This window comes from Daktulosphaira vitifoliae, unplaced genomic scaffold, assembly GCF_025091365.1.
Source record: "Daktulosphaira vitifoliae isolate Bord-2020 unplaced genomic scaffold, ASM2509136v1 Scaffold_1, whole genome shotgun sequence".
Taxonomy (NCBI): Eukaryota; Metazoa; Arthropoda; class Insecta; order Hemiptera; family Phylloxeridae; genus Daktulosphaira; species Daktulosphaira vitifoliae.
Genome location: NW_026099572.1, coordinates 38,413,245 through 38,485,333, shown reverse-complemented (window position 1 = coordinate 38,485,333; position 72,089 = coordinate 38,413,245). Strand labels below are relative to the sequence as shown.

General features: G+C 26.7%; 4 protein-coding genes across 8 annotated transcripts; 3 read left to right on the top strand and 1 right to left on the bottom strand.

The window, feature by feature from the left end:
• The first annotated feature begins 18,695 nt into the window (after positions 1-18,695).
• LOC126910579 (uncharacterized) lies at positions 18,696-45,019 on the top strand. 2 transcript variants are annotated; one of them, XM_050693251.1, is made up of 4 exons: positions 18,696-19,340; positions 29,022-29,140; positions 33,921-34,011; positions 39,297-41,027. In XM_050693251.1, the coding sequence occupies exons 1-4, from the start codon at positions 19,152-19,154 to the stop codon at positions 39,390-39,392; spliced, it is 495 nt and encodes a 164-aa protein (XP_050549208.1). In that variant the 5' UTR covers positions 18,696-19,151; the 3' UTR covers positions 39,393-41,027. The 2 variants fall into 2 exon arrangements, with proteins under 2 accessions (XP_050549208.1, XP_050549207.1); XM_050693250.1 differs by lacking the exon at positions 39,297-41,027 and adding an exon at positions 42,938-45,019 and having other exon boundaries at positions 18,932-19,340.
• Positions 40,950-49,851, bottom strand: LOC126910577 (uncharacterized). 4 transcript variants are annotated; one of them, XM_050693248.1, is made up of 7 exons: positions 49,681-49,851; positions 49,233-49,595; positions 46,897-47,017; positions 46,627-46,734; positions 46,364-46,525; positions 41,588-41,609; positions 40,950-41,058 (listed from the first exon to the last, which is right to left on the bottom strand). In XM_050693248.1, the coding sequence occupies exons 1-6, from the start codon at positions 49,749-49,751 to the stop codon at positions 41,601-41,603; spliced, it is 834 nt and encodes a 277-aa protein (XP_050549205.1). In that variant the 5' UTR covers positions 49,752-49,851; the 3' UTR covers positions 40,950-41,058; positions 41,588-41,600. The 4 variants fall into 4 exon arrangements, with proteins under 4 accessions (XP_050549205.1, XP_050549204.1, XP_050549201.1 ...); XM_050693247.1 differs by lacking the exon at positions 40,950-41,058 and having other exon boundaries at positions 41,069-41,609; XM_050693244.1 differs by lacking the exons at positions 40,950-41,058; positions 41,588-41,609 and adding an exon at positions 45,588-45,934.
• A 2,151-nt stretch (positions 49,852-52,002) lies between these two features.
• On the top strand, positions 52,003-61,856 carry LOC126910574 (bone morphogenetic protein 3-like). The gene is made up of 3 exons (XM_050693242.1): positions 52,003-52,767; positions 56,735-57,228; positions 61,079-61,856. Exons 1-3 carry the CDS (start codon positions 52,557-52,559, stop codon positions 61,433-61,435), a joined length of 1,062 nt encoding a protein of 353 aa, XP_050549199.1. The 5' UTR covers positions 52,003-52,556; the 3' UTR covers positions 61,436-61,856.
• A 5,134-nt stretch (positions 61,857-66,990) lies between these two features.
• LOC126893493 (general transcription factor II-I repeat domain-containing protein 2-like) lies at positions 66,991-68,820 on the top strand. The gene is made up of 2 exons (XM_050663774.1): positions 66,991-68,212; positions 68,360-68,820. Exons 1-2 carry the CDS (start codon positions 66,991-66,993, stop codon positions 68,818-68,820), a joined length of 1,683 nt encoding a protein of 560 aa, XP_050519731.1.
• The last annotated feature ends 3,269 nt before the right edge of the window (positions 68,821-72,089 follow it).

Genomic DNA, 72,089 nt, shown 5'->3' with positions numbered 1-72,089 from the left:
ATGAAGGCTATTCAACATGTTCTTTGTAACGACATTTTTTAACATATATGATACCAAAATCACAAATTTTATGAACAAATTTGTGAAAAAAATAATAATTAAATTAAAAAAAAAATTCACTTAGCAAGCACAGAAAAATTTAATATTAACAATAATAACGTGTTCGAAATAAAATTGGTAACACCGAAAATACAAAAAAAAAAACTTTTGTCAGAATACAATTACAAAAAATAGCAATAATGAAAATAATAGAAAATTAAATCACAACAACGTGTCCCGAGAAGTCAGCAGTGTCATTTTGACACGAAGTAGCAATATCAAGAATATAATAATGATATATATTGGTTCACGTTTACAGAGAATAACTAATATTTAACATTAAAAATAACTATATTTAAAAGAACGTTAATGTGCAAAACTTAAACAAATGTGCTGAGACACAAAAAAAAAATGTATAGCTCTAAAAATGTAAGAAATTATTAAAGGTTAGTAATCAGAGTGACTTCATTAATTAAAATACCTACAAAAAAATTCACACAAGTTTGTATAACAGTCGTACAAAACTTATGAACCTGGTTAGGAACTAAAACATGACAAAGAAAAAAATACTTACAGCAACTTGAATCGCATCACGCAGTACCAAAATAATAATTAGAAAAAAAATTAAGTGTGTAACAAAATTAAGTTAAGTTAACACGTAACATGATAGTCGCCATTTTAAAAGGTTACGAATATCAAAAATAAAATATCGAATTATTTGGCCACAACAAATAAATTTTTTAACTTTTCATGGCGCTCTGAAAATTATAAAAACAAGTGTCACCAAATTACAAGATGAGATAATGTATTATCGAACACAGTAGATTTAAAAAAAAATAGAAAATTAAATATTGAAAACAATCGATATTTTTTGAAAACCAATAAGAAATAAAACAAAATAGATGTTCAATTTTAAGATCATAGTTAAATTTAGTTACTACTATATAATAACGAAAAGAAAATGTTTTTTATAATTTACCATGTCATAATAATATTAAATAAATATGAAGATAACTATAGACTTACAATTATTTAAAAACTGTAACTGATGTCTGTTGAGTCGTTGATAGTTGATATATAACAAAACCTCATGACAAGTTGTCACATAACTATGATGAAGTCTTAGACAGACCGTTGCCCGTATCTTATAAACTAGTCGAAGATTATTTGTGAGGAGATAGAAATACAAAATACACGAATCCATTGGAGATAGAACATGCAAAAAAAAGAGTTTGTAGCTAAGTTAAATCAAGGGAACTTTTATAAATAAAAAAAATTAAATTAATATGAGGCAAAAAAAAAACGGTCAAAAAATTCGTATATAAATTAAAGAAAAAAATCAAATATTATTAAAAAAATTGATGTTATACATACACTTTTAAAATAACATAATACGCTATTGAATTTTAAAAAAATCGTGCATTTTTACCAAAAGAAAACAAATAATTAGTGTAGTAATTTAAAATAACTCAAATTATGTCAATTTTGAGTTACTACACTAGAGCATTCACAGTGCGATAGTGAGTATCAAGTTTGTTGCTTGGGCATAAAATGAATGTGACGGTTCATAATCTCCTGGTACTCCATATGATTGTATAGCTCCGCCGGGATTCAAATAGGACGCAAACGGGCATTTCAATATCAATAGGGAATTAATTGTTGACCGCAAAGTGCTAAGTTACGACGTGATTATGAGCTCCTAATCACGGATGATCCGAATAAATGTTGTAGCGGCCTTCGTTGTCCAACAAATGGCACTTGGTCTATTTTGTTGATCTGACTTTTCTGTCTTACAAGTACCAGGGTCTTAGATTCTACTATGTACATAATCTCATCAACCAGTGGTTCTTCCAGTATTGCAACGGTTGTTATGAGCAATATGGCACTATTCTGAATATTTCAATAGCTCAATGATAGAGCGCGTCGTCTGTATAAAGAAAACATTGAAAATGTTAATTTATTATGATACAGGTGTCTCATGCAATCCTGGTATTACAAACGCGTATTGCTCAAGAAGAACAAAAATGACATAAAGTATTCTGGTTGTTATTATGGAATAAAAAAAAATAATAATACACTTCCATGCGATTCTTTTATCCTCTAGAAGAAAAAAATTTACGTTAACTGTACAAAGCTGATCTAATTTGTCTGCGAAGAAGTGATAAAAATGTTATCTGTTTCGATAACTTATTTAAAGCAAACGTTTTCTTTATTATTAAAATGCCGGGTTATAATTTTTTTTTAAATCCTATTAATCTAGCGATTAGGTAATGAAAAACTGTATAACTTTACTGAGCACCTATGTAAATATTATGAATACTAATGAAATACTATAACTTTTTCAATGAAATATTTATTTCATAATTCCAGTTTTACATCGTTAAAAAATCGATTACTTTTAAAGCATATGACTTAAATATGCGCAAATTGAGGGGGGCAAATTTAAAATATATAATTATATAAAAAGAATTTAAGGAGAGGTAAATACATATGTTTGTTGAAATTGCGCCTATAAAGAAAAATTTGTACATTTATTAAATGTTTTGTATACCATAATACTATTATGTAGATAATGTTAAATATTTTAGCATGTAGCAAAAAATATTGTCTTATAGTAAATATGTATTTATTTATAAACGCAATATCAATACTAAATAAGTCAGAGTAATACATAAGTTCTTTCAAAGTTAACATAGACGTTTATTCTATGCTAAATTTAAAATATAAGTAATTTAGGACTAATTAGCAAATAAAACACGTAATCTAGGTACAATTTATACCTTTTAAACTGTATATATTATATTGACATTTTTTTTTAAATAGGACAGTGTCGATCCAAATCTAAAAATATAAAAGGATAATAAATTACTTTTACAGACTAAAAATTTTATTTCATTATCTTTTTTCAAGTTGTTTTTTTGAAAGCAACCTTCTTGGAAAATGTTTATTGAAACGATAAAATATTGTCGAGGGGGTGTGAGGTCACTCACGCCGGCTAGGGACAGCTTAGAATTATAGTAAAAAACCTTTTATTCTTATTATTGCATAAGTGGTCATTAATCTTAGTTGATAAAATAATGTTTTTATTATTTCATATAGTATTATAAATAATTAAACACGCTCGTATTGAAATTTATCAGGCGTTTATTTTAAACTATAGATCCTCCTGCTTTTAATAAACTTAAGTAAAAATAAAAACAACCATAAATATGAACCTTTTCTGACGGACTTGTGGGGATTTATTAATTTTACATTATTGACTTTGTTGGCAACCGCGGCGTTTAACAACAAATCTGTTGTACAGTATAAATTAAAATTTACTACACCCGTCGGAGTATTAGAAAAATAAACACCGTTTTTCATATAATTAGTTTAGTGGTAGTATTTTGTAACTAAAGCTATTGCCTTTTTGCGATTTAACCATAATTATAAATTAATGCGGCATTTTATTAAACTCCAAGCTGTGGAAAATATAGGATTTGAAACTTGTACAGTTGAAATTGTCAATTGAGGAAACAAAATGTTACAAAAACAAAGCCATACAACAATTCATTCTTATAGTTACGGGGCTTTAATGTTTTTATAACTCATTCCAATATCAATGTTTTTAATCTAGGCTTATTTTTAACTTAATGGCCAAAAATGTATAATAAAAAGAATAATCCCCTGGAAATTTCTATCAACGTTATATTTACATTATACTTTACATTTAATTTAACGTTATAACAATATTTATTTTTTATTTTAACCGAAGACTACAATTTTTTCAAATTTGGTAAAATTCAGTAATTATAAGGAATAGCCAGTAATGATAATAATATTACTTTTATTGCTATCAAGTAAATATTACTGGATGTATAAATATCAAAATGACAAATAAACTAATCGTCAGATAATACTACTTAAAAGGGCGAAACTTGTAATAATGAAGCACAAAAAAATGTATATTATGTATAAAAAAATTATTTCATTTTTATAACATTAATATTTTTTAAAACCCCTAAAAACAATTTTTTCTCTTGCAAAGGAATTCTATTTCATTAAACTAACGTCTATATATATATATGTTTTATTTCGTACATTTATAAATTTGTATTCTTTAAGAAGTTATTGGTATATATTTTTAGACAAATATATTTATTTGAAATTTCAATTCAATGAGCCATTATACATAATGTATAATGAATAATGGATATTTTACAAATACTGTTACTGTTAATTATTGAACATTAAGTAAGTTTATGAAGAAAGAACACACTTTTTTTAAATTAAAAATGGTAATAAGCTATTCTTCAATTAATTAAAAACGTGTTTCGCATTATGTATTATCCTTAAAATAGGACTGGTAATTTAGCTAATTATGTATATAAATATAAGTGTAAATTAAATTAAATATAAAAAATAAAATTAACTTAGAATTTTTTTTTTTAAGAACTTAATAATTTAGGAATAATTTTAGTTGTATGTTTATTGCTAATTGTAAGATTGTTCCCGAAATACATATACGCGATTATTTATTAATTTCTGTGGATTTTCGTGTTAAATATTTGTCAGTTTAAATTAATATTTGAAATATATTTTTAATGATAAATTATGTTTGTGTTTCTATAAAAATATCATACTTCAATTATATGTCTCAATGTTTTTTTTAACACCGACAATTTTAGAAAAATAATAATTCTTAAATCCACTAAAATCTTTAGCTTAATACCTTTTCCTTATTAATCTACGGCGTTCTGGTTCAATAGGTTGAAAACACTATAGTGATTCTCCATGTTGGCTATTGTAGGACTCATTAGACCGGGTACATTAATCGGATCATAACCACTCCCCTTTTCTCAATTCACCAAAATTTAAATTTAGAAGGCCGACAGATTGCACATAGGCCAGTTTAAGCTGCGCAGATAAATTCGAATAATCGGTAACAATGTTTCCCCTCCTATATATATATATTACTTCCCTTTTCAAATCTACGCTTAGCCTTTGCCCGTAAGTATTATCAGTCCAGACCAGTGCAATTTTATAAATCGGGTCAAAACTGTTTTTCGGTTAACCACTGATTCGTATACTTAAAATGTGCTTTCCTTTGGTCGATTTAGTGAAAAGCGATTGCAATATTGTTATAAAACTTTCTGATCAATTAAATTAATAGCTATTTATCGACACAAATAAATTTGTTTTTATTTGCGATTTATCGCACTTTATAAAATATCGTTACACAAGATGTGACAAATTCCGTTGATTTGCGAACATTGTCCTGTAGCGTCCATTTATTTCATGAAATAACAAAATATTTTATTAGATTTGATCCGTCAGCATAAAAAAAAAAACATACTCACATAGTTTAATATCAGTGTTTACAAAAAAAAAATATATATATAATTTGACAGTTAAGTATAAAACAAACAAGCATTGCTCCTTTTTTCTTTTGCTTTGTTAAACTGACAGCTTTTGCTGTTATTCAACGAAAAACAAAAGTTTCCTTTTTGCTACAAATATCACATATTACCTTTTTTAAACTACAAAATATTTTTCAGATTTAATTATGAGGCATCTGACTGCGTCATATCATGTTTAAAATAAAGCGGTCATTTTATTATTATACTATTTAAAATATCAGATAAAATTATTAAATAATTATAAAGCAAAATAATTTAATATTGACATATTATTAATCTGATTCAAACTTTTAAAAAGTTGATGCGACTTTAAGTTAATGATGTAATGTACGAATTGAATAATGAAGTACAAAATTTAATGAATATATTTTAACTTTTTTTCGTATTGTTTCTATTTAACATCAAATTACATCAACTATTTTAAAACTTATTTTTTCTAGTTGAAAAAAATCATAAAATTTGTGCATTATCTTTCGAGAAGTAATCATAGATTTTTTTTTATCTTACTACATATTAACCTTCTACCATATAAGTATATAAATAAAGTAATATTTATAATGACATAAAATATTATTTTTAATTCATTACTAATAAATCTAATCTAGAATTTGAGGCATTAAAATATTAATATATCGTTCAATCCTTTCAACAATTATACATTATTAAAATGATTGATCTCAAAAAACTTAATTTTTCAAGAGAGCGATTATAGAAAATTAAAAATGCATTGAAATATGTATATTTAGGTATATTAAGGGAATCCCGATAACAAGCATAACTTAAAATGTCTTATTTTGAGATATGATCGTGTTGAGTGAAGTGATTGTAATAGATAGTTTTATAATCTAAGTGAATTTTTTATTTCATCTAAGTAATTCGTATTGACTAATACCGAGGGCGTCTGTTATGATGGAGGTGAAAAAAGATGCTGTAGACACCATTAAATTGATGAGCTTCGAGAATCGAATATCATCAGTTGGCTGCTTTCTTCTTCTTCCCTGAGTCACAATGCCACAAACTGACCTCTACCGATTGTGGGATTGCATTCACTGCAATACTCTCACGTTTCACATCACTATAATGTTTGGGTATCGTAGGTTTTATAAGATTAATTGTTGTATTATGCTGAGTACAGACTATGCGGGAATTGTAAATGAATGTACATTAATTCGCAATGTAAGGTATTTATAGTGGATGGAGGTTAGGAAAATATGTACAGAGATGGTTTTAATTAAAAACAACCACAGATATTCGACAAAAAAATTAGATACTAATCATATTTAAAACGTCATATTTATTTATAACATTACTAAATAACAGTTGTTATTAATCATTAATATGCTATTGAATTTTAAAAATAATTTTACAACTAGTTTCGAGCGTAGCCTCAAATATTTAGTGAAACTTTGGTTTTCGATATCACTCATAAATGATAATGAAATTAAATTGTTAAAAAAAAAATGTTCATAAAAAAAATTTGTTCCTAAAACCCTAATATGTTGAAAAAAAGGTTTTTTGTCGAATGGTCACATTATGGTAAACAGGAAAGTTGTTATGAATAATGGAACAATAAAAACGTTAGTAAAAATTACTTTTTGTGTCCTGTATATTTAAATTTAATAATTTCATCTGTACTAGGAAAAGTTGATGAGACAATTCTAATTCTGATAGATTAAAAAATTAAATATTAATTATACCATACATAGTTTTAAATGCTGAATTAAATTTATTGAATAAGTTTTACTTCAAATCGAAAGAGGATGGTACTTTGATATAATATATTTTAATTTTGTTTTTTAGACAAATTCGTAGTAAAAGTTACGGATAGTGTCACCCAGAAGTTAGCAAATTAATAAGTATACCGACTCCAATACTTGGCGCCATGACCATTGATTCGGCAAAAGCTTCTTTTTCATTTCATGCTATATCTGTCATGGCCTTACAGTCATGAATCTCTGTGGTTGCCTGTGGCAACCAAAATGCTTTATAGAGACGCATCGGTCCGTATCTTACTCTGTATTTGATTTGAATTTGTTTTGTTTAAAGGGGTACCTACTGCTTTGTAATATGTAAAATACGTGTGGCGTGAGCTCTTTGGTTTAAGTGTATATTTGGGGTATTATTATTATTATTATATTATATATTCAAAATCGCGTGCTTCGCATACAAGCTGTACTTTGATTACACGTATACGGATTACGGACACTTTGACTTTGTCAAATAATAGGATCGTATTTTCGTGTCATCTGTTTAGCTTGGGCGTGTGTTACCATCAACCGCGGTGATACTACTACATTATTATTACCTAATGCCAGTTTCATAAATGCATTGTCGTCAGCTATAAATTACTTCGTCTGTTGTAACGAACAATGTAATCAACGAGAATGTTGGAGAATTTGCGGTTTTTTTTCATGAAACGGCCTCAGATTTAGTAGCTGACGAAGGTGACACTGGCAATTTAACTTTGACACGCAGCGACTTTTTAAAGTTATTACCGTTGCTCGATTTGTTTTGTTTCCAAGGTGAGAATGGTAGCTGTACCATTCTACAATAACTCTGTCAAATCATCCCGACTCATTAAAACTATTTTGAATTTTCCAAAAGTTTCAGAAAAACATTCAATCCTCACGAATTTCTTTAAGTTGAAAAATTTCCCTATTAGAGGTGGTAATTTCAATTATAAAGACAAAAATGTATTGTATTATATATTTAAAGAACAAATATAAAAAATTAATTTTTTTAAATTGATTTGAACTGTCGTTAACTTTATTATTATTATTATATTTTTAAATTCCTACATTTATATTCTAAAATTTATAACAGATCGAATTTTACCATATAGTTTTAATTTGAAAACACAAACAATTTTTATTGAAAGTTTTTCATCGCCTGTTTTGATTTGAAATCTGTTTTAATAAATCAATTTTATTACGTTTCACAGAATAATAGAAAAAATAGGTTTTTAATAAAAGTCTAAATTAAATTTTTAGTTTTGTTTGATGTCAGTAGCAGATATTTTGATGGAAAACGATTCAGTTCTTTGCTTGTGAATAAAAAAAAGTAAATACACTACCCAATTTTAATATATATATACAATATACCAGTTGTACCACTAGATTTTTACATCTTAAATAACTTATGACATAGCTAAATTTTTGTATTACTTTTTTTTAAAAACAATTTTATATAATTTTCAAAGTTTTGGACTTCGTTAGAATCACATTTAAAATATTTGTCTCTAATAATAAGAAAAAAATAATTGTTATTTTTAACTCTTTAATTACAAATTTTTTAATGGATCGATAAAAACTTTAGAACTAGTATTTGTTGTGTTACAAGCATTTTAATGCATAGAGTGGTATGTAGCGTGGAACGAGTATGTATTATAAATATACTTCAGTATGATCTGTACCCACTCAACTACATACTCTATGAATTAACATGCTTGTAACTAAATGAATCCTAAAATTGTTCTCATCAAAATTTTTCAAAAGAAAAAGGTTAAAAATGGCTATTTTGAATTATGAAAAATAATTAGAAATGTAATTTACATATTTTTTAAGATAATAAAAAATGTGTTTTTACAAAAACCATGATAGTAAAAATTGACGCAAAATATTCGCTGAATCAAAAATTATTAAAGATGTCATAACCGGGTGGAATATTTTATATATATACAGATTGTGTTCAGTAAGTCAGGAAACGGGTTTCTATTATTCTCATTGTTACAAACAATGAGAACAATAGATACCCGTTTCCTGACTTACTGAACACCCTGTATATAGTACCTACTAATATACTTAACCCTTAAACAGTCGCGTGGGGGTCTAGCATACCCCTATATAAATAAAAATGGATGTATTATATTGCATAAAAGGTGTACATAGATATAAATTTAGAAGATGGTTTTTATAGTAATATTGAATCGATTTTCATAAATAAATACCTTCGAAAAAAAAAATGTATGACTTAAAATATTCATCAAAATTGAAATGGGTCATATTACCCCCACGCGACTTGTAACGTTATAATTTTTTTTTGGACTGTATTTTTTTCAAAATATCGTTTTATCGTAAATGCAATGTTATAATCGATATAATATTGTGGAATTGGAATTATGTGGATCTACCACCGACTGTGCAATTAAGTTTTAAAAATAAATAATCTATTGAGAATTTCCACTACTCGATAATACGGAACAAATAAGAACATAAGATGTAATAAATACATCGCGTATATTAAACAGTATGCAAAGATTGTTTGGAGAAAAATTAATGTTCAACAGATTCAAAATAATTGTATATACTCGTAATATTGTAATATTAATAATAAAAAAATTCAATTCAGAAATATGATTATATAAATGTAAATACACATAAAACTAAAAAATATAAGCCGTGTTTGAACTCAAAGAAATACAAGAAAAATTAATTAAAATACATTTTGTAATAGTAAGAGCTTTTGTTTACCGTCTTAAAAATAAGATTTTGCAGTTAAAATAATTTTTTTACAAACCAAAATTTTTTAATTCAAAATTTTGAAAATTAAGTTTTTTTTTTTTTTGTAATATAATTTTTAGTAATGCAAATCATTTTTTTTTCTGTTATTTATGAAATTTACAATCTGTAAAAAAAAAAAAATTTACAATAAGTAAGTAGTTTAGAAAATATACATATATAAAATACTTAACATTAGTAGCCTGTGAGATCGCTCCCATTGGAGTCGCGTGCTATTAAAAATTTATATTTAATTTAATTACATAATAATTACAATAATAATAATAATAATAACAATTTATAGTGGTATAGTAGTTTGTACAATAATTAGGAGTTTTAATTACGTAACGTTAACAAGATTAAATAATTTATAAAGATAATAGATCTCTGCACCATTCTCTCTTGAGACGCCTTACTGGATTGCCAGGCAAGGCGTTTGCGCTCAGCATTTGAATTAATCTGTTGGGGTTGGATTCAAGTTTCATCCAGAATCTTTTATAATATAATCTTGCCATTTCTTTAATTGTGTTGAGATGGAGGTCTGAATGTAGGGCCATGTTTGTGACGTACTAGGGCGCTCCGGTTATGATTCTTAAGCAGATGTTTTGGAAACTTTGGATTGTTCTCTGGTTAGAACTTTTTGCTGGTCCCCAAATTATTATGCCATAAGACCATAGTGGTTGGAGTAATGTTTTGTACAATATAATTTTATTTGACAAAGAAATATTTGACTTAAGCAAAGGTCTTAGTAAATGAAGTCTCGAGTTCAGTTTTTTCCTTTTTTCTTTTAAATGAGGACCCCAGGTTAACCTTCGGTCAAAAATTAACCCTAGGTGTTTAACCTCGGTTGAATGAGGAATAATAATGTTATTAATAGTAACTGATGGGCAGTCATGTTTTCTAAGAGTGAATATAATGAAAGAAGATTTCGACTCATTTATTTTGACACGCCAGGTCTTGAACCAGAGCGAAAGCATATTTAGATATACTTGTAACTGTTGACTGGCAACTTTATGATCTAATGAAGATGATATTAAGGCCATGTCATCAGCATAGGTACCAAGTACTGTTGTATCCGATAAAGGTAGATTAGATGTATATATTGTGTACAAGAATGGCGCAATATCGCTACCTTGAGGCCCATCAGCATATATTGGGTATAATGGGGAGTGTTGGAGATTATAACGGACTTTAAAATAATGGTTTTGCAGGTATGATTTGAGATGAGGTAGTAAGTAGCTATGAAAATGTTTTTTAATTTGAATAGAAGTCATTCATGCCAAACATAGTCAAAAGATTTTGCCACATCTAGAAAGACTTCGGCACAGTATTGCTTTGTTTCTAGTGCTGTTGAAATTGTATCAGCAACACGGTGTAGTTGATGAATAGTTGAATGTTTTGCTCTAAATCCGAATTGAAATTTAGGAATGTTGTTATTTTTTTGAGTGATAAATAAAAGACGTTTAAATATAATATTTTACCTAAGACAGGTAGAAGACTTATTGGTCTGTACGAAGAGGGATCTTCGGGAGGTTTCCCAGGTTTGAGAATTGTAACAATTACCGATGATTTCCAGGATGCTGGAAAATAAGATAATCTAAGAGCTGCGTTATAGATGTAAACTAACAAAATGACAGATTTCCTAGGAAGATTTTTTATTACTTTATTGGTTATTAGATCGTTTTCAGGTGATTTTCCGTTCACAAGTTTTTTTATAATAATATAAACTTCATTAGGAGTAGTTGGTTTGGCTGGTAAAGATAAAGGTAGTGGTGACTGAATGAAATCTGTTACTGTTTTGATATGATGCGCTGGTGGAGAAATAGAATGTGGTTTAAAGACATTTGACAATTCTACGGCGAGGGTATCTGCTTTATCCTGATCTGTTATAGCTAGTGTATTGTCATTACGCCGGAGGGGCGGTGTTGATTCTTTCATTCGAAGAATCGATTTTGTTTTTCTCCATAACGATCCGTTCCTTACTGAAAAATTTTGAAGGTATGTTTTATAAGAATTATTTTTGTGAGTCTTGAGTAATAATTTGAGTTTATTGGTTAAAAAATTGTATAGTTTTTTGTCATCTGGATAGCGCGTATGTTGCCATCTTGATCTAGCTCTACGTTTCTCAGCTATTAGTTGTTTTAACTCAGGGGTTAAGTTTAATGTTGGTTTTTTATAAGAGATGGGAGATGAAGACTCTTTTGCTGTTTCTTGAATGTTCATGGTAAATTTGTAAATTTCATTATCTAAATCCATAGTAGTTTTTAGTTTGATATTTAATGCAGTTTTTTTTTAAAAATTATGGTCCTAAATTTGCACCAATTCATTTTACCTTGAGTGATTGTTGGCCTGCTATGTTTTAGGCTCGGCTGTCCTCCAATATGTAATAGAGCTGGTGTGTGATCAGAAGCTGGATCATTTAGATTAATAATTTCAGTTATGAAGCGATTGGGAATATGAGAAACGAAAAAATCGATAGTATCAGGATGACGATTAACATGAGAAGGCCAATAAGTTGGCGAGTCTGTTACAATTGCTCTGTAATTTTTTAGTGTGATTAAATTATGGAGGAAACGACCCCTAGTATTAGTGGATCGACTCCAAGTATGGTGCTTGGCATTAAAATTTGCACCTATTATAAAATTGTGGTTAAGAGATTGTAATTGAAGTGTCAGCTCAGAGGTAGGAAATGGTCGTCCAGGTGGAAAATAACAAGCAGATATAGAAATGGGTACTGAATCTATTGTAATTGTTGAACTTGCTGCCTGCAAATTTGTACTTCGGTAGGGTGCATGAAGTGTGTGCCCAATATTGTTAGATATTAAGAGAGCAGCTCCACCATGTGCTGTACCATCAGGGTTAACCAAATATTTTGAGTGATGATTTTTCAGTATAATGAGTTTCACATATTAATGAAATTGATATATTTTTTTCATAAAGAACAGCTGTCAGCTCATTTAAGTGTTGTAGAACACCATTTGCATTCCGCAAGAATATTGATAGTGGTTTTTTACTACCAATTGACATTTTTAAGAAGTTTATCAATGACTGTTGTAAGAAGTGATACATAAGGGTTAATTAGTGTTTTTAGGTCATTTATAAATGTTCTTAGTTGAGCTGTTAGATCTTGATTAGAGTCAGTATTTTTATTTTGAGTTTGAGAGTCTTTATTTAAAGGAGGAAAGTTTTGAGTTGACGGGAAGAATGGTTGGTCCTGATAAGTTAAATTGTTGGTTTGAGGTGGGCGATTATTGTTCCATGGGTTTTTTTGTGATTTAGTTAAATATTTGTTCATGTCTAGATGGATTTGACAGCCTTTATAATTTGCCGGATGATCACCATTACACAATCCACATTTGGCTGGAGAAGTGCGACTTTTGGTACAAAGAGTTGTATCATGCTTCTCACCGCACCGAAAACATTGTAATGTGTGGTTACAATAGCTACGTGTGTGACCATAAGCCTGACATCGGTGACACTGCGGAATTTCTTTTTTTTGAATGAGGGGGTTCAATTTTGATTTTAGTGTAGCACAATTAGGTTATTTTATATATATCAGTAATTGAAGGATTGGGCTCAATGTCAACAAAAAAAATTGGTAAAGGCGTTTTAGTTTGTCTGTAAAGTACGGGCATAATATTTCTGACAGTAAATCCCTTAGTAGAAAGTTCATCGCTAATAAATGCCTTATCAGTAGTAGAATGTAAATTTTTATTTACTATTCGAAAAGCTTTTTCTTCTTTTATTTGAAACGAATGAAATGAGACATTATTCTCTTTGAGATATTTTATTACTGTATGTTTGAAGTTTAAGGCCTTTAGTAGAACTATTACAATCGAAACCTGACGTGTCAGTTAATTCTTTGATTTTAAGACAAAAGTTATTATAGTTTAATTCAGCTTGAATAAATATTGGGGGTGGCCTGGAAGTTTTATTATTACTTTCCAACGTAAGCTCATTTGTGTGGTTCATTGGATCATCTTCAATAATTGGTGCAATTGGAGAGAAACGGTTTGGTGACGTAAAAATATTTGAATCAGGTCATTTAGATCGTGGTGAAATATTATTAGGGGATTTGATACATTTATTTTGGTGTTCGACTGTCTGCCAGTCATCATTATCAGAGAAATCACAAGGCGATGCATCACCAGTATTGTTATTCAGGTTGGAGATAAACAGCGGTGTATCGGTTTTGTTCAATTTATTTTTATTAATATTTGATACTGATTTTCCGGGAGAATTCATTGTGTATTAGGTGTGAGTTGTTAGAGTAGTTGAACTTGAGAACGATGGTCGACGTATCGGGTGCGGTGGTCAAAAGAGTTCGATTACCCAATCGAGTATGATAAAGTTATTACTATTATCAATAAATTATAAAGTAAATTTATAAATATTACCTTGATTTCAATAAAACTTATTTAACTAATATGTGTGTTCGATTTGTGGTCTCCAAAAGAGATTTTATTAATTCGCTTTGGACTATGTTTTGTTTTTTTCGTCGTGAACTGTCGACTACAAACGCACGCGACAACAGACATGACGGTAATGCTCATAATTTTGTAATTTATTTATTTTTAATTTTTATTATTGAATTTTTATCCATATTTATATATCATATGGTAACAAATAATGTCTTTGAATTAAAAAAAAAAACTTTTTTATACATATTTTATACTATTTTAGAGATTTGATAAACCCCCCCGTGTAACTATGAACGTTAAAAATAGGCACGCACCTGCTAAAGGGTTAATTAATTATTTCTGACAAATGTTTTTTTCTTTACAATAATAATACCACGGCATTGGTTCACAGTTAATAGTCCATGGTTTATTTACTTTAACTAATTACTTATAGCTTATAACTGGTAGTTTTTAACTATTTTTTATTTTTTCAATTTAAAAAAATGATACTATACAAATTTATAAAATATGTTCAAAACAGTTAAAATGTATTTTTGAACATATTTCGGTAACGTTTTTGATTCGGTGTAGTAAGTCGAATGGTAAATCGTTATTTTTTTGGACTTTAAATAATGAATTATACATCTTTATTAAAATATGCATTTATAACATCACAATAATAACAATTATAGCTTGGGATCTCCTCTTAAAAAATGATACAACAAAATTATTCCATTTTTCAATAAAACTTTTTAAAAAAAATATTTAAAATAAAACAATATTTAAATCTTTTACTATTCCCTTGCCTGATTTAGTTTTTCCGATTGACTTTCTTTTTAATGTCCTCCCTTAAACTTTGTGATTTTTGGAATTGTTTTAAAAAATGTTGAATTATAATTTATTAATTTGTTCAGATAAAAGTAAAATTTGCATCATGTAAAGGGAAAAAATTGGCAAACACATTTGATAATCGTAGATAATAAATTACCTTATTATTTAAAAAATGTCCATAAAAAAACATTTATATGTATTTTTCATAATCGATGTTCATTAATAACTCAACACTTATCGACGTTTTTTATACGTGTTTATAATAATTTTATTTATCAATTGTTTTGTAGAAAAAAATATTTATGTTAAACTTATTTAAATTATAACTTACAACTTTTTTAGCTTCGATGTTAATTTTAATATTAAGCATTAAATTAAAACTTATGTAATATACTTTAATATTAAAAAAAAAATTTGGACTTTATTTTGTCTTCACAGTGAAAACAGATATCAAAGTTAATAAAAAAATACGATTTTTGTAAAAAAATTCTTTTTTATATTTTAAATTTTATAATACTATAACTTTTAGAAAAATGTATGGATCATTACAATTTTTTATGATAATTACTATTTATATACTTGTTTTACGTAATATACTTTTTTTTAATTGGACCATGGGGGGAGGGTCAAAACTTAAAAATGCATATAGAAAGTAGAACTTTTTCAAATTAATTTTCGAAAGTATTCCGGAAATACTGACACTTTTATATATGTATTAAATTGAAGCTTATATAATATACTTTATTATAAAAAAATAAATTTCGGACTTTATTTTGTCTTCACGGTGATAATGGCTACCATATATTATTTTTTTTTTGAAATTATATTTATGTGTCTTCATTTTTTTTTAATTAGAACTAAAAATATATATTGAAGAATTCCAGTGATTTTATTTGAAGATATGTTTTGTTAATTCTACAAAATTATTCCGTAATATAAATCTATTAATTCTTGAATTTAGCTAACCACATTTTTGCATCTATCATTTATTCACTATAGCGGCGATGTGGTGTTTTAAACTACCAAGGTAAACTGCATCGTAGGCTTAAGTGAATATTTTACGTATTTATAACTACAAAATCGTCCCTTGGTGGTAATAACGATATTATTCAAACCCCTTTCTGGTTACTGAGGTATTGAGGAAAAAGCCTGCTAAAAAACCCATTTGGAACACCAAAAGCATATGAAAGTTGATCGGAGACAATAGAAAAAAATGTGTTTGGCCTTCTTTCTTATCCGTCTACTCAGTCTTAACTCAGGAGTGGTAAAGTCGTTTAAATGAATTCTTCAAGACACGTACAGACGTTTATTCTTTATATTTTTTAGACTTTTTATAGTTTATCCTGAGAAACCCATTTTTAACCTAGAACCATGAACCCCGTGGGATTTTTATATATGGAAAATTGTCTGCGTTCAAATGAAAATAATACTGACACTCGGTAAAAAGTAAAGGAAATAAAGAAAACACTGGATATAAGACAGGGTGAGCAAAGGAATGATGGTATATAGACACGTCATTAGGGAATCCAATGTACAAGAACACTACAGTCATCTGGAGTACTCGATGTAAACGACTTATCTTTTGACTTTTATTAAATTTTTGAACTTTGCTTGTCGACCAACAACTTAGACAAGTATTAAACCTATTGGTCGTACTCTATATTTTTTAAGATCACTTACAGCATCTATATGTCTAAGATATCATGTCTATCTGTAATTAATTAGCTGATGTTTTAATTTTAGCTATTTATTTTATTTAATTCCTTAATTTAAAAAAAAAAATCATAATTAATAAAAAAGATTTAGATGATTGTCATTTTTTTTTACGTATTTAACCTCAGTACAAATATTATTATATTCATATGTGGGTGATTCGAAATAGTTTAAAAGATTTAGTTTTTATTGAGACGTCATGTAAAAAAATAGATATTTTTATATTCAATTGTTTAAAAGCTTTGTAATGTTATGTTATTTAATTTAATTAAATAACTTAATGTTTAAAGAAACTTTACTTGAATTAATTGAAAATTGCTGGTGCATAAATGAAAGAGACAATATCAAAAACAATAAAAAAAGATTGTATACTATAAATTATTTTTGTGTATATTAACATTATTGATCAACAACATAGCAAAATAAAAGACCAAATTTCAACAAATAATAAAATAATTTTTAATTAAAATATTTTTATACTATAACAAGTCATTATTTCTATGGGTTTTTTCCAAAACCTGATATGTTAATTTTAACAACTTTTCATTGGAGTAGAAGTAAATTAAAAATTATAACTATATCTAATGCAAATCGACATCTTTGAATGCACAAAATAAACATTGATTAAATCAATAATTAATTTTTCGGCTCACGATAAACATCCTTCTCAATACAAATTTCAAAATATCTTAAAAAGCCTATGATTTTGACTTATCAGCTTTTGAATATGAACAATAGTTTTTATTTTATTATGTTTTCTTTATAGAAATTTGAATATAAACAAAATTTTGCTGCCACATTAAACCATCTTCTAACAAATATAATTTATAACTTAGTTATCAATGTTTTCTCGTTCATATAACCGAGTCGATGATGTTATTGTTGGCCCCACCGTTTAACATCGAACCTAAATCAATTTTATTGGGATGAGTGGTATAGTCTTCATCTTATGCACCCAACGGACTTGTGCTCTGCTCTCAGCACTTTTTTTTTTTTATTTTGTTTAAATATTTGTAAGTCAAAGTGTGAATTCAACTTAACCGGCTAAGTGAGCACTCAATGATTTACGAATCCAAACTTGGTATAGGCACGATATTCCCACTTATGCGAATATAGAAAGATGTCGATATCCACGTGAAGAATCTTTTGGGGTACAACATTTGGGGAGTAATAGCTGTATAACTGTATCGTAATATTTTGTATTCTGTATTGTAAATGTATTTCGAGCATTGTTTTCATATATTTATTTTTGTATTTAAATATTTATTATAGCTAATATCTGTAAGTGTACATGATCTACTGTGATACTGGTCACCACTTTTAAAGTATATGGTTTAGACACAAAACAATCACCTTTGATTTTATATCCTATTTTCAGTTTATTGTTGGTTTTGTTTTTTATAATTTTAAATTCTAAATCATATTACATTGATAATGAATATAATATAATATAAATATGATAAAATACAATAAAATTATTGCAATATAGTTCTTGGTCATATTATTATTTTTTTGTGTCTTTTATAAATTAAAATAAGTTTAACTTTGCAGTTTTAATGAAAAAACAAAAAACACTTTACGAAGTCTGAATTTTATTTTTTAATGATTCCAAAAAATTTACTTTCAAATTACTTTTGTGGATACTCTTAAAGTGTTACGCATTCCCCACTTTTATAGCGATTAGATCAATTTTTAATAAAATATTTAGAAGTACAATTATTATGTACTGAAAATAATTTGGAATACTTCATTATAAAAAATGATAACACTGACAGCTTGAGAGAACAGGAAAACTTACGTAACACAGCGCAATGGAATTAATTTCATAAAATTCATCACTTTTCTTACTCGCTAACACATTTCCAAATCATCAACCCAAAGTTCATAACCCTTTGCTTTGAACAAGTCTGATGTCTTGTAAACGTCGGAGGCGACAGTGATAAGCTCATGCTTGGCCAACATACGTTACAAGGTATTGGTGTGGTAGTGGTAGTTCCGGTCGCCCTAGGCAACGGTGGATGCGCGTCTGCTGCCGGTGTTTCCCGGGACGGATAGTGTGGTAGCGGCGCAGAGGAGACGAAAAGCTACATCTCTGTTATAGTCTGGGAAAACTTCAGTGTTGTCACGACACACGCGCGTACACCAGCTAAAGCTGCGTGTATCTTTCGGGATAGAACAATTCCTAATAAATTTGAAAAAATAAAATTAAACAATAATAAATCGAAAACTTTTGAACCCACAATTAGGTTTAGAAGTTGTCTTCGATAATCAAAATGAAGGAAAAAGATGAATGTTGTGGTACATTATTCGGATGTTTTCCGCGTATTCAAATGAAAAAAAAATCTAAACAAGATCATAAGTCAATATACCAAGAAAGTCCTGGATCAGTTCAAACTTTCTACCGTGAAAATCGTGGGAAATCATGTAGGAAAATTATGCGTTTTAATGAATATCCAAATAAAGTAAGAAGATTTATATTGCTTGTTTTACAGTAATGAAAAAAATTTCATTTCTGATTATGATTTTTTTTTTAATTTGTATGATTTATTTTTTAAATTGGATATGCTTTAATCTTAAATACATGTTTATTATTATGTATTTTTAGAATTTTCGAATTATTAATACATAATAATGGATATTATTTTTCAACTAACTAAAATAGATAAATAATAAGTGAGATTATTAAAATAATATTTGCTTTAGTAATGTCTTTTGTTTTTATTTTATTTTTAAATATATAACTCATTACAAATTTTTGTCACGTAGAATACATTTGAAAAAAATTGGAGAAAATTATAATTATTATTCTCAATTTATTTCTGAAAAACTATTTATAAGAGTTTTATTTAAAAATGAGCGCCATATTTTACATGTTATTAAAATTCTTGTTTCTTTAACTATTGTTTAAAAGTCTATAAACCATTCCATGTAAAATTATTTTATTGTGAAACAATCAAATATCTTTATATCAAACAGTAACCGCGTTTACGCCATATAAATATATTTTATATATTATTACAGTATTAAAATATATATAACTCTGTAAGGTTTAAAATGCTGAACATTGTATTATTTTTTAATTTTTTTTTTTTATGTAAAAAATTAATTCTAAGAAAAATGACAGATAATGTTTTTTTAAAAATATGTAAAAGTAACAAAGAACAGCAGAAAAACATCGATAAAGCTACCTCATTTAATAAAAATAATTAATTGTCTTATTCAAATCTCAGGGGTATACTGTGGAAATTGAGAGATTACACGATCCAACAAAAATATTGGAAACGTAGCGAGAGTTTCTTATAATATCATATCGCGTTATCGCGGAAATCGTCGCTTTAAAAGTATACTCGAAGTGAACTTTTTATTTCCATCACCGACCGAGGAAAATATTTTATTTGTTCCGTTTGTCAGAAAGTAAGCGACCATTTCACTGTTCATTCTATCACGATAACAATACAAGTGTCCGAAATTAAAATATCAATTTTAAAGACGCTGTAAAATTGTGCGTACCCATGCACCCCATTTTTCCGGTCTTGTGCCTTAGACTATTGTTTTACATTTCTGTATCAAATGAGATACTTACTATCCATGAAACGCGTTATCCTTTTTTCTCTCTCTACATTTTTATTATGTGTTATATATTCTCTTTCGAACATAGAAATTCGATATTATAAATAATACGCGATATTATTGTCTGGTATTATGTGCGCTTCGGGCCACCGCCGTCGTACGGTTGTTTATTATATGCCCTCCAAAATTGCCGCACACACAGACCCGATGCTGCGACACGAAAAATACTGTGGAAAGAAAAAAACCATCGCCCTCTTTGCTTAAGGGTTAATAGCAGCACCTCGTCCTGTCGTGTGTTTTATACGGGGCCTATAAGAGGGATTTCGCTTAAAACAACCAGGCGTCAAGGGTATATGCGTGTGTCTCGTTTTTTTCCGGTCACCCTACACCCTGTGGCGTCGGTCGAGTTCGGCACTTAGATTAGATTTGCATACCATTTGACGCAAAGGCTACATGTCATGTTAAACATTACTCGACCCCTGCCGTACAATTCTTCGAACCTGTAATACCTATAACGTGATATTTTATCGTTGGATTATGCATTGTTTATTTTTATTTAAGTATCCGTGTAGCGAAAAATGTTCGTTTATGAAGTATCGTGATATTTACCAGACGTCATAAGAAAAAAGCGCATTATTTCTCAATGGCCGCCACCCTGCGCTCGTGACATAGTAAGCAACAAAACGTATCGCTTTTCGCGTTACTCGCTGTCTAATTTAATCCGCTCGCACTCATATTTTATTTGAACACTTAATCTAAGTTTAGGTTTTTTTCTTAACATTTATATAGAAGTTATAAAATAATTTTTGAAAATACGTATTTTTTCAAGTGTGTATTCGAACGAACTGTTAATGGCATATTCGTGTTGAAGCAATTCAGTAAAAACAATATGATTATTCAAATAAAATGTATAAATTGATTTCGAGACGTCAATGTCTGTTTTTTTATAATGGAGTTTAATAAATTGAATGAAATAACGGAACATTTTACAACTTGGTTTCATTTTTTTCAATGAATTTTCTTCAATATTTTCGATTAAATGCAGTGTTGGTCTAGTCCACCCCGATTTGGCGATAGAGCCCTGTGATCCAACATTAAGTTAGAAACATTTTTTTTAACTTGCGGGACTTCTAAGGGAAATAGTCTCCAGAACCCCAAGATCTCGGGCTGACACTGATTAAGTATAACCAGTGGTACAACCAGAGATGATGTCGCGTGGGGGTATGGTGATAACAGTTTCTTTTTTCATGTTCATTAAGTTAATTTTCGAAAAAAAAATCATAGGAATTTCGATTTAAAAGCTGAATTGTCCATACCTTTAAATTAAAGTTCAAGATTTAGATTCTAAGTCAAAAAAGAAAAAATTACTTATAACTTAGTATAATCTCACAAATAAAAATAAGACCTCTCCAAATATTGATAAAATATGTTATATTAACAATCAAAATATTTATTATTCTATTAATCTTTCGAATAAAAACATTATTTTTTTCCATTAATTCAATAGACATACCTATATTTGAGTGCATTGGATTGGATTAAAAAGTAAAGGTTTAAATTATATACAACCTGTTGTTCGAAAAAGAACTTAAAAGTTTAATTCTGCGTGAGTTCTGGTTTTTAAGTATAAAGTTCCCTTGAGGTCTGAGGCTGGACATGTGTGAGGGCATTGATAAGGGTTTTTCATAAGAGACATTTTCAATTATGTACGTAACGGCAGCCCTCAAAACTTCCCCGAGTTTTTATTCACCTGAGCAAAAACGTTTTTTTTTTAAATATATATTATGCTTCTGTGAGGTATAATTTAAACGAAAAAATACGAGTCGAATGATCCATTGTTGTTCCGTCAGAGTATAAATAGGGTTCAGAATCGAAATGTAAAAACTAATTCAAATTCGATGGGATTCATTTAAATCAGATGATTTCTACCTGAAAACAAAAAAAAAATGTGATGTTCAATTATTGATGTTATAAAAAGTAAGACACTTTACCAGGGATTCTTAAGTTTACCAGAGTAAATACATTTCCTTTTAAAAATCGTGCTGTTATTTATTTTTTTTCACAAAAATATTTTTTTTACCAAGGCGAACTCATTAATCATTTAAATGCATTCTACTATTTTTAGTACTCAATCATGAAACAAAGAGCTTTTAAATAATAAAAATTATCATTTAACTAGCTTTTTATTATTTTTTTTTTTTTGCAATTATTTTTTTTATAATCCTCAGAAAAAAGTGGGAAGTTTTGATTTATTTAACAATTTGATATAAACTTTGTATAAGTGTGTTGTTATGCCCATTACTTAATATTAATAAATTTACAAAAAAGCTTAAATAAAAGTAGTTTATAATTGCGCTTTTTTCTAAATTATAATTAAACTCATTATTTTTCTTAAGTACGCATTACTAACACAAACACTCTTTTTTTATGTAGATTTAAGATTTTAACACTTATTAAATTTCAACAAAATAATTGTTATTTTTTTACGTGTCTTGCAGTTTTCAGGAACGTTGTCTAGTTAAGAACATTTGTTTTTTTTTGTATACGATGATACCATTCTTTATAAATGTAATTTTGGTATACATATAAATAACCATTTAAAAGATGAAAAAAATAACATACTTTAAAAAAAATAAACATGTTTGTAAACAAAACTTATAATATGTGACAAATAACTATTTATTTTACAATGTTAGAAACAAAATACTTGTGGGGTTATAATGAAAAACGTACTTTTTCTATTTGTATCAAATTTGAGTTAACACATCAATTCTTATTATAATGTGGACGTGACATCGAATGGCATGATTATTTTTTGTACTTCTTCCTATAGTAAAATTAATTTGAAAATAATAATTTTGTGCAAAAAAACATTTTATATTTAGACATAGTAAGTTATGCATTGTAGCTCTTCAAATATCCAATATTTCTTCACCTTACTTTTTAAACTAATGAAAAACGTAGGTGTAAATTTTTAGCAAGAATATTTGGATTAGATTTATGGAAAACATGACTATAATTTTTGAGCCTCATTTTTATTGTTTAGTATTAAAATAATATAAAGCTTAAATAATGCCTATTGTATAATAGGCTCATTTGAATTTTGTCTCCGGGCTTCATTTTGTCTTAATCCAATCTTGTAGCATTATTATTACTAGTTCAAAATATCAAAAGTAAAGGTAAACTATTTGTACAATATGATTACAATGGTATGAGTTTTGAAGATATTATAAGTTTGTGATAGTTAATAATATTTTGAAAGTTTCTTAAATGATAAAGTTGTATCGATTCTAGCAAATACAATCGAATTGGTTTGTTAAGGTTTTCAAGTATAGTTCTTAAAGCTTATTTTTATCATTATTGAAAATCTTACTTTCCTAATTTTCGATTGTACACCAAAATCTATTGCTGCAAACTTTGAGGAATTGGGTTAGCCAAACAAATTACATTTTTTTTTTTTTTTTTTAAATTGCTGCAAACTTTGAGGAATTGGGTTAGCCAAACAAATTACATTTTTTTTTTTTTTTTGTAACAAAAATAATTGAGAAAAACAAGTATTTTTATGAATAAAAACTTAATATTTGCGTCATAAATATTTTTTTAATTTTCTCATTATTTCGTTTAGTATCATTAAGTATAAAATGTTGTTTTTATTTTCGTGTATAATTATTTTAGGCTAACAAAAGAATTTGATTACTATTTTAACTATTATTTTTATTATTTTTTTATTTTATCTTTTCATTTTCTAATAATTTGCACTGATAAGCAATGGTTTATTTATAATCTAAGTCAATTGTTGTATCGCTCTTGATAAAAACAATTATTAGTAAATTAGATTTTTAATTATAATAGGTAATTATAAGTGTTCAAAGTATTTTTGAATTCCTTATATTTTTTATCGATGTAAAAATGTTTTGAAGCAAACAGGGATATGATAATTTTTATGCCATCTGAGCCGTTGGCATCCCTGTTTGTCTCTGATAAATGGCATTGTTTAATTATTGTCTAGTTAATTATACATAATATATTTTGCTCGAAAGGATGGGACGTTGAGAGATTACGTATTAAGATACTTGTTTATTTTTCTTAATGATAATAATTTTACTGTCGTCTTAAGAAATTTACATAAAATTATACATACAAAATAAGACAGTTTTCTCCAAAAAAGTTCAGTTGAAGACTGCTAGTATTTCAATTTGACATTATAATCATACTGAAGTTTTAATGAGAACGTCAAAAAGCAAGTCTTCATTATTATTTACCATAACGGCATTACTACAATATAATTACATGATAACGACAATATAGTTACCTGGGATGGTTCGAAGGCAATCTAAGCTTTATTGTATCATAAATAATTTTGTTACAAAAAGCGCGACATATTCGTTTGCGTTCCAAAGCTGAAAGTAATTTATACCAGAGTTCATCTTCCTTCCAGCTACAAAATTCATGACAATGACAAATAACGAGTATGAAAGTTATGATGATGCTCAAAAATTTCCTGTCAAAAATATACTTTTGTCTAGTTATTATTGTTATACGGACCTAGCATGCTTTTAAAATGTAACAATGAAACAATGTATTGTGTCATGAAAGATGAACCAGAGAGAATTGTATAATTGTTGTAATGACCATCCGTACAAATATTGCTAAAGGAGAGTGTACAAAGGAATATTGTTTGGTTTTATTATTAGTGAGGGTTACAAAAATGGATTAACCATAAAAAAGAAATTTTTTTAAACCGTCAATATAATAATAAAAAATGTTAGTAGACAATATAGGTAATATTTATTTTGAAGTAAATACAGTTCATGTATCTTCAAAATAATATTATTCGTATTTGGAAACGTGTCACGTAAAACGTATCACGTTAAATGTGAAACAGTCGTTTGTGTTTTTCAATAATCACATTTTACACATTTGTACACACAAGGTCGTTTTAATATATCAAACATTACCAGGGCTCTATGAAACCGGTTTTAAAATCACTAAAACGCAACACTCGTACGTACAGTATCGCTTACGTACCATTCAGATCCCGACGNGTACGTACAGTATCGCTTACGTACCATTCAGATCCCGACGAGGTATCAAAACGACGAATGTGTACCAGGGACGCAGAAGCAGAATGATTATTTTCAATTAACGTAATATCGTAAATGTCGATTGCGTCCCGTTAAGATCCTGACGAGGTAACATTTAANCGAGGTATCAAAACGACGAATGTGTACCAGGGACGCAGAAGCAGAATGATTATTTTCAATTAACGTAATATCGTAAATGTCGCTTGCGTCACGTTAAGATCCTGACGAGGTAACATTTAATTTTTACTAGGGACTTGTTAGTTAAAATGTTAGTTAAAAGATGTAAAATGTACACTTGAAAATTGTAACCCATTAAAATCCGTTACCATATGAAGTCGTTTACGTTTCATTTTGATACCGGTGAAGTCTTAAAACATTTAACAAGTACCAGGAGCTCATCTACTGCGTGAATCAGTTTGAATTGCGCGTTATTTCAGTATAGTGTAATTGAAAATATCATAATAAATTTAAAAGTATATTTTATCTCGTTCGCTTAATTCTATGCATTATGGTGAGATTTATTTTTAAAATTAAAACTTGTAACAATAAAATATATTTTTACGCGCTTTCAATTGATTCCGTTCAGTAAATAAATTCTTAGATGGATTATCCTGACATTGTCAATCACATTAATTATTATTATAACTTAATTTTTTGAACCTTATATTTTAATTAAGTCAATAATTAATTAAAATTACTTTTCTTCAGTAAAAATTGAATTAAATTTCGTAATTGATTTTATTTGAGATGTAGACCTACATTTTTTAGTTCAATAATGGATTGGTTATGTAGATTTTTCTGAGATCAAACTTAGTGAAAGTTAATCCCTAAGGGGATTAACCAAAAGCACTTTGATACATGACTTGAAAAGTGGCAAATATATCATATGAGTCTAAACTTGTGGTATATGACCTTTGATGTTATAAATTTATTTCTATATTTTTCTTATTTAACATTCATACATATAAATAACATTAAATTATTATTTTGTTTCGGAGTTAAGAAAACTAAATTATTAGTTAATTTAACTCATATTTAACACAATATTAATATGTTTGAAACAAACTTAGATAATAATTTTAGTTGAAGGACTCTGTGAAAAAACAAGTAAACTCAATTATTCGAGAAAAAAAAATTCAGACAGCAAAGAATAAATCAAAATGTTTTTTATGTATTCTACTTGACGAACAAATTGAAATCACTATATTTTTTATTTTATTTATTGAAAATCTTTTTTTTTGAATAGGTGTATTCATCATTTTTATCTTAATTTAGAAACATCAGAATATGATTCTGAGCCTTTAATTTAAAAAACGTGGCAATAAGTCAGCAACATTATAAGTTAAATCGCTTTTTTTTTGTTCTTGTGCTTTTTAAACTAGTTGATTATTATAATATTATAATCAAGAAATATTTTTTATATTATTATTATTACTATTATTACTCATTTTGCTAAATAAAATAAACTATTATTTCACTTTATTGATAGATTTTATATTGTTTATGATTTCATAAAATAATTTTTATATAATAAAATCATTGAGCTTAAATTAAAATATCTTGAAATTAAATTTCTCATAACGACATAATATTTATTAAACAAAAATTTTCAGGAATCGTGTGCTTTTATCACGTTTTTAAGTAATTTTGCAATGTAAACCTTTAAAAATAGGAGAATATGTTTATTATAAAGTAAGTTTCTGAACATTAAAATAATTAGGATTTCATTTCAAGTGTTTTTCTTTTTCATTATGCTGGTTTTTAACATATTTTAAGTATGTACTACCGTAAAAGTTACTTTGATCATTTTTCACTATTTTTTATGTATATAACTCTACAGTAAGTCCAACTTGATCGGTTTGTTAAAAGTTAGTACAATCAGTACAATGAGATTGTACTAACTTTTAACAATTCGATCAAGTTGGACTTTCTGTAGAGTTAATTTGATAACCTATTTCATTCTATATTTAATTAGGGTAAAGTAATGTAAGACCACGAGGTTAAGAATCTACGATTTTTCCTTACTGAACGGGTTTAAAATCTGAACATTTAAAACATTTTTTTCCAGTTAATATAACCGATATTACCTAAACATTAGTAGTGCATCATTTATTTATTTATTTTATAAGTGGCTTAATATGCGCACATCTTAATTTTATAGTCGATGATTAGTTAATTGTACAAATAGGAATAATTAATATGAATGTTTTTAAAGTATGCCATTATGTAGTAAAACAAAAAGTTATTCACATCCAAATTGATTGATTAAAATAAAAACTGTACTATTAAATTTTATAAATTATTTATGGCACACTGTTTTGTAATAATGTTACTAAAATATAAGTATTAAAATTTATAAAAAAAAAAAAAAATGAATATAACATGCAAGTTTTAGTGCTATTATAAATTTCACATTGTAAAAAAAATCTTTCCGTATAAATCGGAAGTTCAATAATTTCTGAGGTAAAAACGAATGGAGAGGAAAATATTTCAATCTCCTCAATTGAGGACATCAGACTGTAGCCACATCACCCGGGGCGCCTTTTTTGCATAATATTATTTCCTTCATTCATTCTCCTAATTGCAAATCAGTCAGCCTCGACGGAAATTCCAATTTTGTGTATTATATATATACAAAACTCAAAGCAGATTATAATCATTTTTTATTATATTTTATTTTGAATTCACAAATGCATGTTATTATTAAATTCGAATAAAATATAGGAATGTATATATATTATATATGTATATTTTTTATTGATTAAGATCAGGTTTTTGATGCAAACAATAAGATTTTCTTATTGTAGACGTAAAATCATCCGTGAAGCAAGAAACGTTCAAGCTTTCCAAAAGTAAAGTTTTTTAAGCGGATTGCAAAACTTTTGTCAAACCAAATACAAGCGTCTTTCAATTCACATTTATCCTAATTTATATCTATGTGTTCGCTGGTTTTTGGTGAGGTAACCATTAGTTTTTTCACGTGAATTTCTTCCATAGTGCAACCTGCTCGACCACTTAGTTGTTATCTAAATCAAGACAAATTGAACTCGAAGTTATGTGAAATAAAACTTTTTGAACTATCATCTTTGAATTTGTTAAACGGAAAGTAAAGTTAAAATGTAGGTTTATATTTCAGTGATCAGGCAAATTTTTTTTTTGGGGGTTTAGCAACCACGAATAATGAAAATTTAAGTAACTTAAGTTTGAAGTTAAAAAAAATTTCATTAAATTGTATATGATGTCATCTTTAATATAATCTTATAGTAAATACTCTATTGTATTATGCTCGGGGATAAATATTATACACAATCTAGTATGATTATGTGAAGGTAATAGGATTTTGATTAAACAATAATATATGTAAGATAAAAAGGTTAAATTTTTTTTATTTCATTCAAATATGTAGGTGATATTTATATTATCATTTGAATATGTAATATATTTTTATTTTGTGTTAGCACTTAATCGCCAACTTCCATTATGTTTTAGGTTTTACTGTATCCCGAAGAAGGATGGGCTAGAAGTGCTGTATCAAGTTATTGGACTTTAACTCCCATATGGTGGAACCGTAGTAAATGTAAAGTAGTCGAAGTTACTGGAACTAGAAAGTAAGTGTAATATATTTATTGTGAATAGAAATATTAAAATAAGTAATTAATTTTTCTTCACAAAACACTCGCACAATATGTTTAAATACATCTCGTAGTAGAGTATTTAAGGGAAAATGTAGTTTATAAATTAATTCTATAAAATGTACATCTTTGTGTAAGTCGCAATACAATTTTGAATTTTCCATTTACATTCCCTCTTTTGATTTCATTATATTTCTTTTAACGTATTCTCCTCATAAAACGGTCATACATTTTTCATAACTATACTTCCGGCCATCTCTGTTCGTGCGTTTAATAGACTACCAGAATTATGCATGGTTTCTAATTTTAAACTTTTAAAATGGTAACTGCATTTTAGATGTGTAATACTGATATATGATTTTCAGAAGCAAATCCCGTAGAAAACGGCAAACATAATAAACGAAAAATTTAATCCGATTTGCTGTATGAGGATTCTTTAACAAGATATGTAGTACATTATTTGTCTAACATATCATAATATTAGGTGTTATCGGTTTTTAGGTTCATTTAGTATTCCAAACAGCATATCACGTAAAAGCCGGGTAAACGGAACAAGGGAAGAATAGTTGAGATCTTACTCAGTCGTCCCTTGTCTCCTGTGGTATTTTTCTCATACCTTGTTTTCTCTTTTCTATTTATAACATTTATACCAAAACTAATTTTTATGAAATTGACTTTCCGCCAACGATTTTATAAATTGCGTCATTCGCATCTCATAGAACAACAACCCCTCGACCAAGAGTTTTATTTCTTATTCTATTAAAACTTACTAATGTTTAAATAAAAAGATAAACAAGGAGAGTTTGTACAGTTATAATTAAATAGAAAATTTTTAGGATGCTCTTAATATGTACAGGTAGCTAATCTCAGTAAGTTTATGTAAGATTATAGGTAAACACTTTTAAAGTTTAATGGCAAACTACAAAATAATGACTATTCAAATACATATTAGTTTGTAATTTATCTGACTTATAGCTTAATCATAGTGCATAATTAAAAACAATAGAGAATATATGAAGTTTTAGACAGTGTTCCTTGAATATTGTTTAAATTAAAAAATTATAAATGAAATAAAAAATAATTTATTATGGAATAATAATTCCACAAATTGCAACAAACATTTAAAAATATTTATCGATTAATTGATGTAGTAATTTATTTATATAGTTTTTACTATACTTTTAGATTTCATAGTATTTATTTTGATATGAAAAAATGTATATATTTTTAAGTTAATATTTAGATAAAAATACAATTTTAGCTAAATTTAACTGATATACAAGAAATCGATTCAAAATTGAAAATATGTTTTTTCTAAACGAATATATTCTAAATTTCGAAATACAAAAACCATGTATATCTTGTATTAAAAAAATAATTTCATACAATTTTCAATTAAAATATTTGTCAACAACTATTTTTAATATAAAATAAATATTTCTATATCTTCAGTTTATTATAATACAAATATTATCTATTTGAGAACAAAAACTAGTTTATAATACAAAAATTACGCTGAATAAAAGTAACGGGAAACTTCGAGCAAAAAATGTCAATTCCCGTGACAAAAATAAACTCTAAAACGGATGAATTAAAATCGAACCGCAAACATTTGGTAAAATGCAGTGTTCCCAAAGGATAACGTTTTTTTTCATTATAAAGCTTGTTCAGCAAAGCTGACATCAAGTGCTATTCGAGCACATAACACCCCAGATCCTACACATAAATGAGAACATAAATATGACCTGACATTTGATATTTGCTTACTAAATTGTGAACAGCGCGCATAAGTCTCTGGAGGAATGTCTAAGGGCATTAAAGTCATGATCATTTATGTACACTTTTTTTAAATTGTTATGTACACCGACGATTACTTTCACAATATGAATAAACGTGAACTAATGCAAGGACAATTTTATAATGGAACAATTTTTGACCTATTTGAATCATTTTGAAAATTATTTAAATAAGTTTAGAAATGTTTAATACTACACAAGAAAAAAATGAAAATCGTTACACTTTTTAACTGCATTGTAAATTGTATTTTTAATTGGCTAACTTTTGAGAAATATATTATGTGTACTTAATACTCGAAATAATTTAGCGAAAAAAATGGTAGTAGATCTAAAGTAACATATACTTATCTAGTTATACTCCTAGTGCGTCAAGTTTTACTGCAGTGAAAATTTCAAGTACTAAGTTACACAAGTATATGCATTAAATAGATTCAATAGGTTTTAATAAGTTTTAATAAAAAACTTCTAAACTTCCGAGACGTTCGGGCGCTTGTTAACGCTTCTTTAAATAATTATTATTATAGAAAAATACACTAGCCTTTGAAGTTAAATTTTGTGAAGTTTTAACGGAAACGCGTAAAAAGAAATTTGTTTAAAATAATTTCTATAAAATTGCGTTACTAACATGTTTACTATTCAATACTTTATTTAAAATTTCAACTACAATATAACAAAAATTACTAATGAGCATTTTTCAATAAAAACGATTGTTAATGTTTAGTTAACAATGATTAGGTAAAATGTTTAGTTTTAAGTTGTATATTTTAAGTATTATAATATTAAACAGTCTTTTTACTCATTAAAATACATAAATGAACAACAAAAACTTAAGCGCCTTATTTTTTAAATCTTATTGTAGAAAATAAATTATCTCAAATTAAATGAATAAAATAAACATTATTCGTAATCCAGTACTTTAATTTGATTTGTAAATATTGAAAAATATTTGCTCGAGATAAATTACATTATTAATATAATCTGTTCGAAACACTTTTGAATGCTAATTATAGCAGAGGTGTTTTGTATGTATTGCCTGTGTAATGTATTATGAATAATTAATCTACACTGCAAGGATCTGATCACTGAGGAAAGGCATTAATCTAACGAGATAAGACGTTGGCAGTAAGTTTCAATTTGCATACCTTTGGACAAGCTATAAATCCTGAGTCCCTAAATGGCAATTTATTGGCTTGTTTGAAAACGGCTGTACAGACCATTGATATCGTCAGATGAAACGGCATAGTGTGGAATGAAATCCGCTTTTAACTAGACTATATGAGAAGTTATCTGAAATTTGTACAATATTTTTTCTTTAACTCAACTTAATATTTCCTGAAAGAAGCAGATAGACAATTACACTTTAGTTGATTCTTTACTTCAAACATTTCGTACGGTTGATTAATCTTTTTATAGGCAAAGGAAGCTCGTTAAAGCGCAATGGCTGCTGCAATACGCGTGGTTAGATTAAAACGAACAAAAGACAGAAAATGAGTTAGGAGAGAAATATCGCGAGAGGAAAGTAGGAAATTGCCTTGTTAAAAGTTACCCTGTCGTTGTAGATTTTGTATACATGTACGTATATATACGTTTATTCGGTAGAAAAAGTACGTTTTAATATAATGTATCGAATTTCTATCATTGAATTCTTCCTAAAACTTTTATGTCAAACCGATATCATAGTGAAACCAAAGTATATTAAGAAAGGCAATGTTTGATAAATGGACAACACAATATTTTGCTGTTGTAATAAAGAAAAACTATATATTATAACTTGATAAGCAATAATAATATATTTGTTTGTAATAATATTCTTGAGAAAAACTCGTGTATTATTAAAACAATATAAAATTTTTTTTTAATAGATTTGTCATTTTTTATAATTGGTAGGCATGGAAGATATAGATAGATAGGCATTTAGATGAACTTAGTTCAGACGTTTATACAAATAACTCGAATATAAGGTAACACACCATTAATTAAAGTCTTTAATGTCTTATTTAAAAACTTTTCTAAAATTAAGTTGTTACTTTAATGCTATTCATCAATAGCCAGTAAGAACTTGTTGGATATAACAATATTTTTCAAATAATTCTCCCAGATATCTCATTCCGTTATGCTAAACAAAAACCAACTGCATCGTCTGCAAACTAAGCAAATCTTCACCCTTTATTGTCAGCCATTAGAAGAATACATAGGATCGCTCTCGGACAATATTATTATTACGCGTATTGCAGAGTACATAATTTCAGGCAATTCAAAGTGGGCTGTGGCTGTAAATCGTTTGAGAAAGATATAAAGGGAGAAGTGATGGTTAAATTATTCAAGATATTGTTTCAGTGGAATGCTCTGGGGCGACAGACTTCTCCAGTCGTAAACGAAATATCATGTCTAAAATCAAAAAATACAAGTTTCTTTTAAATAAAAGAAACTTATAATTAAACTAATAAAACGGATAAAAATTTTTTTGAACAGTTTATTTTATTAATTAATTTTTATATAATACTGAACATGATATATCACAATAAATCGTATTGTAGTTGTATTTTTTTCACGGAAATAAGATGAGGACTCAACATTTCTCTTGGTGTAGGAGATTTATACTATAATTCTAGATAAACACTATTATTATTAGTATAAATTAATTTTGTAAAAAATAATTTTTACTCTAATAGGAATGTATAATACTATCGTTATAGGTATTTCAGTTAATTGAAAATTACTTCTAAAATGTATATTTTGATTCTCAGACATTTTTTTTCTTATAAACTAAGTTGTAGTTATATGTGCATATTTGTAACAATAATAATTCCCCATGAATTTGACTTTTTTATGACTGAAATACAACATAAACTATAATAAGTGCACTGTGAATATATTTTCATTCAAAACATATACCTTGAATATTTCTTGAATACATCATGCAATGAAAAACAGTGACTCATATGAATTTTTTATTTTAGATATACGACAATTGCTAAAATGGTAGATATTGACAATGGAAAACTATGCATTATAGGATCTTTCAAAAAACGAATTGATCCAGATTTTAAAGTGAGTACACTTATTTTTCATTTTAAATGATATTAAATTTTCTTATCTTCAATTGTAAATAATTGATTTTGCATCTAATGTAATGAACAAAAAAAATAAGGAAAATTTTGTTTACTAGCNTGCATCTAATGTAATGAACAAAAAAAATAAGGAAAATTTTGTTTACTAGCGCTCTTGATTGCACAACATAAAGATAACTATAAAAAAAAAGTTAAAAATTTATGTCTACATACATTATAAAAAGGATTTTTGAGAACTCCCGTTATTTGTTTTCAGTTTTTACTCATGAACATTTCTTGTTAGTCTAGTACATTAATTATATTCAGTAGTGTATAATCGAAGAAGACGTTAATCATATTATTACGATGTATGCAGTTCTTTGTAGTATTTAGGTACCTACAAAAATAAACTATAGTTTATGTTAAAACAATGTATTTACTTATTTAAGATGTACTTTTTCTTTTATGTTTTAATAAAAACTTTTAAGAGCCCAGTTTGAAAAAGAAAGATTTACATAAATGTATATGATTATAAGTGAATTTGAAAGAGAAAAAGCAATAGTTAGTCAAGAACTTTAAAGTAAGAAAAAAATATTCTGTAAAGGAACAACAACAAAAAACGCTTTCTTTAATACAGTGAATTAAAAAAATTCTATAAGAACTGTCCAAGTTCCTATTAGTGACATCTCATTCAAAAGAGTGTCAAACTTTTTACATATTGTTTCATTTTATTCTGATCATTCAAGTGTAAGTACTTTTTTTTTCCACGGTCGGCATTACTGTGGGCCGCCCTGGAACTGCCGTTAGGCATTACTTCAGGGCGGCAGGTGTAAGTACTTCTGCATTTGAAACTTTTTAACTATGTATAAAACTTTGTTCTTCGATTTTACATGGAGCATCTATAAAATACATTAAACAAATTTTAATCGATGGACTTAATTTGTTCTTTACTATATATAAAGTGATAAGTAACATTATCTATGTGAATTGAAAAAATAATTTTCTGATTACAAAAAAAAAATTTGCTTAAGTTCTTTAAATTTTCAAGTAGTTATAATTTACCATTCTATTCTAGTTATTTTATAAGTATATACTTTTAAATCATATATATTCATATAAATAATTATTGATTGCCTAAGTTTTTTTTTCAATTATGGTTAGAATTTCGTTTAATGTTGTTGTACAAAACAATTGATTTTTATAAAGATTTGTATACAATATTTATTAAAATATTGTAAATCCGGATTTAAGTCATAAGTATTGGTGGATTTATCAATACAAAGCAAAGGGGAATATCATAATACAAATGGTCTGAAAACGCATGTAAAACGGCTTAGGTATAAGTTTTTCATATTTTATGTTTACGTGGTTATATGCACATTTTCAATCACAATTTCGTCCGGTCCATTGACTTTATAGAATGTTTTTGTGTTTTACGATGTTATATTCAAAAAAATGTTTTTTTTTTTTTGTACATTCATTTTTAGTAGTTCAAATAAATAAATGGTTTATTTGACCGTAAAAATGTGAAAAAATTACATATTCAACAAAATTTAATATAAAATATTATAAGAAAAAAATTTAATAAATATGCTTATAAGTACACTTTACATTTTACAAAACTTTCTGCAAAAATAATGTAATAAATTTCAAAAACGTTTACAGTTCTATTTGATAAATTAAAAATTATTTTTGATTCTAAATTTTATGGATATTATGAAAATTGTTACACAAGTATAATATTTTATGTCACATTACATATTTCTTATTCTTGTAATGCATCAACATATTAACTGATGTAAAATAAATTATTTATAAAATAAAAAAGTATAAATTACGTTATTCGTAATGCATCTAATTTTCTCGAAATAAAAGTTAGAGGGGCTAGTTTAATGCCACAGACAAAATTACCAACAGTGGAAAACGTTTTGAAGCTTCCACGTGCTCTGAATACAATGTTTCCCTAAATTGTGTAGTGATTAAATCTAGTTTATGGACACATTATATTGTGTTTAGTAATTATTGTTGTATCGACCTACATAACGTAGTCGCGTTAATTTGAAATAATTATTATGGACTCGCTTAATGTTAACATAATGATATTATTTCGGTTTTTATTATCATTAGCGTGCTTATAGAAGATAATTACTAAGTAGTAGTAATATTTTACTCATAATTATTTGATAGGTATTTGAAAAAAATATTCGTGATGCACTTGTACATAGCCAACTGTCATTTATTTCAATAACTGTATTTTACATGTATAAAATTTGATTCCTTTAAACATATTTGTTAAATGTAAGGGGGTTAATAGAGAATGGTGAATTCTCTTGCGCATACGTGCAACTTATATTGCATATATGTGGAAATTTTAACATTTTTTTAAAGAGTGTTTATACTCTTATAACTCTCTGTTTATATTGTATTGTAACGGTTATTATTATAACTTCATTTTATTTTTTTGTAGACTTTAATATGTATATTGAATTATTATACTTTTTATTATGATTTAAATGTATCGATAAATATAAATTATACTGAATATAGGACTTTTCTGGTTTAGCATGTTTTTCATTTAGCTGATTATATTTGTAATAACGTCACTCGCTAAAAGGCAAACATACAAAGAATTTATTTCCCAGTCAATGTATCTAATATGAGTTAAGCACTTATTGTGAGGACTTTAAATTTTGCGGTTATTTATTTAGAATCGGTAGCACTAAAAATTAAATATTTTTTATGTTTAATTAAAATTTATAAAATGTTTAATTTTAAGTAATATTTTTGTAATTTTAAATAATATTAGCTTATAAAAAACGTAGATGTAGATTAATAATTGGTAGCTTTGACTCTCTTAAATTGTTACATGTGATAATCATTCTTATTTTTTAATAATTATTCGCATTAAACAAATTAAATTAATAACAAATTTAAGTAATTTTAGTACTTCGAATTAAATAAATAAACAGTCCAAATTTAATGAGTATTTTAATTGTTTGGATACTATTTTTATATTATGTTTGACTAGTTAAAGATGAGTCATTAAAACATATAATTATATTCCACCATGTTTTAATTTAATCATGATATTGTTTTATGATCAGAGATCCTTACTAATTACATTACATGAAAGCACTGATTAATTATGCAGGATAAGAAAACGCTAATGGATAAGTTTTGATTATGAAACTCCAAGTAATGTTTCAACTACTTTATAAATGGACAGTATTGAGAATTAAGTCGAATAATAAACATAGGATGAAAGTTTTATTTAGGGTTGCAACGTTTAGGCAAGTAATGAAATAACGACTGTACTTACTTTTTTCGTGTATAAGACTTACATGTTACGTGTGTTTGAAATAAACAGTGTAGATTGAGACAGGCTAGCTAAACTTTTCTCCTAAAAGTTGTCGTCTTTGCACGGAACTTTTAGGAATTAGTAGAATGGGAGGGGAGCATTGGTATTTTTCTGGTTTTTTCCATTGTTTGTTGTTCAAAACACTCGCCAAAATCGTTTATCATTGTAAGATCTGCCTACCGATTTGTGGTTGAAAAAATAAGCTTACTAAGTGTAATAGTCATGGATCTTTAAATAATCTAAGACTGTTATCATTGTTTTATTACAATTTAAGTTTTAATACATAGATACATTATGTATTAGAAAGTAATATATTATGTATTTTGTTTTCTTAATTTCAAATCGATAGATAAATTGGACCTAAGCAGTAAAAAAATTGTACTATTTTTCATATTTTTATTTCAAACCTTTAACCTTCTTGTCGCACAATAAAATTACACATACAAATAAAGACAAAAATATTTTATACTTATATATAATTTTTATTAGTTAAACCGTGTCCTATTTCAAGACACGCTATTTTATATGAACTTTAAAATTATTTACAATGGTAATTTTGTAATAATTTAAATAATAAAGTTTTTAATTCATCCAATGTTTAGATTTGAAAATTCGTATCAACTATTTACCTACCTTTTAGAAGTGACAAATTGAATTTTAAATTTTTATAACTTAATGGAAAAAACTAAAATATAATACTTTAGAAAATGATATTTCAAGTTATAAAATAACTGTATTTATAATAACATATGTGTATTGTAATAACTAAAAAATGTATAGAACATTATAATTGTAATGTTATTGTAAATTATAATATAATAACAATAATTAGAAAGTCACAAAGTTTAGTTAATATGATCCAGACATTCGTTACATCAGTAGTGAGTATTATTGTACAACTCTAAAATAATAAGTACAGCTCGACAAAAACTCTTTAGATTGTCAAATTTGATTAAAATACATATATATATATTCTTATTTAGTTTTTGTTGTAGAATTTTATGGTGTAATCAGATTTCTACTATTTAATTAATTATCATAAAAGAAATCAGTTGGAAATAGCAAAAAAAATAATAATGCTATCCGGGGTCGGTCTTGAGTATATCAATTTTACGGGGCTATTAATATTGTTTTTTTTTTAGTAAAAAAAAGAACTTTTTTTGGTAATAGATTTAGTATGTGGCGTCCAACCGGACATGATAATACCAGTTATTACATATTTTTTCCCTTTTGATTTTTTTCACATTTATAATTATTGTATCCATTAATAGTGATGCAAAAAATACAATATTTATTATTTTTGAAATTTTCATAAATTCCCTATTAATATAGACAATAGCAACATAAACACGAATAAAAAAAATTTATATTGAAAAAGTTGAAATTTACCATTTTTAAAATACTGTGATGTTAAACTTATACTTTTATAGTAAAATACTTAAATTAAAAATCATATTCTATAATTATAATATAATAATTCATAAATTTAAAATCGTTCCGTAAAGTTTACGCAACGATTTTTAAATTTACACGATTAGTATATTACAAATACAAATAAGGGGTATTGAAAAAAAACATTTGTTTTTGACTAACATTTTATATGTAGAAACAATAATTTTAAAGACTTAAAACTTGTCCAAAATATTAATGAAGAGAAAAATTAAGAACATATAGAATAATCAGCGTCCAAAAACTTATCAGAAATAAAGAGAAAGAATTGACAATTTGTCATGAGCAGTGTTAATATATATTTAATTTGGACTTTTTCACTAGAATGAAGTTTAAAATATAAGAATTTAAAATGTTAATTAAAAAGTTATTGCGTTGTTCTTGTAATAACTTCTTAGTTTCAGTCTGTACATATTATTTGAAGTAACTCACATGACAACCAGTCAAACGATCTATGCGTTACATTACTATTTTAATAGGAGCCCAGAAGTACACCTGTGAATTGTGTTCTCGTCGTGTCGAGTAGTTTTACACGATTACAAACATGCACATCGGACCCTGGTACCATTGTATGATATTCGAAATAACTTGAAAGAAATGGACGAACAAATAACGACATATACACTAAACACAATTTAAATAAAATTAATTTATTATTATTATAAATAACAATATTTATAACTGTAAATATTCGAGTTTTGTTTAATTTAACCAATGTAAATTTATGTCTAATTTAAATGAAACAATGAATTTAAATGTAGTTATACAGGGTGATTGACTAACTATGCCTCACGAATTATCTCTGAAAATATAAGAGTTATAAACAATTTTTTTTTTTTAATCATTATGGATCTTTGATGAGATGTTTCACGAGAAAATTTAAATTTTTACCACCATCCCTTTTGCTTAAAAATAGTGTCAACTTCATATTTTCAAATGGCAACACTATTTTTTTTTTATACCATTAGATTTAGTTTAATAAAAAAAAAATGTTTTGTAAAAAAAATATTTTATTTTATTAAATATTAAGCGCTCCACGGCTCTCTAAAGTTTAGGGTTTATTAAGAAAAAATCATTACAGACGAGAACGTTATGGATCGTAAATCGATAAGCGCTACCACTTCTTATCGGTACACTAAATAATAACGATACTATATTTACCCGACTACTGTTTTATTTGTTAAATCCCCTAAACTTTAAATAGTAATATCTCGCTTAGAATTTATTAAAATTGATTTTTTTTTTTTTGAGAAAATTTTTTTTTTTATTATTAACAAGATTAATAAAAAAAAAAACTGGGTTGCTATTTGAAAAACTAAAGTTGATATTGATTTAAGGGTTGAGGGATGAAGATTGAATCTTCATTTTTCTTGTCAAGTAGCTCAACAAAGATTTATAACAAATAAAATAATTACATGTACGATAATACTAATATTTTTAAAGAAAATTCGTGAGGCATAGTTAGTCAATCACCCTGTATAAGTATATTTCTCCTTTACAATGCTTAATGTAATACACAATTTAGTATTTCTATGTAATGATTTGAATTTTAGCGGCATTGTAACCGGCAATGTAACTGTCATTTATTTAATATATACATTTCATTTATTCGTGTTTACAATTAAAATATAGAAAATATTAAGAATTAAAATATGGGAAAAAATAAATACTTTTATTTTAGATTTGTAATGCAACTTGTGTTGCTTATTGAAATATATGTAGGATAAGTAGTATATATGTAGTAAGTAAGGAAACGGGTTTCTATTGTTCTCATTGTTTGTGACAACTGACCTGTTTCCATACTTACTGTACACTCTGTATAGTTTCATAGTTTGACAACAAAATTTTTAGTAAGTAACATAACAATATGAATTAAAAGTTTTACTTTTATGCGTGTGTATTGTTATTAAATCATATTAATTTGTAAGTTGATGAATGAATTTTATAAGCAATGATTTTAGTTAACACGCGGAATATAGTCTAATAAGTTTTCTGAAATTATTAGATCATTCTACCTTATTTATAACTTTGTCATTGTATATACGTTATTATAAAATAAACTATAATTGTACTACATTGTAGAATTAAGCTGTATTTTATTTTAAGAAATTATTAATTTTTATAATAAAGATACCAGTCTTTATGTAATTTGTAGGTCTTGAGCACCAACTGAAAAAAAATTTTTAACAGTTCGTAGATCTTAGACACAGGTGTCTATTATGAATAATAGATAATATGGCTCTGTAAAAACATATTAATTTTTTAATGCATTTAAATATTAGTCTACACGTGTATTTAATTTGGCAATTATGAGTAATATTAGGGCTAGGAATTATAAGTATTTATAAACTTTATTAAGTTGTTTTTAAACATATCAATATCAGCCAATATAAATTTTTGTTAAATAACTTAAAAATTTAGGAATGTATTGTTACCAATGTTATAGTTTTTGGAGGGTTTAGGAGGTTTATCTCCCCTAAAACAGTGTATACTTCTATGTTACTATAAAATAGTTTGTGTCACTTTATCATACGGTTATATTATAACCTAATGATAAAGTGACACAAACTTAGAACCCTTCAAAGTTGCCTAAACACAATTCCCAGCCCTAGTGATGACAATTAAATATAATTACGGCGGTGAAAGATCTTTGAACAAATGATATTTCATTTGTATGATATTAATATATACAGGGTGATCCATTGATGAACTTTTGCTACATGATATTACAGGTATTTATGTACGTTGTTATATTCGTTGGAATACTTACAAATTAGTTGATTTTATCCATTCTGTTAACAAAAATTAGTAATCCGCATAGTAATTCCAACTAATACAAAATAATTGAGTTTCGATTAATCAGAAAAGCTATTTATTAATTAAACGTATGATCACAGTATTTGTAAGCTAATATTAGTTAAATGGAAATGAGGGTAGAACATTAATTTAATTTTGCACATAGAACGAATTTTAATCGTTTCAAAGAAGCTTCGAGGATAAAGGAACTTGCATATTTGCTTCATTTTTATGTGTGTAGGGTGAATTTTAGGCGAAAAACTTTGTGAACGAGTATTTGCTGGCGGTGTTATTATTATTAAAGTTTCACTGCGGCGCCTTACCAGCCACGTCGTCTCGTTCATTCGCCGTATGTTGGAGGTGGAGAGGACTGATATTTCGCTAAAAAAGTTTGGTGTCGTTGTAGGCGTGGCTTAGAAGCTTCGGATCGTATGCCGCTGTTAAATAACACGCAATCTGTTTCTGTCTGGTTACTGTTATGAATATGTTACGACAACCACGATAAATCAATCTTAATTGTGTTTTAGTCATTATATTTGCACCGTAGCAGCTTATTCATTAGATTTCTGTGTTTGAAGCACGTGTTTTCTAATTAACCGGAAAGCTCCCTGAAAGGCGTACAAATGGTCAATGTGAAGGCGGGGTGCACTCGTTTGTTACGTGTCGCTTTCTAGATGAAGCCGCAAAACAATGGCTATATTTATAATAACGCTTATGTTATAAATTAGTACATGAGGAGCAAAAACACGTTTAAATTGTTATTTTATGCATAATGAGTAAAACGTGAGAGAACAGAACTACAATGAAGTTTTTATAATTTTTCCGTTTCTACTACTCTTTCAAAGTGCACAATTATTGTTTATTTTTATAATTTTTCTGAAATACATTTATCTCGAGTGGTTAATTTATAACCGTAACGTTAACTAATTATTCCTTAGATATGAATCTCAAAAAAATAACATAATTTAGCTAATTCTGTAAACATTTTTCTCAAGTGTTTGATTCTATCTATTTTCAATAAATTTTTAAACATAAACTTTTTATGATCATCTAGTTGTCTTTTTTCTTCGAGATTCGTGTCCAAACGATGGCGCTCTTGTGAAATTATCGTTTTTTTATTCTAAAATTAGACTGATAGTATTTTTAAGTCGAACAACACAAAACATCAATATATTCCGTTTATCAAAAAAATATCATTGTTTTAAGTATTCTATTGGGTTGTTTTTATTTTTATTTTATGTGATTTTTAATACAAGATCCAATGCAATATTTTTGCAAAATATGAACGGCAATAAAATTCATAAAATGTCTTATTATTTTTCAGCTATGCCTCACGTCCGATGTGAACACTGCTGATTTCAACATGGGATATAGTCTGACCGGGTCACTAGAATGTGGTTCTACGAAGAACAACAGCTTTCAAACAACGCATTTTGCCGTTATTCGAAGAAGGGATTTCGATGTGAATAGACCTTAATAACAATAAAATAACAAACGTACCTAATCAAATGCGATTATTTGAAAACAAAAACCGATCGCACCTGGACACAAAAAATAATAACATACTATCATTCTGTGAATAATAAACCAATGGCTGAATTGGTGTACAAAACATAAAAACTAGCATCGTTATGATCAATAAAAACAAACGATTATATTTTTGTAGAAAAATACCTAATTTGTATGTAATTTTAGACGTTGCTATTATATTTTCTATGAAACGGTTTCCACTGCCAACATTTTTGAAAGATTCATTTATACAATTTTGTTTTATTATGGTATAATATTATTGTAGTTATGTGAATTAATCTAAAAGGTAAAAGCTTCATGCGTAGGATTCTATGAATAGTTTATGTAAGAATTTTTTATTGGGCGTACATTCTAGTTGTATGATAAAATGTAATCAGTTCTATTTTACTATTGCTAATTTTATTGTATCCTTTTATTTCACTCATCATGTGAAAGAAAACTCAAATTTACATTTTATTGTTATTTAAATTTTGATAAATACAAACATGAATTCCATTCAAACTTATTCCATTCCTAAGAAATGATTACGATCTTACTTATTACCAATGTAAATTTTGATTTTTTCGCCTTGTTGGTAAAATAAGTAAAACAGTTTTATTTATCTTAACATTATATGCATTTATTTGTTGAGTTGTATATAAATTGTTTTGCGATCTATTTGTATATAATATGCATCAAAGTAAAAATATACTCAAACATATGCTGGTTTTAGTTCTCCTAAACGTATTATTAAAATTCAGTAAAAAGTTGAAAAATGTTCAAAGTTTGTGTTTCAGTTTACGAAATCCCTTTAAAAGTTTTTATAGAATTCACACGAGTTTCACTGTGAATTTGTCTCATCTTATGTATTTTTAACCGACGCAAATTCAATACACGATTACGTGATAAGAATTCAATATATACATAAATGTATAAACGTGATTTTACATTTACAAAAATCATACTGAAATTATAACAGTACATTATTTTGTTTTCCTGTTTCATTGATACACCATTTTTTTTTTTTGTTATTTAAATATACTTAATTTAGCTGAAACGAATTTTTATATAATAAGAATTTACAAGATTGTATTAAAATCGATACAATACAGCCATTACGTCAGGATACCCGTCCAATATGAATAACGCTGCTGTTGGGTAATTTCAGTTTTTACTGAGATATAAACAATCAATTAGAAAATTATTAATTATTTTAAATGACCTCATAAAACTACAATTTAGTATTATAGATGGAGAGATACGATATGTACATACCTAATGAGTAATTTTTTAAAAAAATTATTGGAGTTGTATTTTTTGAATTTATTTTTTAGCAAAATCAACTGCACGTTTTAACGAGAGTGCAGAACTTAATTCGGAATTGAAAAATAATAATATTTACGAAATTGATATACAAAACTTATGTTATTAAGTTTCTCATAGTTTACAAGGGTGTAGTGTTAAACAGGGTGATAAAACTTAAATACGAGCTGCACATATCACGTAAAATAATAAATATATGTGTTCAAATGAATCAGATGACAGGATGTTTGTAAATCTACTGTTTGAAGCATTTATATTATAGTTTTTCTTCATATATCAGAAAATAATTTTTTTTGATCATACTATCTCATAGAATATGAAAGTAGCTCCTATTAATTATTGTCACTCTGTGTTTTAAAATGCAATGCTTAAAATGTTGTACTTATATTTTATGTGCTTATTTAAAGAGGACCTTGATATGTTAATCACTCTGTAATAGAAAATTAATAAAATAAAAAAATATTGTGAAATTATATTAATTTTGTAGTAGTTTAAATGTAAATTGTTACACAGGTTGTGAAAATGCTTTAATACAATTTTAAACGTTTAAATATTTAAGCATCGATTTAAAGCATACACATAAACGTTTTTGTATTTTAAACATGTAAAAAATATATTTGTGATAGCGATTAAACAATAAACGTTGTTCAAATTATTTTTTTAATGATTTATTTTTACGCATTAAACTCATTTTTATTTTAATACGTAAATTAAAAGTAATATTATTAAAAGGTTGAGAAAGTTGAAGTTTGCTGAATTGAAGTAGTAATTATAAAAAAAGTTTCTTAACATTTATATAATTTATTGTAAAAGCTATTAGTATTTCTGACATCCAAGTTTTAAAAACATTTGCTTATGATGATTATAATGCAACACGTAGTTAAAATGTTGTTAAAAAACATGTCTAATAAAACCTGTTTGAAACGTCTCATAAGACCAATGTAAAATTTGGAATTTTTGATATTTTAAGCACCACATGTATAAAACGTAGCAACTCTTACAAGAACACAAGTAATTATTATTCTAAATAGACTTTTATGAATTTTCAAGTGATTTATTAACTTTCCAAAAGTTATTGACAATTTCAATTTAAAAATTAATTTTGAGTTTTTCATCTATTAAAAAAAGAATAGTGAGTTTTATAATATAAGTATGTCGCATAAAAAAATCTATGCAAAAGTGATAGAATCTAACATTGTATACATACATAAAATAAAAATATTTGTGACACGTGCACAACAAAAAAGTGAGAATTATGTAAAAAAAAAAAAACACAATTATAAAAAATAACTTAAAATGAAAATTCGTTGTGTAGAAATGTTTATAGTTTTAACAGTATAAGAATTATTGTTACTTTTTTTTAAACTATATTTGATTAGAATGATTTCACGTCCACGTACATATATGCTAACAATTTTTTTCAAATCACAAGCCGACGTTCAACCATTTGCCGAGTTGTTAAAAAAACTGATAAAGAAAATCTGAAAAACTGTTCATTTTTCAATAAAATTGTTGGAATCATTAATCGTTTTAATTTTTACGCTCAAAATAATTAAACAGCAGTGTACTGGACTATAAAATTGAGTGGACTAATCCCAAAATATGAGTTGAGTTAATGAGTTTTTATCGTGATTTTTAACAAAAATGTAGAAAGTTTATTAATATAAATGAAAGAAGGAGGTTTAGTAATGGCAAACCTTTGAATATAATATCGGACTTATAGAAAACACGATTTAGTTTTCAATCAAAATAGATGCGACTGATGTTCCGAAGTCTATTTTTAATATTTACACACTGTACATAGTTAGAAATAAATCAATCTAGTCATGATTCTACATAAAATTATCGCTTTTGAAAATGCTTGAAGGGTTATTACATTTATCAATTCAGCAGTTTATTGAAGTAATTCTGATATTACCTTCGCGTATGTTTCATTGCTTAATGTTAGAATTGGAGCTATGATACACTTGCACTCTACTTTATTATTAGTTCTCATAATTATTAATCCAAAACAATTTTTCGTATGTGTTTTACTGGTATACCATGAACGTCCGTATGCTTTTTGGCTCGCAGTATACGACTTGAAAAATATTTCAATGAGTTTAGTTAATCAATAATAACATGGGTATTATTGATTTAAAAGTATTTTAGAGTTTAATTTTCATTTTAAGTAATACTCACTTCATGTGTTAAGCATGAACCTACATTGCATGAAAAGTACAACATCACGGCACACATACATACATGTGATAATGCTGATATTTTCATAACTATATCTAGATCCGAAATCTAAAATCCAATTGTTATTTTTTTTTAAATCAATATTTTTTAGGAAAACTTTAAATTTCCATTTTATAACAATTAACGGTATTAATAATTATTATTGACAGCTTTCATTTTTTTAAATACAGATAATTTAATATCTGACTAATTAATTGATTAAAATCATACCAAAAATATTATTTCACTTACAGACATTGACATAATCATTATAGACGTATTGACGATAACAAAGTATACTAAAAAAGTTGAAAACATCGGAGCATAAATTTCACAAAGTTCATTACCTACACTAAAAAATATAAATAACTGTACAAAAAATAAATACAATTTTTTTTTTTTTAATAATTTTAAATTTATCCATTGTTTTACGTTTGAATAAATTGTTTTAATTGGATAATTTTATAAGTATCTTAAACACTCATATTATACAAAGATATATTGAATAATATTGGTGTTCATACGTTGGTTTTAGTGAAAAATTATACTAAAGCTATTATATTTGATGAAAATTAAAATAGTTAGTTCAAAAATAAAACGGTGCGTGTTACGAGTACCCGCGGATTAAGTGAAACTTCTTTCAGAAAAATTCAACTGATATAATATTAAATTTGTATTAGAATAAAATTAAAAAATTTCATTTTTCAATTAAATTAAATTTATGATTATTATTATTAATTTTCTTATTCTATTGCCACGAAAGATATAATGGTCTTATGATAACTGAAATAATTTCTTCTTTATCCTCGTCTTTATCCCAACTACTTAAGGTCGGCGATCTTTATCTTAAACTTATACTTGACACGATCTCTCACATCTGCTATGCACACATCAGCTGTCCTCATGCCGCATTCAATAACATCCCTCATCTCTTCTTTGGTCTTCCTCTACCTCTTCTTTTTTCAACATTCATTTCCATAGTTTCCGATTCCTCTCTCCTCATAACATGACTAAACCATTGAAGCCTATTTTCTCTTATCTTATTCATGATTAACGCTACTCCTAAACCTATATTCCCTCTTATATTTCGTTTTTTATCTTAACATCTATTGTCACTCCATTTATTTATCTAAGTACCCGCACTTAATCGTGTGTCTTACATCCTCGTCAAAACCACCATTCTTTGCAAAACTGTACTAAATACTTAATACTTTCCATTTCTTCTTTCACGTCCTTGTTTATTGTCACCGATTTACTCATTTCGCCTACCTCATGTTCTCTTTTGTCAAACTCGTACTCCATATACTCTGTCTTACTCCTACTTATTCTTAATCCCTTTCCTTCAAGACCTGATCTCCATACCTTTAGCCTTTAATTAATGTCTTCTCTAATAATACTATATCGTCAGCGAACAACATACACCACGGTACCTCTCCTCGTATTTCTTTAGTAATTTCATCAATCATTATATAAAATAAGTAAAGGCTAAAAGCAGAACTTTAATGTACTCCTCATTCTTACCTTAAATCTTCTGTTACTCTTCCTACGCTTTTAACCTGGTACAAGTGCCATTATACATATATTCTATTATATTAATACACCTTTTCGGGATTCCTTTTCTCATTAATGACCACTTTAAAACCTCTCTCGGTACTCTATCATACGTTTTCTCCAAATCTATAAATACCATACACAGCTTTTTTTTCTTTTCCCTGTATTTTTCTGTTAAATGTCTTACACAAAAAACTGGATCCATCGTCGACTTTCTAGGCAAAAAAGCAAACTGGTTCATTATTACTGATGTTTCTCCTCTTATTCTTTTGTTTATTACCTTTTTTTAAAATTTCATACTATTACTCATAAGCTTTATGCCTTTATAATTTCTACACTCCAGTATGTCTCCTTTTTTCTTTAAATATTATTGAATATGTTTAATTATTTATCTTTATTAAATATAAATATAAATAGATTTAATTATATTGTAATATAAAATTAATATTATATCCCCAAAGTACTGAAAGCAATCACAGTACTTTGTAATTCCCCAGAATGCACCTGGTTAGTCTTCAAAATTAGCTAGCGTAAACTAACCAAATAGTTAAAAAATAAATTAAAATAAATGTAGTCCTTTATTTTTGAAAATTAAAGTATTTTTGTTTAAAGTGCATTCATTTAAACGTATGCAATTTTGCATTTTTTAAATTCACATCAAGTTCGTTGAATAATAAAATATTGACAGTATACCTAATAAAACAATAGAATCTGAACGTTACAGCCAACCGTGATACACGATAATTTTTTTTTCGGACACTCTCTAAAGAAGTTTCACTTTAATATTGCTTATTAATATATTTTGAACATTACTTAAGTTCACTTTTCACACTGCTTTTTACTTATTATTGAATAATTAATAATGTCTAATTCATAGTATTGTCTTAAAAAATTAGACTCTAAGTTTTTAAGTAATATAATTAGTATACGATTTTTGAAACTAGTCCAATATTTCTAATAAATTTATTTCACAATTGCTTGAGTAATGTCATAGTATGATACTTTTTTCTACTTACGAGAGAGTTTCTTGATGACAATGAATCCATTTTTTCATGCTATTTATGCTTTGATCATTTTCAATTATGTAACATAGACTTTTTTTAAGTTGTATGAAACAACACTTAATTTGAGATAATGTAGAAATATAAAAGCAATGTCCAGCAATGATTTTTAAATTTCCATAAAGTATGGCTAAACATAGTAGAAACGATAAAGGCCAATACGCAGTTGCATATTTACCCATGTAGGGCATTCTCATTGGTGTAGCTAAAACTCGTTCAAATCCTTCATCTGATGATATAACTTCTCGCCAATATGGATAGACAATAGCTGACAAGGCAGTGACAAATGCTCCATAAATTAACATGAAATGTTCCAAACTATAAAAAATTAAATATCTTTTATTGCCTTTCAAATATTTATAAGCCTTAAGCTAATTATAATATAATTTTTTTGCTCAAATACCTTATCTCTTTTTTAACTCTTTTTACAAAATTTTCTCCGAATAAATCATTTTGACATTTTTTGGATACCATGTCCAAATGCACCAACACTTTTTGACATCGCTTGTATGTATATTTTTGGTAAATTGAGTTAAATAATCCTATAAGAGAGGCAGAAGCAATAGCTGTTGATTTAAATTTATCCATAACTTGATAGGCATTTAGAAAAGCATCAGTAGTAGTAAGAAATCCAAGCATTAATACTATATCAGTCATAAGACAATATATATTGTAACAAAAACCGTAGTTTGACATTGGCATTCCTGCAAGTATGTTTAATAATTTTACAGGAGGATTTAGCTGATAAAATGACCACCTAGTCGAAATCATGTCTTTGACCTATACGTTGCAACTGAAGAATTATTTAATAAGTCAAAAAATTGTAACATAGTAATCAATAGGGTTGTTTTTAAGACAATGTGAAATTTAATATTATAGTCTATAATTACTGTTAGATCGCTACATAATAGTTATAATTATCGTTGAATAAATAAGACAGTTTTCTTATTAAGTCAGTAATTAAACTAAATTCGTAATCAATTAGTTAGTAAAAATAAGCCAATGAACGATTTGGAATATAAATAAAAAATTATATATATATTTTTAATTTAACAGTCTATATATAAAAATACGCAACAATCAAATTATAAATTGGTTTGTTTATTGTGGCACATAGTTACCATCCATTATTAATTAATTAGTTTTATTTTTCATGATTAAATGTGTATTATATAAATATATTACAACAGTTGTTTTTCTAGTTAAACATTGAATATCTCTTAAAATAATATATTTTTTTGGCTTTTCTTAGTTATGTATTTCCATTTATATGGTTTAAAATAATTTTCAGGTTCATCTCTTATATTTAATAGGAGTGTCAACTTAATTTATTTAAATGTCAGCATATGTATTTAATTAGCTTATAAAATAAAAATGATGTAATTATAAAAATAACTAGTCGATATCAACTTTTGGGTCGGTATTTTAGAAGAAATCAAAAGTTTAAAGTAACACCTTAAAGTGACGAGAGGCACTGCTAATTTTATCTCTAAACGTTTCTCGGCCTAACTTCTCCCTCCGATCTAACTTCCGATACACTGATTTAAGAGTATTGACCAGCAATTTACTTAATTACATAATTTCTATTTTATAAGCTAGTTAAATACGCATGTTGACATGAAAAAAATTATATAACTAATAAAAGCCAAAATAAAAAAAATTATTTTAAGTGAAATTAAGTGGCTAGTATTAAAATAATGACCTATATATTTAAACACAATCAAATCAGTTAGTTAATTCATTTTAGTTAGAAATTAAAGAACTGAATATAACAACTAGATAAGTTCAAAATTTCAATCATTTTGAATAAATATGATTTTTTTTCCATTAAAAACTAAAAACAAAGATTTCTATATTCCTATTACTTATGGAGATATTTAATTCAGAATAAAATATTTTACCATTGTTTACAATGAAAAATTGTTCATAAAATTGCTTCTCATCAAAAATTTTTGAAAATTAAATTACCTGATTGTTGCACTGTGTCTTTTAATTTAAAAATAACATCTTAATCATTCACTCACACTTTATTATCAATAAAACATTTTTTAAAATTTAGGATTTTTTGTCACGAGTATTTAATTATTTAAAATTGCCGCCATTTTGATAGGTCAATGCATAAAAATTATTTTCTAATAAATAATGGAAATCTGCTTTTAAAAAATTAGTGTTCTCTCTTTTTTTTTTTTTTTAGAATAATTTTGGGGAAAACATTGAAGTTACGTCAATTTCTTACGTAGTGTATATAGTGAATTAATTTAATAAATCTAACAGAATTACCAATTGAATCACAATAAAAAATGAGGTATTTAATACAAGAAGTAATGTAAAATATCAAAAGATTTCAAATTAAGTAAGAACAGTTTACATTTAAGTTCCATTTAGAATTAAAATATTAAAATAAATAGTAATTATCAGTATAATTATATAAATCGCAATACATAACATAATAACTGTTACATCTTATTATTAATGTATTTTTATGAAGATACACCGTCTTTTAAATTAAAAATTTTAATACTTCATATTAATATTTTTTTTTTTTTTGTACAAGATGTTTGATTCTATTACTCTTCAATTAATATTTCTTTTATATAAAGGGAAAATTTTTTCATAATTTAAAATTTTTAAGATTTTATATTATAAATAAATTTAATTTTATTATTAAATAATAACTAATATAAGGGAAAAAAATTCCACATGGCCACCAGATTTTTGAAAAATATTTCGTGTCGACGTACATTCCCATCGGCTTATTCTACATTCAATTAACTTGCAAATTTGGGGGGAAATAATGATAGAAATCATGAACAAATATTAGTAAAGCAATTACAGTAAAGATTTAAAAACGTGCTTACCATAGTGTATTTGGATGGCCAAAAGCCTATTCAAAACTGTTGTCTAACGAAAATATAAGAGAAAAAAACAAACACATTTAACACGTTTTCCTGTTTATTGACGTCCCTTTCTACGAATATTTTTCTAATGGCCAAAATCGGACCCATTTTCCTTTGATACGTTCCGGTCTGGATTTAATTGTCGCCACATCTAGGAGAAGTAGACGGGGTAGAAAAAAGGTTCACCACTTGACACGCTTACGCAAACGACTCACGGGTACCCGACAGGTAATAGCTGACATATAGTATATACCTACCTGAGTCCCAGACTAATGCGGCTCCAGTTGTGTTTGGATACTTGGAAGTGTCGCATGGACAGATTTTCAACAATTTTAGTTGTGTTTTCGCCTTGCTCAATTAACTAGCTGCAAATATATCGAACATGTGTCTTTACATGGTTTTAGCAATACTTATACCATGCTGTTATTGCTCTCTGGTTACCAATGACTTCGAGAATTCTCTAAAAAGAATATTAGAACTGAAAAAGGCAAAAAATACTACAAGACATAAGATACCAAGTTATATGTTTAAACTTTACCAAGATACCGGTTCTCAGCAGTACGATGTAATTAGAAGTATTCCACCTAGCACAGGTAATTGTCAGTTCTAAAAAATCATAATTAAATATTAAGTAAATTAGATTAACATTTTTATAATACCTAGTCAGTGGCGATCAAATGATTTTGTCTTGGGAAGTAATGATAATATTTACGATAAAAAATTTCGTGAGAGCAAAGCTCCCATACTCCTAGACTATTTTTATATTAATATAAGACTATAACATAAAAAAATTTATAAATAGATATAATTTAATTTATTTTTAACTTGTGTTATTTAGTTAATTAAATAATTTATATAGATCTAGTATCTATACTTAAGACTTTATAAATAAAAAGTCCCAGCACAGTGGTACAGTGGGGACGCGGCAAAGTTGGGATGTAGAAATATAAATAATATAAAAAATATTAAAAAAACATAAATTCTTTGATGTGAATCTATCAAGTTTTATAATTTGCATATTTGTAATTTTACAATTTCTATGATTTAATGTTTATGTCGACACATAAAATGCTTGTTAAAATATTTATTTAATTAAAAATAACATTATTTTTTTTTTTGATGGCCATTATCTCATAATAGAACAATCATGAGGGAAATTTTTTTTTTTAATAATATAATACACTTCTAAAGCTTTATTTGATACAGAAGAGAAGTTACCAGATCTCAAAAGTTGTCGAAACATTTACATAAAACCAAGTTGACTATAAAAATTTTACATACGTGGATGGTTTTTTAAAATCCTTTCTCTATTTAAATTTTTAACTGGATTTTCAGTAAAAGCACACCAAAAGAAAACTTATTGTCTCTAGTATACTCTGTAAATATTTAATTTAGATCAGTATTTAAAAATAAAAGTTACATCAGTTTTAATTACAAAAAAATATTTTGAGAATGCCATTTTCATTATAGCCTAATTTTGAGCTATATTTTTTAATTTCTGAAATAGAGGACTTTTTTCATGTTTTTGGTTGGTGTTGATAGGTTCTACTAAATTAAAAACAGGTTCTTATAACATATTGATCAATAAAATCGATCCAGTGAGAGCTAAGAATATTCATGTCGAAACATTAAAAAAACACATCATTACAAAATCAATTCTTTATCAGCTTCGCATCAAAGCTAAAATGATTTAGAAAACCAATGTGTAAACAATAAATTTAACTGAAATGTCTCTTATATCTTTTCAAAATTTTCCTAGAGTACTACAGTTTGAAGATTAATTTCATAATTTAACAAGTTAATTTTTCAGTAGAACAAAAACTAATTTAAAATTTGGATTTAATAAATATATGATAAACTTCATTTTTATCCTAAAATGTATGGCAATAATAAGCTAGATTTGCTTTATAAAATCTCGAAGTATTCTATTTAATTAATAGACTTTTCATTAATTTTTTTGTGGCTTTTGAGTTTAATATTTTTAATATTTTTTAGTTTTTTTAAATTAATAATATTTTTAATATAGTTTTAATTTTACTTAATTAACTAGCCACAAGTGATCAATTTTTATTATATTCTATTTAATTTGACTTTTATGGAATTTTACTATGCATCACCAGTATTAGATTTAGTAATTCCTTTTTTTTTCTGAGAATTTAAAGAAACTTCATTGGGACTGTTTGTCCGCCGTTAAATGAAAATAAAACTTTATAAATTAAGACTTTCTTGATTTAAGTTCCTTAGAGAAACAAAATTACCCACTGTCAAACTTCGAGGAAAGTGTTAACCCTTCAAACAATAGACTAAATCACTATTTTCAAAAGTTTTTTGGTTAATAATACAACAGTATTTAATTAAAATGGAATACTATTAATATATATATATATTTATTTAAAACGTTCCAAAAATCTTAAAAAATTAAATATTGAAATAAACATAGTACTTTATTTTGTTTTGTGTAATATTTTATAAAATTAAAAAAATTATACCCTAAAAAACGATGAAATTAAAATAATATCGTTGTATCATTACGAGTTAATTCGTTACCAATTATTTTGATTTACAATAGTGTTATTTATAAGTAAAGTAAAATTTAGATCTTCTAATTTTTATGTTCATAAAATACACAGTAATAATATTCTGTTTTTAAGGGTAATTATATACTATAATTTTCTTTCATTTTTGTTTAAATTAGAAATTAATTAATGAATTTAAATGAAATAAAAATATATTTAATCATTTTTAATTCACATTAAAATGTAAAGTTGTTTATAATTCACAAAATAATTCAAGTTATTTATTGTTGGAATGGATAAATATTTTTAAAAAAAATTTATATTACCAAAATTTGAATAAATAATTTTAAAATGCTCTTTTATCAAAAAATGTCTCTGGTACTCATTAACCCAACCATTTATTGTTATTACAAAAAACATCATAATTTTATTTCTAGTTTTTTAAAATTTGATTTCGTAAAAATTAGACTATACGCAGAATATATGACACATGGGTTTTCAGTTTTTAAATTTGTCACAATACGTTAATAAAACTATACTATACTGAGAATATTTAAATAGAAGTAGCTATCAAACTATTTTAATCAAAAACTGGGAACAAAATAATTTATTTTAACAGTGAATCATTGTGATATACTACCTGTATTACATTTTAGTTAATATGACGCAATTGCGCGTGTATATTTTGTTGAGAAGTATAGGTTTTTACCTTTAAGGTCTTGATAGAAAAAATCTTGTATATTACATTCAGATGAATTTATACAGAGAGAAATATATCCTGAAAAAAAAAAGTCCTTAGAGTATTTTAAAATTTGGCGCCTAGCCTGCTGTCTATTGCTATTTAATTTGCGTAGCGACGCCGTCTGGTCAGCATCAAGATCGTTGTTATGGAAACTCAGTGTCACGGCCGCGGAATCCTAAAAAACTGCACTTGATAAACATCTTATATCACAGGGTTTTCATTTTATTCAATCTTGAAACATGAAAAATCAATTTTAATCATTATCATTTTACGTTATTCATTAATACATTTATTGTTTATTTACTGTCGAAATACCTGATTTTATGGGTTGGCGATCAATAGTTTGGAGGGGATGATCGAAACGAGTAATGATAGAGAGAGCAAAAATAAAGACGACAGTTAGTGTCCCACAGAGGTGGGCTTGTAGGAAATGGTCGTGGCGCCAAGGACAAAAGCCTTTTGTATCCAAGCAAAACTACTCATAAACGCAGGTGCTCTCTGCTAAGGGTCAATACGGCGTGGTGCCTAATCTAATGGCCTGTCAATTGGTCTTCCACCGTGGTCGTCTCTGTCGACGGAGCCATCGAGTTGTTCTACACAGTCGCCACTGTCGCGGGTATCTAATAGACGTGTCTCCTGGACGCGCGAGTTTATAATCCTTTGTAGCACACCATAATGGACCTAACTATGGTGTACTTCAGGAGGATTATATTATATACTTATCATTAAGAGAGAAAAGATAGATGGATGGGAGATTTTGTCTTCTTAGTCTAGACTACATGACAAATCGGATTTAAGGGGTTGAGTGTTCTGTTATCTGTGACTCTTGGGGGCAAGATATATAATAAAGCGATAAACAGATTATCAGAACTAGTGAAAGTAACATTTAAGACGACAGTTGAAACATGAAGAATAATAATTATTAAATTTATAAGGTTTTGCATTTTTTTTTTCAAATATTCAATGATTATATAATAAAGAATAAGGTATATAAATAATATAGCTAAAAATTAATTGTTTGCAGACTATCTGCATGTTAAGTACCGTCATTGGTATTTAAAAAATATATATATAATCAGTTTATTAAAAAGTATAAAAAAGTCACTTTCATGTTTATACAAAAAAACTATTGATAAAAGTGTCATAATTATAAATTCAATTAGTTAATACAATAATCAATTAAATATAAAATTAATATTATCGAAATATCTTTATTTTAAACATCTGTAAAAGTCATTGAATTTAATTTTTTTATTATTTTAAGAATATATTTATATTTAAGATTATGTTTTTAACTTTTAGAAACCCTTGGAGGTCATTCTTTATACGTATTTGACTTGACAACTACTGAACCCACTGAAGTAGTCCAAAAGGTTGAACTTCAACTAGAACCTAATCAGAACTATCGATATTCCAAAGGCATCAATATATCATTATATTCACTGTCAAAACAATCAACATCCAAAACATACTTAGGTTCAGGAAATTTAATAAATAATTTGGATTTGGCAGACATTTTGGGATCACATTTTCTTGATGGTCTTACTCGGCTCGGTGTACAAATTGATGAACCAAGAAAACCGTCGATTGGACTAGTATTATACTCAAAAAATACTGCCGTGGGATATGCCAAAGCACATGAGCTTGCCAGGTTATTGTTTGAAACTTCTTTAAAATTTACCGCTAGACGAAAAAGGTCCTTAGATGACAATGAAGTTGATATTCACGTAGATTTTTCTACTGAAGAAAATAAAAGCAAAAAGAAAAGGAAAAAGACTAAAATCAACAGGCTTCAGGTCAGTTTTTCAAGATATAATATTTTATTATTCAAAAATATTTTATAAATAATATAATAGATAAAACATAAATTATGAAATCTTATGCCTTAAAATACCATTTGAACACTTAATGAGTGTTTTATAAACCACTAAATTACGTGATCACGTGTAGTTTTAAGTTTATGCATAATGTTTTATTAATAAATTTGAAACTAGAAATTACCGTTTAAAGATCGACTCTTTAAACGGTAATTTGAAAACGTTTAATTAAATTAAATTCTAAAATACAGAGCACATTGTGTAGAAAATGTTTCATGTGCTTCCCATGTTTACACGAAATTTCTAATTTATGTTTTGATAAATATAGAACATTTAGGTTGGTATTACGAAAATACAAAAATAATAGCATATGTACATGATATGTTATTATTATACACACATAAATGAAGACTTAAAATCAATAACGTGTTATATACTAAAAAAATGAAAATTAAGTTAGTCACAAAAAACTATTTCTAATGCCAAGTGCATTAACATATAAAACGATTCAAGTGTGTAAGGAGGGGAGGTAGTGAAGTAAAGAATGTAATTTTTTTTTAATAAATTGAAAATAAAATAATATATTGGATCATGGAAAAAATGAACGGTTAATATAGTGACAACTACAAGATAGTTGGAATAACTGAATACTTACTGTTTTATACGGTTTTACATCGTTCTTTAAACCGTAATTTTTTCAAGTTAATATAGTAAAAGACAAAAAGGAGCAAATGAAATTTTATTTCATAAGTAGTTTTAATTATAAGCTATTTAAGGGTTTTACATTTTTTTTTTAATTTCTTCGAATTTCAAAAAATGATTAATTACTCCAAATCATTTTTTTGGCACATAAATAGTACGTTATTAATTTAAATTATTCAAATATATTAACCAGTAATTTACAATTATGTATTTTATTATCAACGACTATATTATAAATTCTAAAAGATATTATTTTTTGAGGAAAAGTTCATATTATTAAATAAAAAAATTATTTAATTCAATTTATTCATAGTCGTTTATGAATTTTTTTGCTCATCGAAATTATATTAGATACTTTTTCTTGAATATAATTAAAGTCCCTCTCTCAAAAAAAAATTCTGATAGTAGGTCCTTTGTTTTTAACATACAGGGTGGCCCACCACTCACTGACAACTTAAATAACTTTTGATCCAGTTAATATTTTTAGCTGATTTTTTTTTTAAATAATAGTTATACGTTAGGTCCATAGCTATATCTCAATAATTAATTTTTTTACATTTTATTATAAATATTATTTATTTTTTAATTTTAAATAAAATGTAAAAAAAAAATCTAAGATAGCTATTTTGTAGAGTAGAATTTAAGAAAAATTTTAGTAAAAAAATATCTTATTAATATTGAGTAGTAAATATTCTGTAGCGTTTTGAAGTTTGTGAAAATTTGAATTTTCATGTATTATTTTACGGTATTAAACATTGAAATACGTATTGAGAAAAGGACAGAAGAAAACGCTATCTTTTCAATATACTTTTGAATGAGAGTGATAAGTAATAATTGCCTTATCTAATTTCTTATCATGGTATTTATGCCAAGTTTGTAATGTATACACATTATCATCATATGTATACACAGTAATCATGAAAAGATAGCGTTTTCTTCTGTCCTTTTCTCAATACGTATTTCAATGTTTAATACCGTAAAATAATACATGAAAATTCAAATTTTCACAAACTTCAAAACGCTACAGAATATTTACTACTCAATATTAATAAGATATTTTTTTACTAAAATTTTTCTTAAATTCTACTCTACAAAATAGCTAGCTTAGATTTTTTTTTTACATTTTATTTTAAATTGAAAAATAAATAATATTTTTAATAAAATGTAAAAAAATTAATTATTGAGATATAGCTATAGACCTAACGTATAACTATTATTTAAAAAAAAAATCAGCTAAAAATATTAACTGGATCAAAAGTTATTTAAGTTGTCAGTGAGTGGTGGGCCACCCTGTATAAACAGGAGTGCTTCAATAGAATATATTTGAAACTACTAGTCTGTAGTTAAAAAAAAAAACCCAGCACAGGGGGGTCGCGGCACAGTGGTGACGTTGCATAGTTGGATCAAGTATAATGATATCTGACAGTGATTAAAATCACTATCAAAAAAAAACGCTTCGATGCAAATCTTTAGATAGTGTTTAATTTTAAAAAATTGGTGGATTATTCCAAAAGCTTCATAAACTGCTAGTTCCTTATTAATATCCTGATTAAGATAAAGTATGTCGAATGAAAAAGGGATTATTAAAAAATAGTATTTCCCATAAAAAAATTATATTGATCAATACACTTTTCAATAAGTTATAGCATTATAAAGTTAAAAATGTAAAAAATAAAATTGAGAATTTTCACACAATAATAGCATTTGGTAGCCATTTTCACCGTGAAGACAAAATAAAGTCCGAAATTTTTTTTTTACATAATAAAGTAGATTACATTAGCTTTAATTTAATATATATATAAAAGTGTCAGACTTTCCGGAACACTTTCAAAATTTAAGTTGAAAAAGTCAATTTTTTGTGAAAAAGTTGACATTTTGAATCCCCCCCTGTAGGCAGGTAAAAAATCAGATTTATAAAAAAAATATACCAAATGATAGGTAAAGACATCATGCATCTACAAAAAAAAGAATTATATTGATCCATACATCTTTCGAGAAGTTATAGCATTATAAAGTTAAAAATATAAAAAAGAATTTTTTTACAAAAATCGTATTTTTTTTATTAAGTTTAATGTCTGTTTTCACCATGAAGATAAAATAAAGTCCGAAATTTTTTTTTACCATTATAAAGTATATTACATTAGCTTTAATTTAAGATATATATAAAAGTGTCAGACCTTCCGGAACACTTTCAAAAGTTACGTTGAAAAAGTTCTACTTTCTATATGCATTTTTATGTTTTGAATCCCCCCTGTATTTAGGGAAATGGTCCGATTTAAAAAAACAGTATGTCGAATGAAAGATCTATATAAATACTACTTCTCATAAAAAAATTGTAATGATCCATACATTTTTCAAAAAGTTATAGCATAATAAAGTTAAAAATCGAAAATACAAAATCGAAAATTTTCACACAAAAATAGCATTCGGTAGCCATTTTCACCATGAAGATAAGATAAAGTCCGAAATTTTTTTTTTTCATGATAAAGCATATTACATTAGCTTTAATTTAAGATATATATAAAAGTGTCAGACCTTCCGGAACATTTTCAAAATTTAAGTTAAAAAAATTAATTTTTTGTGAAAAAGTTGTCATTTTAAATCCCCCCTGGTGGGCAGGTTAAGGGTTAAATTTATGAAAAAAATATACCAAATGAAAGGTAATGATATTATGCATCTATATAAAAAAAATTTATATTGATATGTTCATTTTTGAAAAAGTTATAGCACTTTTAAGTAAAAAAAATTGAAAAAATTTCGAAAATTAGCGATTTTTAAATTTGTAATTTTTTTGGAGGTTTCCCCCTTTTACGGGGAACGAGGGAATTTTTTTCAATTTTGAAGGGTAATGTCTTCGACTAGATACGATTTGTGATCTTTTGACGTATCATTGAAAGAAATCGGTTCGGTGAGAGCTGAGAAAAAGTGGTAACAAACAAAAAAAAAAAAAAAAAAAAACCACACATCTTAGTAAAACCAATACCTTCTCAGCTTCGCATCGAAGCTAAAATATTTACAACACACATTGATCATATTTTATGTTATACTTATTACTTTTTATTTTAAAATCACAATTAGAATACAATAAAATAATAATAATCTTATTAACATTTTTTTATTCTTACAGACGATAGACTCAGGGGATTCAATACTAATAACTAACTCGGATCAATGTCGTATGGAAAAGTTAGTGTTGAATTTCGCAGACATCGGATGGGAAGACTGGGTGATTTATCCGAAAGGATTTGAAACCAATTATTGTACTGGTGGCTGTTTGTTTCCATTAGGAAAAAACTCTAGACCTACTAATCACGCAACAGTTCAAAGCTTGGCTCGATCGTTTGGTAAACTTTGGGATATTCCCGAGCCTTCGTGCGTACCAGATACCTTAGCTCCACTTACTCTTCTTTATATGGACCATTCTAATCATGTAATGCTCAAAAGCTACCCTGACATGAAAGTGTTGACGTGTTCGTGCAAATGATAGCGTATAACTTACAATAGAGTTTGATAAAATGTTCATTGTAAATAGAGCAAATATCTGTGACGTTTAACAGCAAAATGCAACATCTGTATTTATAATGGTTGCATTATAGTTTTAATATTATTTATTCATGTATATATTCAATACTCTATTGCATCAGGATTAATTTATGGTTGTTAAGTTAGTCTTGAATGTATTATAGACAAAAATTTCGCTCACGTATAAGACTGTAAATCTAGTAGTAATTATTTCAAGTAATTATTTATTTATTTATTTATTATGTTTTAAAATACCGATGAGTGAGTGAAAAAAATCATGTTATTTGTATTTAATGTTATATTTTGATCAATAGTTTAATTTTTTATTAATTTGTATAATATTAATCAATATAAATCTTTGTAAATAAATATAAATAATATTAAAACCGTATTTAAATAAATATTAGTAACTATAATTAATATTTAAATTCATCAATATTCATCTTTATTTTATTTTATTTTAAGTTCATTAGAATAAATTTGTTGATAAAATTATGATAATCAAAACTTAATAAAACTCTTATAAATTAATTGATACATATTCATCAAGATCGAAAAAAATAACTACTTAGTGTTACTCAATTTTCAAATTTTTTTTTAATCCTCTTGTTTTGAAATCACGTGATAACAAAAAATGTTATTGGTCTCTAACTTGAAGGATAAGGAAAATGACAAACATTGTATTATTAAGGCTTAAAGTTAACTTTTTTATATTCATTTCTACAATATACCTTAAGACATTAAAATTTTAAATCCAAAATATAAAATGGTCCTCACAATATAGTGTATCTTACTTGGAAATAACATCTGTACAAAAATTAGAACAAATTAGGTAAGATAAATACGTGGTTGACATGACTCCAAAGTTTGTCTTTTTAGAAAAACAACTAATTAATGATAATTATTTATAAATTTATTTATAAATAATTATAAAATATTATATTTTATATTATATAAAATTTAAACATATTAATTAATTTATAAATAATAAGTTTTGAATAATTAAAAATTAAAAAATATATTTGAAAAAAACCCAACACAAGTGGGGTCGCGGCACAGTGGGGACGTGGCATAGTTGGGTCCAGTATAGATTTAATCTGACAATGATTAAAATCACTATTATTAGAAACGCTTCAAAATCGGTCCAGTGAAAGCTGAGAAAAAGTGGCAACAGACACAAAAAAAAAACATACATCATGATTAAAAAATACCTTCTCAGCTTCGTATCAAATCTAAAAAAAAGTAACTTAAAAAAGTATTTAAGTGTACCATCATGTTCTAACATCTTCAACAACTTTTGATCCATTAAATATTTTGCATTATTATTTTTTTATTAGAAACAAATAATAAAACATATGCTTTTAACATAGTACAAAAATGTAAAAACTATTAAAAAAAAAAATGTAGACCAAAATATTTTATGGATCAAAAATGATTAAAGATGTTACAACATGATGGGATACTTTATATTTCTTTACATAACAATATTTTCTTATTCTATTAGATATTAGTCTATACAATCTTAAGTTAATTATCCTTAAATGAAAATTTTAGTAGGGAAACTTTATTTTACAAATAATTGGAGCTGTCACATTATTTCACTTGCATTTTTAATTACACAACATGACAAGTAATCTGCCATAGTTGTTTATGTAAATTTTTTTTCATTATATTAAGTCATCTGGTGCTGGTTTTGAAAATGTTACTAGTTTTTCTGTATCATCAATATTTTAGCCACAATTTGAAAAAAAAAATATGTAACGAGTCAAATAAATTATATTGACTGAATTTGTTTCATCTTATTTTATTTTTTTAATTTGTTTATAATGATAATATAAACTAAATGTGATGCAAAAAACAATAATTTAGTATTTGCGAAATTTTTATTAATATAATTAATAGTAATAATGTAAACTTGAATTAATAGAAAAATTTATTAAAATTAAAAAAAAATTGAATTGACATAAAAATATACTTCAATTTGTGAAACAGATTTACTTATTTTAAATATAACTATCATAAAAATGATTTGTAACAAAAAAAGACAACAATTTTCATTTTATTGAAAATAAGTCATGTTATTAAGATCTCTTAATAGTAGTATATTTTGATAAACATTTTTGATTGTTTGGTACCTTTAGGTAACATCATATTTTCCTGTATTGTTTTCTAAACCAGTGTTTGGTATAGAAGACTAGAGAAGTTTCAAGGACTAGCCTTGAAGTCATCTGATTATTACTAAGTGCCTTCAGAGCTACTTGACTATTACTTAGGATAATTATGTTCCTTTTCTTAAATACTAGCAAGTTCTGGGTCCTTACTAGTATTGCCATTACCTCTGCTTGGAACATATAAGTTATTGTACTCATTCACATGCTGATATTTATGCGAAGTTTTAATTCCCAAAATCTTTTCTGGAGCTCTTTGTGTAAATTACAAACCTTCCTTCTTAGTGGATTGTGAGTTTAATATTTGACTTATAACTTTTTCGCTAATAACCTTTTTTCTGTAAAACAATTACATGTATAAACTCTTTTTTATAAACTTTTATGTAAGTATCAAAAACTACTCTCTTATTGATATTTATTAACATATCTATTACATTATTTTTTGCACTTTTTCTCAGCTCTCACTGGACCGATTTCAATGAACAATATGTCAAAAGATCAAAAATCGTATCTAATTGAAGACATTACCCTTAAAAATTGAAAAACTTTCCCTTGTTCCCTGTAAATATGGGAAATCTCCAAATAAATTTTGTCATTTTTTTCACTTTTAATTTCGATGCAATACTGAGAAAATATTCATTTTTTTTTTTTTGTGCCTATGAACGATTTTTTTTAAACGTACGTCAAAAGATCAGAAATCGTATCTAGTCGATGACATTACTTTTAAAAATAAAAAAAATTAAATTTGCCCTATTTTTTATGTACAAATAATTGCTATTTTGTTGTGTAATTATATGCAAAAAAACATGTTATTTTAAAATTGCAAGTTGAGCTTAAAGTTATGGTAATAAATTCATTTTTTTTTTTTTATTATAGACTTTTACAAAAAAAAAGTAGGTTATAAATGATTACTTTTAACATATTGAAAATCAAAATCAATAATAATTTGAAATCAATTAATTATAAAAATTATATATTATATCTTTAAATCTAATAATTACTAATCTGGATATAATTAAAGAAATAGAAGTGGATGTTGCATTTGTAATTATCCGCCAATTTCTTAGAATTAAATACTATCTACAGATTTTCATCAAAGCGTTTCTTATGATAGTGATTTTAATCACCGTCAGATTAAACTTATACTGGACCTAACTATGCTGATCGTGAAAAAATTGAATTTCTAGAAAACAAACTGCGTTGAAAAACTCTATTAAAATTTGAATAGTTATATTGAAATTTGATAAAAGTTATTAAAATTGCAAATATTAAAGCAAAAAATAGCGACTATTGCAACATGTGTGATTTTTCACAATTTGTTTATTTTCAAACTCAATCTGTACAAATAATACAGGCCTATATTTTTATAGAATATTCTTTCAAAAACAATACAAATTTTGCTTCGTATGTATTTATATAAATACTCACGACAATTTTCTAGCAAAAAATTATTCTGTGCGTAGTAAAATTTATACATTTTATACATATTTCAATACAACTTAAAAACCTTTATAAAATAACTAAAAGCTAGGTAATTAAGATGAAATCAATATTGAGTGCAATCGTTATTCTTACTGTTTACTGCCAACATTCATACACTCTATCAAACTTATCCAATGAAAGCCTATTGGAGAATGCAAAACTAGAGCAATTACAAATGGCAATACAAATCAGGGCGTATAAATATTATTACTTATTAGCAAGTTACTTTTATAATAGCCTAATGGTAATCCCTGGTTGGTACATAGTAAAAAAAATGAAAGAAACCTTGACATGTATCAATACTTTTATGCAAAATTGTCAAATAGATGATCCTCTAATAAAAGAAGAATTAGAGTTTTTTACGTATGGTCAATTGAAAACAAATATTAGTGAAATATATAATCATTTTAGATATTTGAAGCTTAAAATTAAAAATTATTTTGTTTACAATAAATTTGAGTTTGCATATGACAATGAAGAAGAAACTAAAATAATTGTGAAAAATAACAATTTAGAAAATATATTATACAATGAGTTTTTAGAAAAAAAAGAACTAGAAGATAGAATAGAAAATCATTCATTTTTCAATAGCGTAAAAAGTATTGAACTTCAAAAATTGTTTATTACTACTCCAATAATGACACCAGAGGACTTTCATACTGCTGCGAATATTATCGCAAAAGACATAACTGAAGAATTCGAGTGTGTAAATGAACAGCCTTAAACAAAATAATTTGAAATCATATAACTATTAAGAATTTTTATCTTAATAAATAAGTTGGCCCCTTACAAGAAACCGACTTCTTGTCACATAATTACATTTTGTACTCGTCAGATAAGTGAAATGTCTTAAATTTGTTTGTCTTTATTTCTAAAATGAAAAACCTATGTTAATTTTGTTAATAAAATATATATAATTTTTCGTTAATTGATTAATGTTTTTTTACACCTTTTTCGAATTCTTCGTACATTTATATCTAAGCGTAGTTTATTGCCTATAAATAATGAATAACCAAAAAAAAAAAAAAAAAACTTTCATGGGATAAATAATATAATGGTTAAGTTCAAAACTATTTGGTCGAAAAGTGACTTAAATTTTTTCACTAATGTAGACATACTGATTACAATTTGTTTATTTTGTTAAATTTTTTTTATTATACCAAGGAGTATTTTCAGCGTATGTAGCGCGGGTGGGTACAGCGCGTATTGGTATATGTGTACATTACTTGCGCTATCATCGTACTTATATTACTTATATTATATTAGCTCTCTTCTAAAATATCGACACTGGTAGTTTACTTACCATGATACACGATGAATATGAAACCTAATCCGAGTCATAATCGATATACCCTACACCAGGCATGACCAACCTTTTTAAGTTTGCGGGCCATTTGTCATTTCAGCAAAACTTAGACGGGCCGCATATCTATGAAAATTCACATTTTGAAAAATTTTTAATAATCTAATTTAAATCTACCCATATTATAAACATTATTAAATGTGTTATCTATCTAAAATCTATCTTTATTGTAAACATTATCAAAAACCTACTTAGATTGTAAACATTACCAAATATGGTCATAAACGAGCGGGATTAAAGGTGATAGAAAACATTGACACTATAAATAAATATAAACACAAACAATTGCCTACTATTAATTGATGCGTCCTTTGCACACTTGAGTCAGTTAGTTTCCTGCTTATGATGTTAAAGCGACTATATTCCAGTGAAAGTGATATTTAAGTGCATTGAATTATTGGTAATAAAATTTTTTTCATTATAAATAAAAATTGATCATTATTAACGAATATTTATTATTTAAAAATAATTTTTTTTAGCTCTGTGATAAATACCCTAATAAAAATGTCTGAAACAAAAAAAAAAATACGTAAAATTTCCGAAGAAAATCGTCATTTTCAGGACATTTGGATGTATAAATACTTTTTCATTCAATTCAACGAGAAACCAACTTGTCTTATTTGTCGTGAATCTGTGGCTGTTTATAAGGAATTTAATATTCAGAGGCATTATGAAACCAAACACAAATCAAAATATGAAAGTATTAAAGATAAGGCTCGCGAATCTAAATTGGAGTTATTAAAAAAAAAATTCGCGGACGAGACAAGCGCTGTCAAAAGTATGTTTTCGCGACAAGTAAAAGGAAAGGACGATATCGTTACAGCAAGTTATAAGATTGCAAATCTTATTGCGAAAGATCAACAAGCGCTTAATAGTGGCGAGTTTATTAAAAAGTGCATCATCGCAGCTATTGAAGAAATCGCTCCTGAGAAATGCTCTGCATTCAAAGAAATAAGTCTATCTCGGCCCACCATTACTCGTCGCATAGAAGACATTGGTAAAAATTTACAAGATCAGTTGCAAACAAAAGCAGAACAGTTTTCTTTTTTTTCCTTGGCTTTGGACGAAAGCACGGACAATCGTGATACAGCGCAATTACTCATTTTTGTGCGGGGAATAGATCGAGAATTTACAATAACTGAAGAGCTTGCATCTTTACAGAGCATGAAAGACCGCACATCTGCAGATGACCTTTTTGAAGAAGTTTTGCAGTGCATAACAAAGTTGAATTTAAATTGGAAAAATCTTTGCGGACTAACAACAGATGGTGCACCAAGCATGATTGGTTCAAAAAATGGATTAGTCACAAAAATTTTGCATCAAATGGCCACTCAAAATTTAGAACAGCCATTGCCTGTTCATTGCATTATTCATCAGCAGGCGTTATGTTGCAAAGTACTCGAAATGGACCACGTCATGAATGTTGTTAGAGACATTGTGAACTTTATTCGTTCCCGTGGCTTGAATCATCGGCAATTCCAAGCATTTTTGGAAGAAGTCGGTAGTGAATTTTCCGATGTTCTTTACCACAACCAGATACGTTGGTTAAGCCGAGCCCAAGTATTATCACGCTTTTTTAATCTTCTTGCTGAGATAGAGATTTTTATGACGGAGAAAGGAAAAATATTCGTTCAACTTTCTGATTCATTGTGGCTTTGGGACTTAGCCTTTTTGACCGACATATCTAGTCACTGCAATGATTTAAATTTAAAACTACAGACACAGGGCAAATTCATATTTGAACTCTTAAATGACGTGTCCGCTTTTGAGCTGAAACTAAATCTATTTAGTAGACAAATTGAAAATAAAAATTTTATACACTTTAATTGCTGTAAAAAAATACAAGAAAAGAATTTTTTAAATTTTTCAACAGTAAAATTTGTAGACTTGTTGGAAAAATTAAAAACGGATTTTCATACACGGTTTAAAAAACTTAAAGAACAAAGTATGTTGTTTCGATTGATTGAAAATCCTTTTCAGATGGATGAAGCTGTAGTTCAGGAAAATTTTCAAATGGAAATAATAGAACTGAAAACTAATAATTTACAGAAGGACTTATACGAAGAAAATCGAAAGAATTTACCAAACTTTTACAAAAATCTTGACGACGAAAATTTTCCTGAATTAAAAAAACTGGCTCAACGTGTTTTTTCAATGTTTGGATCGACATATCTGTGTGAACAAACATTTTCAAGGATGAAATGTATCAAAAGCAAAGAAAGATCTCGCCTTACAGATGATCATCTTCATTACTTACTAAGGGCTGCCACTACAAAATTTGAACCTGACATCAAGAAGTTGGCGCTACAAAAACAACCTCAAGTTTCACACTGATTTTAACTTTGTATTTGAATTTTTTTCTGACATATTTGAAATAAAGCATTTATTAAATTTTTCTACTGTTTTATTCAAATTCTAAACTAAACTATGGGCCGCATAGAACAGTGTCGCGGGCCGCACGTTGGTCATGCCTGCCCTAAAACAATGATATTTATATAATGCCTCTCAGAATTATGGGCATACTAGTTGGTGGCTAGGGGTTTTAGCTCCATTAAGCTTAAATGTAGTCCTCTTAAAGTCATGGTTTTTAGACTTCGGTTATTTGACATGAGAGTCATGTCCGACGATCGCCAACGGGTCGACGATTATTAATACAGTCGTCATCATCGTTTACACGTGTTGTTATTGTACTTCATAAAATAAAGATTTAACAAAGTTGATCAACTAAAACAATGTTAAAGTTATTTTCTATGTTCTAGATTAAACGATTAGTTTAAATGCTTTTTAATTTAGTAATATTAAATTAAACGTTGTCTCAGCCACGACAACTTAATAGTCCATTATAATTATTTTGCATTACATTTAAAATATACTTGAGATACCTTGAAAAACCTAAACTAAAAAAGTAGGCATTATCTTACTAAAAATTTATCTCAAATAACATGACAAAATTGATTTTGAAAATATTAAAAAGCAGTTGGGGTATTAAATATAATGTCATTTGTTAAAGTTTGAACCGATATAATTGCAATAAAGAAAGCAAATAAACAAGGTAGAGAAATTAAAGCTATTAAAAAGAATTGCGCACAATATTTTCACGCGTAATAATTTATAAATGAATTAATAACGCTATCTTTTCAATATACTTTTGAATGAGAGTGATAAGTAATAATTGCCTTATCTAATTTCTTATCATGGTATTAATGCCAAGTTTGTAATGTATACATACTACCATCATATGTATACACAATAATCATGAAAAGATAGCGTTTTCTTCTGTCCTTTTCTCAATACGTATTTCAATGTTTAATACCGTAAAATAGTACATGAAAATTCAAATTTTCACAAACTTCAAAACGCTACAGAATATTTACTACTCAATATTAATAAGATATTTTTTTACTAAAATTTTTCTTAAATTCTACTCTACAAAATAGCTATCTTAGATTTTTTTTTTACATTTTATTTAAAATTAAAAAATAAATAATATTTATAATAAAATGTAAAAAAATTAATTATTGAGATATAGCTATGGACCTAACGTATAACTATTATTTAAAAAAAAAATCAGCTAAAAATATTAACTGGATCAAAAGTTATTTAAGTTGTCAGTGAGTGGTGGGCCACCCTGTATGTTAAAAACAAAGGACCTACTATCAGAATTTTTTTTTGAGAGAGGGACTTTAATTATATTCAAGAAAAAGTATCTAATATAATTTCGATGAGCAAAAAAATTCATAAACGACTATGAATAAATTGAATTAAATAATTTTTTTATTTAATAATATGAACTTTTCCTCAAAAAATAATATCTTTTAGAATTTATAATATAGTCGTTGATAATAAAATACATAATTGTAAATTACTGGTTAATATATTTGAATAATTTAAATTAATAACGTACTATTTATGTGCCAAAAAAATGATTTGGAGTAATTAATCATTTTTTGAAATTCGAAGAAATTAAAAAAAAAAATGTAAAACCCTTAAATAGCTTATACTTAAAAAATAAATAATATTTTTAATAAAATGTAAAAAAATTAATTATTGAGATATAGCTATGGACCTAACGTATAACTATTATTTAAAAAAAAAATCAGCTAAATATATTAACTGGAACAAAAGTTATTTATAAGTTGTCAGTGAGTGGTGGGCCACCCTGTATATTGATATAGATTTTTTGTCTATTATCATAAAAACATAGTGATCTTTTAACGCTAGCCTTGCACTCAATTTTTCATAAAATATTAAGTTTTATAAACATTTTTTTTTTAGTTTTTGTTAGTTACATATGTATTTTCATTTATCTATTCTAAAATTAAGTTTAGGTCCATCCCTTATATCTTATATAGGCGAAAACTTTATTTTTTTTAATGGAAATTTTTATATATTAAAATAGTTTATAAAAAAGAAATTTTTTGAAATTAGAAAATGACTGGTCGGAAACAACTTTTGGATCAGTAATTCAGAAAATATTCATAATTTTGCATCTTGGCAGGAGGAGTACGACCGAGAAGTGACTAGTGATAAAAATAACAGCACTCACTCCTTACCACTAGTAATTACTTTAAATTGTTAATTATTTCTGAAATACTCATTAAAAAGTAGTAATCAACTAGCCATTTTCTTAGTTACATAATTTCTATTTTATAAGCTAGTTAATTATGTAAGTTTTTATTTATAAAATAAAGTTCATACCCCTGTAAGATATAAGAGATGAACCTGAAAACTAATTTATAACAGATAAATGAAAATACACATGTAAGTAATAAAAACCTAAAAAAATTTTTATTAAACTTAAAATTTTAAGAGAAATTGAGCGACTAGAGTTAAAAGAATCACTCTGTATAACAATTTTTTGAAATTGTATTGGGGCCCATTTTTTGTAAAAATAATGTATAATATTGAAATATAAAAAACGCGTCCAATAACATACATTAATTTACTGATAAAATTTGCTTGAAAGATAAACATTACAGGCTATTTTCTTTAATTTATGAAAAATATACGAGTATGTGGCTAGATTAATGACACATAAAAAGAGATCCTACACACGGGTTTGATAACTAAAATTAGACAGACATTCATTTGTTGTTTTTTTGGTGAAGTTCTGTAATTCAATATAAATATGTTTATCTATCATATTCGTCAATGATTTTATTCACGTCTGTCACAGATAAAATATCAGCTATAACATACCTATTTATATTTGTAATAAGCACGGACTAAGATAAAATGTACTGGTCACAACGACATTGGCGAAAACAGAGAGTGTTATCCGGTTTTGTTATAGAAATTCAGTAGAAACGGGATATTTGGCTAAAAATGTTTATCACTAGAGCTCACTAGTGATAAACATTTTTTCAGGATATAAAATCTTTAAAACGGAGTGGAGAATCTTAAAAATACATGTAAAATAGAAGATGATGGCGTAGTTAGTTAAAAAACTTCCCCTTCTACAAATAATATATAACAAAACCGCATGGTTGGTAAGGTCATCTGTCCAATCCCTTTATCTTTTTTCATGATTTTAAGTATGGTTTAATTTATTGGCAACAATGGTGAATGTTACAGCGTTCAAAAATAGAATTATTTTATTGACC

Bases quoted from the DNA above. Each gene is read 5' to 3' on its own strand.
- LOC126910579 (XM_050693250.1), top strand. From the start codon at position 19,152: ATGAAGGAAAAAGATGAATGTTGTGGTACATTATTCGGATGTTTTCCG. The intron at 19,341-29,021 runs GTAAGAAGATTT...ATTATGTTTTAG, and splicing joins TTAATGAATATCCAAATAAA to GTTTTACTGTATCCCGAAGA. The intron at 29,141-33,920 runs GTAAGTGTAATA...TTTTTATTTTAG, and splicing joins GAAGTTACTGGAACTAGAAA to ATATACGACAATTGCTAAAA.
- LOC126893493 (XM_050663774.1), top strand. From the start codon at position 66,991: ATGTCTGAAACAAAAAAAAAAATACGTAAAATTTCCGAAGAAAATCGT. The intron at 68,213-68,359 runs GCAAATTCATAT...ATTTTTCAACAG, and splicing joins TTTAAAACTACAGACACAGG to TAAAATTTGTAGACTTGTTG.
- LOC126910574 (XM_050693242.1), top strand. From the start codon at position 52,557: ATGTGTCTTTACATGGTTTTAGCAATACTTATACCATGCTGTTATTGC. The intron at 52,768-56,734 runs GTAATTGTCAGT...TTTAACTTTTAG, and splicing joins AAGTATTCCACCTAGCACAG to AAACCCTTGGAGGTCATTCT. The intron at 57,229-61,078 runs GTCAGTTTTTCA...TTATTCTTACAG, and splicing joins CTAAAATCAACAGGCTTCAG to ACGATAGACTCAGGGGATTC.
- LOC126910577 (XM_050693244.1), bottom strand. From the start codon at position 49,751: ATGGTATCCAAAAAATGTCAAAATGATTTATTCGGAGAAAATTTTGTA. The intron at 47,018-49,232 runs GTAAGTAGAAAA...TATATTTTTTAG, and splicing joins TGTCATCAAGAAACTCTCTC to TGTAGGTAATGAACTTTGTG. The intron at 45,935-46,363 runs GTAATATCAGAA...AAAAATGAACAG, and splicing joins GCAATGAAACATACGCGAAG to TTTTTCAGATTTTCTTTATC.